We start from the raw sequence: 60,948 nt of genomic DNA on the forward strand, positions 1-60,948 counted from the left end.
AGAACAACTGGGGGCGGCGCGCACCCGAGCCACGGCCAGCAGGCAGGGGGCGGGGCAGTGGCGCCCTGGCCAATCACAGTGGCCCAGGCCGCCCGGCCCGCGCTGCCCGGCCGCCTCGCACCCACCACTGCCACCCTCCTCAGGAATTTAGGAATGTCTGGTCCACTGTTTGTATCTATACCGTTTACCGGATGAAATATCGACTAGCCCATATCTGCTGTTCGTACAAGTATTATCCATAAACGTCCTACGAAACTATTAGACACACTGACAAGCATGGCAGGGTCTTAAAAGGTAGAGAGAGAGAGAGAGAGAGAGAGAGAGAGAGAGAGAGAGAGAGAGAGAGAGAGAGAGAGAGGGTGGGGGGGATAGGGGGTCAGTTAGGCTGGCGACTGTGGGCTCCGCGACCACCCCTGAACCCCACCAACCCGGCCCACCATCTTGTAGGCCTCTCACACCGCCCATCAACATCCTCACTTCCTAGCGTTGCTCTACCTCTTGCCGTAGCTATCTCGGCCATCACCGTGACGCATTCTTGACTGCCAGTCGTGAGTAAGGGCAGCCTCGCCTGTTACCGACATGGAATGTTTGCCACTGGTGTCCTGCCGGGCTCGTCCCTAACTTCAAGTATAGGATGTCCGCTTGGTCTCCTGCTCCTCCTCACCTTCTGGGAATGTACCTGTTCCCGAGCTCACCCGCCGTTCAGCACATTCCTCCATTCACTTTCCGTTCCTCGTGCCAGAGTTTATTGTCACTCAGACCATCTCAAACCTCCCGTATCTTAGACGAGTGTTAATTACATCTACTTCAGACAAACACTCCGTTTTCCATCAGGGTTTGTAGAGTGTTCGAGCCATAACAAAGGGAGGTATCCGATCTCTTTCACGAGACAATGTTGTCCTTCGACTTAAAGTCACTGGCAATAAGAATCGAACCCTTGATCCTCACACCGATCTGCAACCCACTACATGCACACCCCACACCACGTCACTCTGCTCCACTACACTACCGTCATTCTTACACACACCTTCACTACTCCACATCAATACCTGCGCTTCATTCACCCCCACCCAGCCTCAACCCTCCGTAGCTACCCACAACATCTTTACGTTCAACCACATGGACATCGCTCTGTTACCTCGAACCAATCCCCACCAAACTATTCCCTCACCGACACCCATCACACTACTCCCCTCACCATCACCCATCACACTACCCCTACTAAATACCTACTACACTAACCTTCACTATGCACCCATAACACTACCCATTCTCAATACCCATCACCATCACCCATGTCACCATTTCTAACCACCCCTCATCACACTACCCATAGCCACCACTCATCACACTAACCTTACCTAACATCCATCATACTACCCCTCACCACCACCCATCACACATACCTCTCACCAACACCCATCACACTATCCCCTACCACCCCTCATGACATTTCCCTTACCTGTCACTCATCACACTACCTTTACCTAACACTCATCACACTTCCCCTAACCACTCCTTACCACACTACCCTTACCTAACACTCACCACACTACCCTGACCTAATGTTCAATACACTTCCCTCACCACCACTCATCACACTACCCCTCACCACCACTCATCACACTACCCCTCACCACCACTCATCACACTACCCCTTACCACCACTCATCACACTACCCCTCACCACCACTCACCAACACCCACTGTATCATGTACCTCTCACCAACATCATTACCTCATTCCAACATTTTCCCCTCACTGTGGCATACCAACACCCCCGTGCTAACAGATCATCACCTGTAATCCCCCTTCCACCCACAATCCCACATCAAAATCCCTGATGACTCCTTCAATACTCCCACAGCAACGCTCCTTCCACAGCCCCTAATCTCCTTTCATTATCCCACATCAACATCCCCACACCACTAGTCCCTCTGCCATCACCCACAATTCCACATCAAAATCCCTGATGCCTCCTTCAATACTCCCACAGCAACGCTCCTTCCACAGCCCCTAATCTCCTTTCATTATCCCACATCAACATCCCCACACCACTAGTCCCTCTGCCATCACCCACAATTCCACATCAAAATCCCTGATGCCTCCTTCAATACCTCCACAGCAACGCTCCTTCCACAGCCCCTAATCTCCTTTCATTATCCCACATCAGCATCCCCGCACCACTAGTCCCTCTGCCATCCCTAACAGCAACCATCACTGATCCACACCAACAACACCATACTATCGATCTTCCATGTATACAAAAACAAAAACAAAAAACAAAGAAAAAACACTGACAACCTTCCACACCAATAACCTCCCAGCTAACTACTACCTGCCATACCTACGATCCCCTACACTAACAACTCCAACACTAACAACCTACAACATCAACAGATCCTACACTTACTAACTCTCTATACCCCTTAAAGATCCTAGGCTAACAACCATCTATAGTCTATACCCATAGGTCCCTAAACTGACGACATTCTCTACCTACAGATCCAGCTAAACAAAAAACCGACAAACATCTTTCGATGTCAACAACCTTCTCCACCCATAACCCCTCTACATTAATAACCCCCAACGCAGCAGCAACACGGGCAGCAGCAACACAGGCAGCAGCAACACGGGCAGCAGCAACACAGGCAGCAGCAACACGGGCAGCAGCAACACGGGCAGCAGCAACACGGGCAGCAGCAACACGGGCAGCAGCAACACGGGCTGCAGCAACACAGGCAGCAGCAACACGGGCTGCAGCAACACGGGCAGCAGCAACACGGGCAGCAGCAACACGGGCAGCAGCAACACGGGCAGCAGCAACACGGGCTGCAGCAACACGGGCAGCAGCAACACGGGCTGCAGCAACACAGGCAGCAGCAACACGGGCTGCAGCAACACGGGCAGCAGCAACACGGGCAGCAGCAACACGGGCAGCAGCAACACGGGCTGCAGCAACACGGGCAGCAGCAACACGGGCTGCAGCAACACGGGCAGCAGCAACACGGGCAGCAGCAACACGGCAGCAGCAACACAGGCAGCAGCAACACGGGCTGCAGCAACACGGGCAGCAGCAACACGGGCTGCAGCAACACGGGCAGCAGCAACACGGGCTGCAGCAACACGGGCAGCAGCAACACGGGCAGCAGCAACACGGGCAGCAGCAACACGGGCAACAGCAACACAGGCAGCAGCAACACGGGCAACAGCAACACGGGCTGCAGCAACAAAGGCAGCAGCACACACTCATGACCACCCTCCACGTCATGAGGGATCCTGAAATGGTGATTATAAAAATTCGTTGCAAGAAAATGGTGAATGAAAGTAACAGCTTCTTACACTTTGATCTCCCCCTCCCCTTTATCTATACATTTTTTTTCATACTATTCGCCATTTCCTGCGTTAGCGAGGTAGCGTTAACAGAGGACTGGACTTTTGAGGGAATACCTTCACCTGGCCCCCTTCTCTGGTCCTTCTTTTGGAAAAAAAAATAGCGTCCTAGTTACATCTACTTGTTTATCAGCTGATCTATATTCTTTCTTGTATCTCCCCTGATGATGTGATTATTACACGAAAGTGTTAGTTTTCCCCGTGGACTCATAGGAATATATATATATATATATATATATATATATATATATATATATATATATATATATATATATATATATATATATATATATATATATATATATATATATATAATATATATATATATATATATATATATATATATATATATATATATATATATATATATATATATATATATAGTGTGTGTGTGTGTGTGTGTGTCACTGCTGGTAAAGTATAATTCCTGCAGGACACACACACACACACACACACACACACACACACACACACACACACACACACTAGTGACTTCAATGTCTCACAAATAGTAATCTTGCTTAAGAGTCACGAGACCATAGTTTGGCATGGGGAGGTTTCCCTTATTGTGCAGTTGGGCACAGAACACACTCACCATTCGCGTATACTCAGATCTATAATTCTATTGGAAGATCATCACTAGTAGGAAAAGGAGGGCGACAAACGTGTGTGTGTGTGTGTGTGTGTGTGTGTGTGTGTGTGTGTGTGTGTGCTGATGACTAGTAGTACGTGCTCTGCTTCCCGGCTGCAGAGACGTATAGCGGCGACATGTTCCACGTCAGTGGCGATCACCTTAAGTGATGCTGGTGAGCTGCCCCACAATTCCCTAGTGAGATCCACCGTCCGTTCCACTAACCTGCTGTGGTGTGCGATCTGCTGTGGTGGCGCTGTTGACCGCACGAACGGTGGGCGTCAGTGACGGCTGCGTTGGTGACCTCCTCTGGCTGTTCCGTAGAGTGAACCTCATGCTTCAGTCCTGGTGACCTGAGAGGAGTGCTGGTGAGACAACAGCGTTTAGGGCCAGGGACACCCTGGTCGCCCAGTAGCCCAACAGCATCCTATCGTCTCTCGCCCCCTACCGTCTCTGGCACCTACCGTCTCTCTCCCCTACCGTCTCACGCACATCATTACACCTCATTACGTCTGGTTTACAAATCCATCCGACATTCACCCGACCAGTCTTGAGGTGCATTAACAACAGGTAATCCCGGTGATTTCCGACGACAAGATCATGGCATAAGGCCATAAATTACGGGGGGTTCCATTCGCTACCGCAGACCCCGAACCCCCCCACGGGCCCAACGCTACCTTTCCCACAACAACACACTTCTCTCTCAATCCCCACAACACAACACTTCTCTCTCTCTTCCCACAACAACAGACTTCTCTCTCAATCCCCACAACAACAGACTTCTCTCTCACTCCCACAACAACACACTTCTCTCTCACTTCCCACAACACCACACTTTTCTCTCACTTCCCACGGCCGAATCGGGCTACGATTTCCGCCCGTTTGTCCAACAAAACAACTTGAAAACAAGTATGAATAACCTTAACAGATCCGGTATATGAATAAGTTCATAATGACATATGGTCGAGCACCAATCACCACGTCCGAAAGCTTAATTGTCAAGCTTAATCACCCGTTCAGTCAATGAAGCAACAGCATAATAGACGGGGTCGTAACGGGCTGCTGAGATTAGTATACAGCATACGGTCTCCAACAACGTTTCTCTTGGGGTGGGACTGTCATGCATCTGAGGAGGCGTGGGTGAGCACCTGGGAATGGCGTGCAAGTCAGCCGTGGGCGTGGGCGAGCACCTGGGTGGCGTGCGGACCGGTCGTGCAGAACGCCAAGGAATACGGTGGCGCTCATTGCGAACGTTATCATGTCAGCGCCAGCCAAGCTGTGGCTTGATCTACTTGTGACTCCTGCACCAGATAGATAGATAGACAAGAACAGATAGATAAATAAATATATAGATTAGTAGATAGACAAACAGACAGACATTTAGATAGATAGATGGATAGCTAGACGGGGGAAATCATTACGGTCAATCTTCAAGTGGCCGGACTCCACACAGAAACTGTGGGAAGCAGCAGCACCAGCAGGAAGCCCCGGACACGTGCCTCGCGTCCCTTGGAACGGGGACATAAGTCGACAGCTCATGAGACCAGCGACATCATCGACTCAAGCTGTCTGACGGACAGAGATGGTGCCTCCACCCCTTTTTACTCCTGCCCACCAGAGTTAACAACCCCAGCTTCGGCAAACCCTACTTGCTCAAAATTTAACTTCAAGCTGGATGAATGTTCAGCTTTTGTTTGTGTGTGGTGGAAACGAGCCACAAACTGTTGAGAACCTGCTCCCACCCATGGTCATACCAGTGCGTCAGAATTATCCACCTTTTTACTATAATAACTATCATGCCTTCTCCCGACCGCTTGTTGAAGGACTGAATGACAACTTTCATTTCACGTCTTAAGGCACACCGCCTTACACCATCACTAAACTCTAATTATCTTTATTTTACTTTGCCGGATCATTCAGCTCAGCGACGCACTCCTTAATCTCAGTCTGACATTTCGGGGCAGAGGCTATCGCACGGGCAAGCTCACTTCTCTTAAACGTTCTAAAACTCACAAAAAACTTGAATTATCATTACACCAACAGACATACAAGAATTCCGACCCGCAAAATTGGGGTTGTTGATGCCAGAAATATGACGTAATGGCAGAGGGGCTGCGAGGTGAAGCGAACTCGGAAACAAGTGGTACAATGAACCGTGTGTGTGTGTATGTGTGTGTGTGTGTCAGGTTTGGCTCGTCCGACGCACCTCGCCCTCCACGTACTAGTGCCAGACGCAACACCAGAGGAATACAAACAATGCGTTTGTACAAAACTTGCTATTCAGTTAAGAAAAAAAGATCCCCTCACCCTTTCCCATTTTCTTTTCCCTCATGGGTGTCTGACCTCTTGGTAATCGTACAATGCGCACTTATCTTATTTATTTCTAGGAGGATGTTGTGAAGACCGACTTCCTACCTGAGGAGGTGGTGAATACCGTTGCGTGCGCTTGTAGCAGTAGCTGCTGCGTGGGGCTCGGGCTCTGGACCAAGGACATCAACTTGTGTTTCAGCCCGGGTGAGGCGGGCGGGCGAGCGCGTCTCCGAAGCCCACCTGGCGCCATCGTCCCCTCGCCTTCCGCCCACCGTGGTGCCCACACGACGAAGTACCAGCGGGCCCCACCTGCCTCCAGATTTACTCTTAACGGTCGGGTTCTTGCGCGGTGCAAGCTCCGCCTTCCCACCCCTTCACTCGCGTTCCTCTGACGCCCAGCAGGTGTAGTACCCTTCCCTGCTCATCTTGCTCAATGTACTCGCTCGCCAGTTCCATACCGGTTTGTCTTACAAATCGGATCCGTAAACGCCGGGTTCCGCACCTTATCAGTTTGGTTTCTGAGAGAGGTGGTGCGGAGGCGCGGTCGTGGCGATAGCGTGAGGAAACAGATGCAGGGGTCCGAGGCAAGCTGGCCGGTGAGGCGGCCGGGTCCCGTCCCCGCCACAGATGGTATCGCACCAGTGTTATCCTCGGGGAGCCTGCAGGAACGCCGGGCAAGTGACACACCCCGTGGTATATGGACCGGCCCGGCAGGGGACGCCTTCCCAACACAGTATCCCGATCCTCATGGGACAAGCTTCAGCTACGTAGATCGCATTTTAAAAATCCGATATGCTGACTCCACGTATCCCAGCAGCAGGCACAGGCAAGCACCAGGTATGACCATGTTATTCTGACTACGTCTTGCATCACATCGACACCACACCGAAGGTCTCGTGGCCTTCGTCTGCACAACACCTGCAGGTGACATCATAGAAGCTGGGTGGCGCTGCGTGTTATTGGCCAGCCTCTTGATGGAGCAACGACCCAACTCGAGGCGCGGGACGAAGCTGCTGCACACTCCCCGGCCAAGCCAACAGGTTGTGAGGATCCAACCACCTCAGCCACGACCCCACTCAGGAATATTACTATACCGTATGGAACGGTGGAACGTATGAGTGAGTAGCTGTTGCTGTGGGTGGCTGGGTTGTGGTGGCATGTTGTGGGTGGGTTGCGGTGGTATGATGCTGAAGGTGACGGAGGTGTGGCCGGTATCAAGGTGTGGTGATGGCGGTAATGGTGACAGCGGTGGTCGTGATGGTACAGATGATAATGGTGGCCGTTAACAGTTACGATGGTGATGGTCGTGGCCAGGGGGTTGTCCGTTCCGAGATGGTTACGTTCTCCAGCTGGACACAGGGTGAGAGTGCGGGAGGGAGGGTGGGCAAGGGCACGTGGGAAACGACCTAGTGGCTCAACTTATCCAAGACGGTACAGGTAGACCCACCCTGGGCTGCCTCAGGTGGTGCCTGCTCCTCCACCTCCATACCAGCAGCCCGGGGCGGCTTCACTGGTGTGTATGGCCACGAACCTGTATATGTGTGTGTGTGTGTTTATAGAGAACTCAATGACACCTTTCATTTCATTTCATTCTCTCTCTCTCTCTCTCTCTCTCTCTCTCTCTCTCTCTCTCTCTCTCTCTCTCTCTCTCTCTCTCTCTCTCTCTCTCTCTCTCTCCGGGCACTGTACCCAGCCCCCTAAGGCCTCTTAATATCGCAGAAGTGAGAGGCAAGCTCGGCACCACTGGTGCCATGACTGGAGAGATCATCGGTGACACGGCTTTTACGTGAGGGGGTTACACCTGCTGCGTACCGGAGTGCAGGCAATGTTTATGGTTACTATCTGGCTCCTTCAGTGGAGAAGGGGGTGGGGGGGAGGTTTTACACTCGTGTTGCCCCGTCTCTTAACCTTGTGTGTGTGTGTATATATATATATATATATATATATATATATATATATATATATATATATATATATATATATATATATATATGTATATATATATATATATATATATATATATATATATATATATATATATATATATATATATTGTTTATACTCCTATTTGTATACACACATACACACCAGATTATGCCATGTACCCATTCTTATCGACCAGCCCTCCCGAGAGAAAGATGAACACCTAGGCTGGGCGTGGGCCAACTGCCGAGCCTGGGATTCGACCCCGTCGTGCTGACTCAAGGTCACTAACGCAAGCCAGTACACCACGGAGGCCTTTGTGTGTGTGTGTGTGTGTGTGTGTGTGTGTGTGTGTGTGTAGGTGTGGTGGCGGTGGTGGGCAGGTCCGCGCCTTATGTAAGTCCTTGGCTGCTGCCACGCAGCATCACGCTGAGTCGCGCCCTGTGTGGCGCCCACCACGTTCGAGTTCGGACCTCCGTGACGGCCACACACCTGCACTATATATATATATATATATATATATATATATATATATATATATAGTGTCAGGTGACCTTCCTTCCTTCCTTCCTTCCCCGCACCGACTGCCCTACCTCATCCGCTGGGGGGCGCGCCCTCACCCCTGACCCCCCCAAGGTGGGCAAGTCCACTTAACAAGGAACTTAAAAAGCCGACCTCGAGGACGAAATGGACACCGTGGGATAAGCTTATGGATATCGGGGCATCAGCACTTCTTTCCAGGTGTTGAGTGAATCCCACGTGCCCATCACGATGATCTCTGACCCCCCCCCATGCTAGATGGGGGAAACCAGGGGTGGGTGGGAGGGGGGGTGTCATTCTCACTGTTGGATCTCTTCTTTTCATCAAGGGGGTTGGGGGGGTAAGCCAGGGGGTGTCATTCTCACCGTTGGATCTCGTTTTCTTTTCATGAAGGAGTGTTTGTCTCCACTGAGGTGGGGGTGTTGGAATCAACGGGTGATACACTCCGATTCTGAAATCGAACTGAGGGGAGGGAAAAAAAAAAAATATGAGCATCGATCATACTCGTCGCTACACTACATTGTCAAAACCTGGTCACCGTCTCTTCCATGGCGACAGACAAGAAACGGGCAAAAAAAAAAAAAATGGAAGGAAAAAGTCAAGAGAAAGTAGGTATAAACCAGGGGATCCACTGGTGTTTGCAGACCTGACTCTTAAGAAAAGGTGATATGAAGAGGGACAGGCAAGAGAAGGAAGAGGATTTCCACACTTCAGCATCTCGAGGGACGAAGGGAGAGTATCATAACGGCTAATCCTCGAGCGGCGGCCGGACTCAACACACAAACCTCGGGAAGCAGCTAAGAGAGACCAAATGTACAGCCATAAGTGTCAGAGAAGGAGAGAGAGAGAGAGAGAGAGAGAGAGAGAGAGAGAGAGAGAGAGAGAGAGAGAGAGAGAGAGAGAGAGAGAGAGAGTGCATATATATATATATAAAGTAGCGCGGAATGTGAGTCACAGATTTATAGCGGGCGTGGCATGGCGTGGCGTGGCGGGAGGGGGGGAGGGGCGTGTTTTTGAGACCGCGTGCAGAGCCGCGGCCAGCCCGGCTGGCTGGTGCAATGATGACGTCACGGGCACCTGGGCGTGCGCGGCGAAGGAAAATATCGTCACCAACGGACATAACGGAAGGCTGCGTGGATAAAACACTACTTGAGGCGGGATGCGACCCTTTGACTGTGACACAGAGCAGACACGCTTTGGATGTACGAACTTAAATGGACAGGAAAAACGAGTAAATAAATGCCCAAGTGATACATATTGTACATCTGAGCCGAATACTATAAATATCGTACATCTGAGCTGAATATTATAGAGAAGATCTGGACTGGGTATTCGGACTGGCTATTCTGAAGAGGTCATCGATGGTTCACGCTGGGTTAGAGTAGGTCAGGTCAGGTAGAGGATGGGTGAGGGGGAGGTGAAGTTGGACTAAGGGAGTAAGCGGGCAAGGGAGTTTTGGGGTGTACCCGTTTCCTTGGGTTGTACCTGTCCACAACCCAGCCAGCAGCTTTTGAATCTAAGGTTGTTTTCTTTTTTTCTTTTAAACTATTCGCTATTTCCCGCGTTAGCGAGGTAGCGTTAAGAACAGAGGACTGGGCCTTTTTTGGAATATCCTCACCTGGCCCCCTCTGTTCCTTCTTTTTGAAAAAAAAAAAAAAAAAAAAACGAGAGGAGAGGATTTCCAGCCCCCCGCTCCCTCCCCTTTTAGTCGCCTTCTACGACACGCAGGGAATACGTGGGAAGTATTCTTATTCCCCTATCCCCAGGGGTTATTAGGTACAGTAGGGTTGAGGGTCAAGTCAATTGGGAGGTGAGTTTGAATGGAGAAAAACTGGAGGAAGTGAAGTGTTTTAGATATCTGGGAGTGGATCTGTCAGCGGATGGAACCATGGAAGCGGAAGTGGATCATAGGGTGGGGGAGGGGGCGAAAATTTTGGGAGCCTTGAAAAATGTGTGGAAGTCGAGAACATTATCTCGGAAAGCAAAAATGGGTATGTTTGAAGGAATAGTGGTTCCAACAATGTTGTATGGTTGCGAGGCGTGGGCTATGGATAGAGTTGTGCGCAGGAGGATGGATGTGCTGGAAATGAGATGTTTGAGGACAATGTGTGGTGTGAGGTGGTTTGATCGAGTAAGTAACGTAAGGGTAAGAGAGATGTGTGGAAATAAAAAGAGCGTGGTTGAGAGAGCAGAAGAGGGTGTTTTGAAATGGTTTGGGCACATGGAGAGAATGAGTGAGGAAAGATTGACCAAGAGGATATATGTGTCGGAGGTGGAGGGAACGAGGAGAAGAGGGAGACCAAATTGGAGGTGGAAAGATGGAGTGAAAAAGATTTTGTGTGATCGGGGCCTGAACATGCAGGAGGGTGAAAGGAGGGCAAGGAATAGAGTGAATTGGAGCGATGTGGTATACAGGGGTTGACGTGCTGTCAGTGGATTGAATCAAGGCATGTGAAGCGTCTGGGGTAAGCCATGGAAAGCTGTGTAGGTATGTATATTTGCGTGTGTGGACGTGTGTATGTACGTGTGTATGGGGGTTGGGCCATTTCTTTCGTCTGTTTCCTTGCGCTACCTCGCAAACGCGGGAGACAGCGACAAAGTATAAAAAAAAAAAAAAAAAAAAAAAAAATATATATATATATATATATATATATATATATATATATATATATATATATATATATATATATATATATATATATATATTGACAGTGCTATGCTAGGCAGACTTGTCTTGAGGCTGGAGAACCCGTTGCGGCCAGGGTCTGCTGGGGGCGCTACCGAGGGAAATGGGAAAGATGGGTGCGGGAAGAAAATGAAATATGAGGAAGGGAGTACTCGTCAGTGGCTCCAACTTGGCTTCATCACCATATACCTAGGTGCCCCCCCCCCTTCCCCAGCGGTACAACCCCAGGCGTCGTGCGTCCACGTATCCGACATCTCCCGTGCATGACCGGGAGCATATCACCTGGTTCACATGACCGGGAATATCACAACACTTCTCGCTCAAGTTCCTGGCATGTCAGTAAACAGGTAGAGGGACACTGCCGTGTGTTCACGTCACCGAGTGAGGTAGTCCCCCCCAAAAAAAAATCAGAATTGCAAATTATATTTCTAAATACTGCAGATTTGATTTTAAAAAAGACATTCCAACAAAATTTCTATACATGTATCTTCCTTCTCCTACCTATTGCGCTTCGTAAATGTACCACATGATAATGCATGATCTAATGTGTTTTATTCAAACAACTGCAGAACACTTCTTGAACCATACAGCAACATATACCCATGCTTGACACCAAGGAAGTTACAATTATATTACGGAAGTGTGGCGTTCTCTGGGTTAAAACTGGTAGGAAGTTTGGCGCGCTGCCAGTTACTGCACTTTATGTCTGTCATGCTGTAGCTTATGACACCTTATGGTCTGTCATGCTGTAGGTTATGACACCTCATGGTCTGTCATGCTGTAGCTTATGACACCTTATGGTCTGTCATGCTGTAGCTTATGACACCTTATGGTCTGTCATGCTGTAGCTTATGACACCTTATGGTCCGTCATGCTGTAGCTTATGACACCTTATGGTCCGTCATGCTGTAGCTCATGACACCTTATGGTCCGTCATGCTGTAGCTTATGACACCTTATGGTCCGTCATGCTGTAGCTCATGACACCTTATGGTCCGTCATGCTGTAGCTTATGACACCTTATGGTCTGTCATGCTGTAGCTTATGACACCTCATGGTCTGTCATGCTGTAGCTTATGACACCTCATGGTCTGTCATGCTGTAGGTTATGACACCTTATGGTCTGTCAGGCTGTAGCTTATGACACCTTATGGTCTGTCATGCTGTAGCTTATGACGCACCTCATGGCTTGTCATGCCCACATATGATAACCTCATGGAGTGTCTGTCTCATTATTAATCTTCCGTTCCCTCCCCCCACCTCACCACCCCGCTCTCGTGCCCATATTCTTCTCCCTCATAACTCCCTCCATCACGTCCCATTCACCTCCCTTATTTACATGCCCTTCGCCTCTTCCCTTCTCTCTAACCTCACCCTCCCCTTCCGCCCGACACCTCCTTCCCCCAACCTACCCACCACCTAACCATAACCCCTCCCCCACCCCGTAGCCACCCTCCACCTCGACCTCCCCTCACCCCCCCCGTAGCCACCCTCCACCTCACCCTACCCTCCCTCCCGAGAGGCCACCCTCCACCTCTCCCTCCGCCCTCCACTCTGCCCCGGCAGCCATGCGCTCATCCCGGTCCAGCGTCCCTCCTTGGACCCTCGACGCCTGGTGTTTTTGCCCGCCCCTCTCGGCCATTACGACTAATTTTGATAAGAAAGTTCCTGGGCGTCGGAAAGCACGGCACTGAGACCAGCTAAGCCTCTATATTAGCAGATGAGACAACAGAGACACCCAATTACCGGCCGGCCGCGCGGGGTCGTGATGGACGATATTGCGAGTCGTACATAAAACAGGCAAGAGATTTAGGGAACAGCCGCATGCAACCTGGGCCAGACCCCGGGCCGGCCCAGGTCCCTCCTCTCCTGCTGGCCGGCTCTGCCTGGAATTTTAATCAATTTTCTTCACCTACAGTTAAGAATTAAACGACAGGGAGACGCGCGATAAGGGTTTCTCTCTCTATGGGGGTGACCGGGTGTTAGGGGTGCAGTTGGTGGGCATGTAGTACTGCACCCTGATGAGGAGCGAGTTCTGTCCTCCCCTCCTCCTCCTTCCTTCCTCCCCCTCCTCAACACGACCTGACCAGCCCCTTACAAGGCCGTTTCAACCCCGCCTTTTAATCAAGTTGTCGGCCAAGGTCAACCGCAAATCACTGACCGCCATACACCTCACCTCTTAAATCTGTGCGTGATCGGTGAAGGCATCCCCGGAGTACCGTCAACCTACACACACACACACACACACACACACACACACACGCACCTCACCCTCATCAGCATCACTTGGCAAGGTCGGGAGGGAGACATTGGCCCCGGGGTCAGCGAAGGTACTATCTCAAATCTTTCCTCCGCAGCCACGATGAGTAAGGTTAAGGTCGAATTAATGAGTAAGCTCCTTCACCATCTTTCGTGTGGTGGACGACCCAGCCATCCGTGCGGTGTACGTTAGCAGTTAGCATCTACAAGTGCTTATTGCTGCCACCACTCGTCCACGTATTTGCTTTCCCCATGCGTCAAAAATGGCTACTCTTGCAAGTCGCACAAGGAACCCGGAACTGACCTTTTAACGAGAGGCAGTCGTGGTCCAAATGTCGGCGTCCTTATGCGGGTCACCAGCATGCAGGAACAACGACGCAAGCCCCCAAGCCTGCGCGGGAAAACCTCAAGTTACGTCGACGCTTAGCCGAAACCTCAGGCCCACTGGAGATGAGGTGGCTTTCTTCTTGACGGTGGTCCGTAGCGGCGACTATAAGAGTTTTTGGCTGTGAAAGACTTCTAAAAAGAGCCAGTCTCTTAGACTAACGGTATAGCAACAATGTGCCAACACGGTCAGCGGCGCCAATATTAACGTAAGCTTTTATAACAAAGCCAAAAAAGTATATATATATATAAATATATAAATATATATATATATATATATATATATATATATATATATATATATATATATATATATACTGTCATTATCTTTTGATGTTCTTGACATTAGTATAACTAACTTCGGTTATCTTCACCACAGCCTCGTCTTCCCTACACCACAATTACAACCTCAGTTGACCATAAACACATTTTCATTACACTCTTAGCTACACCATCATCTTCGATATATCCTGTCTTCAAAATACCCTTGCCTGACCCGGCTTGTGTTCACAATACTCTTCAGTACACCCCTACTTCAACTGCTAAAGCCATTATGAATGATATATACCCCCATCACTATAACCTCGTTCCCACAGACGTTACGGGTGAGGTTGAAAGTTTTCAAAATTTTATTTTGCACACACACACACACACCATTATCAATGTACAGACCACCTTTAGCAACATCACTAGCACCGTCCTCCACAATTCATGTAATATACAACGACGAAACAATGTTTATTGAAAACGAGCAAACGAACATTTTCACCCTTTATGTTAGCATTGCCCAACGGGAATGGTGAAACCTGAAGCAATATCTTCAGCAAGTAACGTCGCTACAGACAAACAGATGGGCCTTCTGTTGCACGTGTGTTGTCTTCTGTCATCATCTCTCCCTGAGTATATTCTGTAGTACTGCCTGCGACGTACACTGTCGCTGTCAAAATCCTGGTTGGCAGATTAAATCCAGTTACACACACCTCTCACTATTAAATGCATGACTAACGTAAAATGACGGAATAAAGAAATGAATTACGAAAAATAACGGAATAATGAAATATATTACGCAAAGTCTTGATTGGATACAGCCGGTACCATGCCAGTTCTCCACCTGAGATCCAGTAAAAGAACCGAGTATAACAGACACCCACGTCGGTATAACTGTATCATGACGAGCATCAATGCTGAATCGACATCCCGCCCAAACCACTTCCAGCATGACCGGCCACTTAATGTATTTCGGAGCTTCCTCCCCGGCAGGACAAATCTTCACACAAGGTCAGTGGGTAGATATTCTAGCTGCTGCAATGTGTGGAAAAATTGTAGCGCTCATTCGCCCTTCTACGCAGTACAAGCCTAGTCGAAATCTTTTAGTCTAGCTCTCGGCTTGACAGGGATTATTGCAGCCTAATACTCAAATACTACGTGAGACACACAAGTCAATATAGCGTGAAGACGGATAAGCCTACTCTGCCCTACAAACTTCTTATAGATGGTCCCGAGAGCTTAGTTTCGTGGCAAGCTTGAATACTGTCACTGTCCATCGTTTCTTTCACTGTGCCACTGTCAGCCACAAGCATCACTATATACTAGTAACAGGCACATATAAAAACACAGGAGCTCTTTTTCATACAGCTTATATCATCCATCACAGCACGTCTGTTATCCCCGTGTATTTTTGCCGATAAAAAAAAAGTGTTGCGTACGTTACTTAAAAAAAAAAAATAAGAGTAGACACCTCTTGAGATGCGTTATATGCTACAACTGGCATCGAGTCTGTCTTAAAAAGCATCGGGGGCGGAGCGTATCCACATTGGTTGATCAACGTTTTCTTACTACACAAAACATTTGTTTGTGAGCTGCTTCAAAATGGTGCCATCAAACGGTGATTATATCCAAGAGCTTCAACAATGACTCGTGTTCATAACTGCCAACGTTTTGCTAACTTTTTAACTAAACGTTAAGGAAAGTTTACCGTATAGTGGTACTATTTCAATGGTTTCCATTTTAGTTTAAGTATTGTGACGTTTTGATCTTTAATTACAGTAAAAAAAAAAAATCATTTTGGGTTAACTTTATCTCCGGCAGCTGGCCAGCCTCACTGCTTTTTTACTTCCCCTTGTTTTCTATTTCTGATCGTTCATACATTTCCGTTCATAATCTTTTCCTAACTCTTCAATTCTTATCTTTAAAAAATCATTTGTGCTACATGCTTGCGTGGTGTGTAAACCTGTTAACAGGTCTTCCGTTGGCTTTCATTCCTCTAGCGATGTGAAATTCATAAAGAATATTAAAAGTTTATTTACAGATAATTTGGAGTGAATCACAGACTTTTTTCTCACCTGTGTTTGTCGACAAACATGTAAAGAAAAGAGAGACTAATAACAGTACACAAAAATTTAAGCACGATAGTCGAGCATTCTATAAAACGGGGCTCACGAACACAGGCGGACAGGAAGCCATATTCGTTAGAAAAATATCCACGCCCCAACAACCATCTGAAATTTTGCGAAATGTTTTCATTTCTGGATTATCTCTGGTTTTAATATATGAAGTGATACCTTTCAGTCTTTGAAATCTTCCTCGTGACTCGCTGTAGATGACATCAATGCATTACCGGGTTGGCCGATACATACCCTCCTTCGATTCCTTCCCCCAGCACGAGTTACATTATCATGCGAGATGGAAAATTACTCAACTGATTTATACATACTTGTTCTGGCACCCTCTTACTGAAGACTGAATCTAACAAAATGTGGCACATACTTGTATCTTAACCTCATGACGCATTTCGTAACATCACATTATGGTACTGAACGGTTCATACCGGTGTGAGGTCAGTGTATCGACCCCTCCCACTCGACAGCTTGCCCTCCATGCGGGATTAAATACGCACCTGCCCACCAGGGTAGGACCCTCTCTCTCTAGTCAACAAACAGGTTATCCAACGGCTCCCGTGATGCTTATACAGCAACAAGCGGCACCCCGAAGGACAGTACCTAGGAAGACGCTAACTCCGCACCAGTCTCTGATCAACTTGTTTTCATATAATGGCTGAAAAAAAATCTAGCGAGATCATTTTCTTAAGAACAGGTTTATGGATGTAACGTAAATTCACTGCCTGCAATTTCAATTTCATCCTCCCAAAATATGAAGACACAAGTCCAAGGAGACCGCAATCCATATTTCACTTGAACTCATTATTCTTGCCAGCTCTGCTTGTCGGACTTTTGGGATGAAGAAAATTAAAATATCTAACTGACAAGAAAATTAGATAGTTATCCAAAATGACTGGTGTAAAAGCTTTCGAAATGTCTTATCTTTCGAAGTTTTACTGGACGCATTACATATACAAATTATACATGCCCACACCACTTGCTACATGCAATATCCGTAATTCACTCTCACCAAGCACACCCAACATTAAGTACACGACAAATATATATATATATATATATATATATATATATATATATATATATATATATATATATATATAAATATATATATATATATATATATATATATATATATATATGATAAAAAGTAATGAATATATATCCCTGGGAATAGGGGAGAAAGAATACTTCCCACGTATTCCCTGCGTGTCGTAGAAGGCGACTAAAAGAGATGGGATCGGAGGGGGGGGGAGGTGGAAATTCACCCCTCTCGTGTTTAGTTATCCTAAAGAAGGAACAGAGGAGGGGGCCAAGTGAGGATGTTCCCTCAAAGGTTCAGTCCTCTGTTCTTAACGCTACCTCGCTAATGCGGGAAATGGCAAATAATATATATATATATATATATATATATATATATATATATATATATATATATATATATATATATATATATACAAGGTTAAGGGATGGAACAACACAAGTGTGAAACTCCCCCCGTAACTCACAAATATTAAGCATACATACCTTCCAGCAACTGGATGTTAACACAAAGCTATAGCAATACAAGATTATAACAAATAATGAAGATATTGACTGCTAAGGAAAGTTAGATTTTTCCTTTTTTCAACAAGCTCAGTTGATTCCTAAATGTTTCATCTTCAGGTATATGTTAAAACCCCACACTGTTTTTGATGCATTAATCCTCACCTTTCGAGTGATAAAAATACAAAACACAACCAACATCTTGTACACCATAATCCACCAGCCTCATAACTCTCCACCAAGTATATTACTTCTGTAAGACTAAGATATTCTAATTTCGTTATACCCCATAAAGGGAAACCAGCGTAACTTTAATCCCTTCATATCTAACAATTCACAGATTTGCATTCAAGATGTATAAAAACAATACAATGAAGTCTCTTAATCAAAACATGATAATCTATCTTATGGCGAAATGATGAAAAGTGGTGGCGTGAAAACTTAACCAAACAACGTTTTTTGACGTATGCTAGGCTAGGTTGGGTTACGTTAGTGTGAGTTAGGTTGGGCTACGTTAGCTTTAAGTTGGGCTGGGTCGGGTTAAGGTAAATAAACCTCAGCTTATCTAACCTAACCTAACCTAACCTTACAAGTTACACAGGGAAAACGTTGGAAGGGGTAGGGGCGAATCTTAAGCGATCTGGTCAAGGGTATCATGGCAGCAGCTATGGGTTATAATACTGTAATATACAACTGTGAAGTTTCTTTGATTCTATTCAACAGTTTTACAGAACTGTAACATATTCGTAAATATATTAGATGTAACTGTAGGGCCAAATGGCCAATAAAGTATTACGACGATCTTTCTTAACATGAGCTAGCTACGAGTTTCTACTGCAGACGTAAATGTGTAAGGAAATCCATGTAACAATTCCAATGTATGTTTACATCACAATCGGCAATGGCTCATTGATGAACCTGTCACTGGAAAACACGTTTGGCGCCCCATGCTTTCAACAGCCGTTGATTCAAGTTATATTTGCCAGAACAGCATATACATCTATAACTTTGCTAAAAGTATATAAGATAGGCCAACCAAAATATTGTTCTATATAAAAATTTTGCTTTATTTTCTAACGTATTTTCAAGAGATCTGAGGTGACTGACAAATATGGACAATGGATCAATGTAATTCTGACGTTTAGATCTATCTAAATATACTTTAAAGATCTGAAGACGTTTAACCACAAACCTGAAGATGTGAAAAACTGCAGGGTGCGTCATTCACGTCGTACTGAGCTAGCTATCTTGCAGTAAATAAGTCTGATGAATTCAATTGCCGCGTCTTTTTCAACGGGTTCTCCGCCATTTTAGTGACGCATTCGAATGTGATAGAAGTTCGAGAAAATAAGGAAATTTCATTATACAACAATAAGTCTTTTTAAAATTTGTATAGAAAAGTAGTATAGAAAATTTTCGCTGCCTTTCTTTAACCAGATTAGGAGTTAGATGTCCTATTGATCCAAATTCCAAGACTTCTTTCAAATGTATATCGCCATATCGCTGTGATGACGTACTTCCTCCCGCTTGAATCCGCCAGATTCGCGGGTTTTGACATTGTGAATCGAGTTGTGGTGTCCTCAGTTGTGTTATGCCGTATTTCTGTGTGATGACGGGTTGATGAGATACTTCCACTAGATCCGGGGAGTAGTGGAGATCCATACGTCGGCGTAAAACAACATGGAGCTTCATTGAAATGGCGAAAATGAGAGGTATGTATAGTTACAGTCCAGCTAGGGAAACACTCACAACAGGTTCTTTTCGCCTTGACCAGCAATACAAGTCTTCTTTGGGGCATATAAGTAATTACACAATATGTTTAGTGTACACTAGAGCTTTCCGTAAGTCTATTGACTGCATATTTCAGGAAATGGCTGTTTATTGCATACCAAGTAAGATATCGAAACTCGTGAGTTATAAAACTACGTTGGTTGATTATTGTTTAAACGAACCTTGTAAAAAAACGAAACCTTACAAGCTTCAAAACTTCCTGAAAAAAGAAGCGCGTATTAGGCGCTTATGAAAAAACGTTTGTTCATACTGAAGGTTGCATCAAACTCTAATATCTCTGGATATCTTAAAGGAATTTTGTAATAGCAAAACTTACAGACAACTTTCGGGTAACACTTAAGGAACCTTACCTACCCAAACTAAGTCCCATATCCATAGCAGGGGACTGTCAGTTACAGCTTAGTACATTTTTGTACGAGCAATTGCGCCAATAATTTTTGGGAAGGTTAGGTATCCGTGAAAACATTCTTGTACAAAAAACGGTTTTGATTAGGCCGTCTTATCCCAGAAATTGAAAAAAAAAAAATCCTATTTCGTGCCAGCTTGATGCTTTGAATTTCGATAAAGCACCTGCGACAAAAGAAATTTCAGTTAAATGTGAAGTTACCTCATGGATTACAAGCAAAGTTTGATTCTTTAATGGATTTTATTGCAAAACATCGGCTGATGTAAGTCTTGGAGGAATGTTGACGCAGTGATAACTTTTGAAAGGATAGGACGTGTATTTCTAGACGAAGATAGTGACGTCTAGGCCAGAGTAAACTTTAAGCTCATTGCTGTTCGCACTTTTGAATGACGTTATGAACGTGACACTTTGGATTGAGTTTTGATTTTTCGGAAATCGGTTTCGTTACGCGTCAGTGTTGAAAAAAAGAATAAGAATGGATTCGTAACACCTTTTAAGATTTCATTCCACCTTCAGCAGTCATCAGGTTAGGCTGGGTGAGAGCCGCCTCATTGGCGTTGCCAAGGGAGGTCAAGGGGACCATAGCTCCCCAGTCAACTATTTCCCTCGGTTAATGCTACTGTACTCTGTTTCTGTAATAATTGAAGTGACTCCACAGCTGAAATGTGTGTTTTTGTTATAAAATATTTCAATTTCGAAGTGCGCGTGTTAGTGGGGTTATCAGGTAACCAGAAGTTCCCACGAGCCATGGTGCTTTTACCCATATACAAATATTGACGGTCATAATTTGCTAGTCATAGGGAACACAACTTAATCGTTCGCTAAAGTTTTACCATTTATTTACTGCTCATGTTGTAAATCTGTATCAAACATACGGTAGATTTCTTTCTTTCTTTCATACCATTCGCCATTTCCCACGTTAGCGAGGTAGCGCCAAGAACAGAGGACTGGGCCTTTGACGGAATATCCTCATCTGGCCCCCCTTCTCTGTTCCTTCTTTTGAAAAAAGAAAAAAAAAAGGGGGGAGAGGATTTCCAGCCCCCCGCTCCCTTCCTTTTTAGTCGCCTTCTACGACACGCAGGGAATACGTGGGAAGTATTCTTTCTCCCCTATCCCCAGGGATAAAATTTATGGATTGTATATATAGTGTTGCAAAGAGTATCATACCATGCTGCGGGTGTCCAGTAGTTACAAGCGACCTTGAAATAACGCATGAGGATGTCCGAAGATTTACTGCAAAAATGTCTCTACTCTTCCTCCACTACCACTTGAGACTAGCGTCAGTTGAGTTGATTTAGATTATTTGACATTGTCTCGTTTTTGTGTAGGTATGTCTATACTATATTGGTGATGTATACGTGTTATTCCGCCCTCTGCCGCCTGGTAGGACATGGACGCCTCTGAAATATTTTGGAATAATCAAGATTTGGGGCTTAGCCCTGTGTTCGTAAGATTCATTTCAAGAAAATGTATTCTTTAACAGCATCTAGAGGAAGAAAACGGAGTTTATGCGATATTTCAATTTGAATAGATATGGATGGTATAACACGCAATTCAGTCTTGTCTAAATTTATATGAGATTTTGTTTTACCTAAAATGTCTCTCATATGAATTAATTGTAGATAATATGTATCCTTGAAGAACTGATTTTCATGGTGCTTTCACTGTCATTTAATTTTAATTATACCAGCCGGCAAGGCAGCAGGTTTGGATGGTATTGCAGTGGAATTTATTAAAAAAGGGGGTGACTGTATTGTTGACTGGTTGGTAAGGTTATTTAATGTATGTATGACTCATGGTGAGGTGCCTGAGGATTGGCGGAATGCGTGCATAGTGCCATTGTACAAAGGCAAAGGGGATAAGAGTGAGTGCTCAAATTACAGAGGTATAAGTTTGTTGAGTATTCCTGGTAAATTATATGGGAGGGTATTGATTGAGAGGGTGAAGGCATGTACAGAGCATCAGATTGGGGAAGAGCAGTGCGGTTTCAGAAGTGGTAGAGGATGTGTGGATCAGGTGTTTGCCTTGAAGAATGTATGTGAGAAATACTTAGAAAAGCAAATGGATTTGTATGTAGCATTTATGGATCTGGAGAAGGCATATGATAGAGTTGATAGAGATGCTCTGTGGAAGGTATTAAGAATATATGGTGTGGGAGGCAAGTTGTTAGAAGCAGTGAAAAGTTTTTATCGAGGATGTAAGGCATGTGTACGTGTAGGAAGAGAGGAAAGTGATTGGTTCTCAGTGAATGTAGGTTTGCGGCAGGGGTGTGTGATGTCTCCATGGTTGTTTAATTTGTTTATGGATGGGGTTGTTAGGGAGGTAAATGCAAGAGTCCTGGAAAGAGGGGCAAGTATGAAGTCTGTTGGGGATGAGAGAGCTTGGGAAGTGAGTCAGTTGTTGTTCGCTGATGATACAGCGCTGGTGGCTGATTCATGTGAGAAACTGCAGAAGCTGGTGACTGAGTTTGGTAAAGTGTGTGGAAGAAGAAAGTTAAGAGTAAATGTGAATAAGAGCAAGGTTATTAGGTACAGTAGGGTTGAGGGTCAAGTCAATTGGGAGGTGAGTTTGAATGGAGAAAAACTGGAGGAAGTGAAGTGTTTTAGATATCTGGGAGTGGATCTGTCAGCGGATGGAACCATGGAAACGGAAGTGGATCATAGGGTGGGGGAGGGGGCGAAAATTTTGGGAGCCTTGAAAAATGTGTGGAAGTCGAGAACATTATCTCGGAAAGCAAAAATGGGTATGTTTGAAGGAATAGTGGTTCCAACAATGTTGTATGGTTGCGAGGCGTGGGCTATGGATAGAGTTGTGCGCAGGAGGATGGATGTGCTGGAAATGAGATGTTTGAGGACAATGTGTGGTGTGAGGTGGTTTGATCGAGTAAGTAACGTAAGGGTAAGAGAGATGTGTGGAAATAAAAAGAGCGTGGTTGAGAGAGCAGAAGAGGGTGTTTTGAAATGGTTTGGGCACATGGAGAGAATGAGTGAGGAAAGATTGACCAAGAGGATATATGTGTCGGAGGTGGAGGGAACGAGGAGAAGAGGGAGACCAAATTGGAGGTGGAAAGATGGAGTGAAAAAGATTTTGTGTGATCGGGGCCTGAACATGCAGGAGGGTGAAAGGAGGGCAAGGAATAGAGTGAATTGGAGCGATGTGGTATACAGGGGTTGACGTGCTGTCAGTGGATTGTATCAAGGCATGTGAAGCGTCTGGGGTAAACCATGGAAAGCTGTGTAGGTATGTATATTTGCGTGTGTGGACGTGTGTATGTACATGTGTATGGGGGGGGGTTGGGCCATTTCTTTCGTCTGTTTCCTTGCGCTACCTCGCAAACGCGGGAGACAGCGACAAAGTAAAAAAAAAAAAAAAAAAAAAAAAAAAACCAGTTCTTCATATTTTTCTCAGCATTTTAAGGGTCTTATTTCCTCGCTATTACCTACTTTTGTCTATGTACACTTTCAGTCTTCCTTGGCGCTGCTTTTTGGTAATCTAGGCTTTACCCATATCAACTACCGCAATCGTTAAGCCGCTATCGTTAAGATGTAGCCATTAAACAAAGAATCTGAAACCTCCAGATGTTCAAGATATTTCCAATAATACACACTTACCGCGTGCATTGTCCATCCTTTGATGCTTCTTATTCAGGATATGTGTTCGTAGTCCACAAAACAAGTGAATCTAAATGGATCCAAAGTGACAGCTAATCTCATGGTAATGTTTGGAGATTTTCAGTTGCACAAATTTAGGAAGCACAGCACTTCCCGCCCCCCGAGCAGACAACTTCCATTGAGATAACTATTCCTACTTATCCACTGATTGCTCATAATCTTCAACACATTGTCACAACCAGTTCTCTTGAACACACATACAGAAATCCCAGATTGTACTAGAAAAAAAAATACAAAGTATACTGACAGCTTTCTCAGCTTTAGACACTTGTCCAAGATTTGGTCAAGAGAGGCCGAGCAAATTGGATGATAAATTGTTACTAATAATTTTTTTTTATCTTAAAACTACACCAACTGTAGTGTATTGTAATATGAGCGACCATTTTTTGATGAAAATATGACATCTGATAGCATAACAGCTGATAGATATAATCAAAGTTTTGTTCTGTGACACTATGCTTTTGTAAAAAACTGCTTGCACAAGTCATTGATTTGGGAAAATAGTGAAGCAGACACTGCTTCATTGGTCACTAGCGTAAATCTGAAAGTGATAACAAGTAGTGGTGATGTGAGAAGGAGATGGAGTGAGTATTTTGAAGGTTTGTTGAATGTGTTTGATGATAGAGTGGCAGATATAGGGTGTTTTGGTCGAGGTGGTGTGCAAAGTGAGAGGGTTAGGGAAAATGATTTGGTAAACAGAGAAGAGGTAGTGAAAGCTTTGCGGAAGATGAAAGCCGGCAAGGCAGCAGGTTTGGATGGTATTGCAGTGGAATTTATTAAAAAAAGGGGGTGACTGTATTGTTGACTGGTTGGTAAGGTTATTTAATGTATGTATGACTCATGGTGAGGTGCCTGAGGATTGGCGGAATACGTGCATAGTGCCATTGTACAAAGGCAAAGGGGATAAGAGTGAGTGCTCAAATTACAGAGGTATAAGTTTGTTGAGTATTCCTGGTAAATTATATGGGAGGGTATTGATTGAGAGGGTGAAGGCATGTACAGAGCATCAGATTGGGGAAGAGCAGTGTGGTTTCAGAAGTGGTAGAGGATGTGTGGATCAGGTGTTTGCTTTGAAGAATGTATGTGAGAAATACTTAGAAAAGCAAATGGATTTGTATGTAGCATTTATGGATCTGGAGAAGGCATATGATAGAGTTGATAGAGATGCTCTGTGGAAGGTATTAAGAATATATGGTGTGGGAGGAAAGTTGTTAGAAGCAGTGAAAAGTTTTTATCGAGGATGTAAGGCATGTGTACGTGTAGGAAGAGAGGAAAGTGATTGGTTCTCAGTGAATGTAGGTTTGCGGCAGGGGTGTGTGATGTCTCCATGGTTGTTTAATTTGTTTATGGATGGGGTTGTTAGGGAGGTAAATGCAAGAGTTTTGGAAAGAGGGGCAAGTATGAAGTCTGTTGGGGATGAGAGAGCTTGGGAAGTGAGTCAGTTGTTGTTCGCTGATGATACAGCGCTGGTGGCTGATTCATGTGAGAAACTGCAGAAGCTGGTGACTGAGTTTGGTAAAGTGTGTGGAAGAAGAAAGTTAAGAGTAAATGTGAATAAGAGCAAGGTTATTAGGTACAGTAGGGTTGAGGGTCAAGTCAATTGGGAGGTGAGTTTGAATGGAGAAAAACTGGAGGAAGTGAAGTGTTTTAGATATCTGGGAGTGGATCTGGCAGCGGATGGAACCATGGAAGCGGAAGTGGATCATAGGGTGGGGGAGGGGGCGAAAATTCTGGGGGCCTTGAAGAATGTGTGGAAGTCGAGAACATTATCTCGGAAAGCAAAAATGGGTATGTTTGAAGGAATAGTGGTTCCAACAATGTTGTATGGTTGCGAGGCGTGGGCTATGGATAGAGTTGTGCGCAGGAGGATGGATGTGCTGGAAATGAGATGTTTGAGGACAATGTGTGGTGTGAGGTGGTTTGATCGAGTGAGTAACGTAAGGGTAAGAGAGATGTGTGGAAATAAAAAGAGCGTGGTTGAGAGAGCAGAAGAGGGTGTTTTGAAGTGGTTTGGGCACATGGAGAGAATGAGTGAGGAAAGATTGACCAAGAGGATATATGTGTCGGAGGTGGAGGGAACGAGGAGAAGAGGGAGACCAAATTGGAGGTGGAAAGATGGAGTGAAAAAGATTTTGTGTGATCGGGGCCTGAACATGCAGGAGGGTGAAAGGAGGGCAAGGAATAGAGTGAATTGGAGCGATGTGGTATACCGGGGTTGACGTGCTGTCAGTGGATTGAATCAAGGCATGTGAAGCGTCTGGGGTAAACCATGGAAAGTTGTGTAGGTATGTATATTTGCGTGTGTGGACGTATGTATATACATGTGTATGGGGGGGGGGGGGGGTTGGGCCATTTCTTTCGTCTGTTTCCTTGCGCTACCTCGCAAACGCGGGAGACAGCGACAAAGTATAAAAGAAAAGATATGTATATATATATATATATATATATATATATATATATATATATATATATATATATATATATATATATATATATATATATACAGGTTGAACATCCCTAATCTGAAAATGCTCCAAAATTTGAAACTTTTTGAGCTGCGACATGGTTACAAGTAGAAAATTCCACACAACACATTATTTTGAGAGATGTGTGGTTGAGAGAGCATAAGAGGGTGTATTGAAATGGTTTGGTCACATGGAGAGAATGAGTGAGGAAAGATTGACCAAGAGGATATATGTGTCAGATGCGGAGGGAACGAGAGATGGGAGACCAAATTGGAGGTGGAAGGATGAAGTGAAAAAGATTTTGGGCGATCGGAGCTTGAACATGCAGGAGGGTGGAAGGCGTTCAAGGAATAGAGTAAATTGGAACGATCTGGTATACCGGGGTCGACGTGCTGTCCATGGATTGAACCAGGGCATGTGAAGCGTCTTGGGTAAATCATGGAAAGTTTTGTAGGGCCGGGAAGTGGAAAGGGAGCTGTGGTTTCCCGACATTACACATGACAGCTAGAGACAGTGTGAACGAATATGGCCTTTGTTGTCTTTTCCTGGAGCTACCTCGCGGTGCGCACGCGGGGGGAGGGGGGGGGTGTCATTTCATGTGTGGCGGGGTGGCGGCAGGTTGGATGAAGGCAGCATGTATGAATATATACATGTGTATATATGTATGTGTATGTATACGTTGAAGTTTATAGGTATGTATATGTGCATGTGTGGGCGTTTATGTATATACATGTGTATGTGGGTGGGTTGGGCCATTCTTTCGTCTGTTTCCTTGCGCTCCCTCGCTAACGCGGGAGACAGCGTCAAAGCATAATATATATATATATATATATATATATATATATATATATATATATATATATATATATATATATATATATATATATATGAACCTTTTTGTTGTTTTTTCATATATTGGAACACGCGCACCACTGTGACTTCTTTGGATAAGAGGCAGTAGGGTGCACAATGAAGCAGCGGCTGATAGCAGCGAAAATCAATGGTCAGTCCTTATGGTCGATTGGTGTATTTCTGATCTTTTGCAGGCCATATTTTAAAAAAACGTTTCTGTGTAATACTAAGAATTCAGTGGCATATGTTATACGATATTATGCACCTATTTCATATATAATTTTTTGTGGATTAAATGGCGTTCACTTTTTTTTTTTGGTAGGGAGCATCTCTTCCAGTTTACATGAAACGCTGGGATCCAGAAAGCCCCACATTCTTTTCTTACATGTCTTCAGCCTACCTCCTGAGTTAAAAAGTGTGTAGACGAAGAGTTCATGTGGAAATCTTTCCCATTAACCTTCCCAAGCAGTGTATCCCTCGACCATTGTTGCCATAGACATGGTTGTTGATTGGAGCTTCACACGTCCGCTACTACTGGCAATACTGCCAGTAGGTAAACAACATTCAGTGTCAACAAGCTTCTTGTTACGTGTGTGGAGCATGACGTCTGAGAAGTCTTCGCAGACTCACGCATGTGATTATTTCTTCGGTAGAAATATTTGTATCTTGTTATGATCAGTACTCATGAAAATCCTGGTGTTATTTAATATCCATGTGTTGTATATACCAATGAAGACTAGTTCTCCATTTCATGTGTTGTGTAACTCATAGTATGAACTGTTAGGTTTGAAGTAAGCCAGGATGCTGCTTTGACATAGTAGGATTATAATTTTGTGGCAGTTTTACTTCAACGCCCCATTGTGGAATCTAATAAGCATTCCTGTGAATTAGTAGAATTTTTAGTTACTTGAGAAGTTTAAGGGCACCGTCTCGTTCACTTAGGAATTTCATTGATTCTATTTCATAATATAAAGAGAAAGTAGAATTAGAGTGGGAATCATGATTTGAAGTATATATGTGTCTGCTTATTAGTAAAAAAAAAAAGGTATTGGGAGGTGTGTGAAGATCAGGGAAAATAAGCGGGCTATTAGGTGAGGGTGTGATGTGTGCATGTGATGGAACGAATTGAATCAAAGTGGTAAGCAGGAGATGATGTGTTGTCATTAGGCTGATCCATGGTAAATGAAGTAAATGTGGAACCATGGAATAGTCTGTGGAAATGAGGCTCTAGTTCATTTGTTGGTGATGATAGCTTGCTAAAGTGTAAGTTTCATTTAAGTATAAAGAAAATAGATATATTAGTACTGTATTTGTTATTACTTCATAAAAAGTTACAATGCACAAGCACAACATTATACACTGAAGGCATACTGATTTGCTTTTTTGTGAATGAAAAGGATTATGGATATTTTATGTTTATACTATTTATTTTTCTTATTGTTCCAACAGCATTTCATATGTTCTGAGTGTGAGCAATGGAGCCTAAAGAATCACATCCAAGACATGAAGAAGGGAAGGTTGTTGAAGAGAGCAAACAAAATGAGGCATTGTTTGGTGTGGACTCCAAAGGAAATTTGAATGAAAATGAATTTGAAAAAGATATGGAAGAAAGAATGAAGGGTGTGGAAGATTTTTATAAAGAAGAGGATAATGAAGAAGAAAATGAAGTGGAAAAGCCAGTAGATGTAGGAACTAAATCTAGGGGCGTGATTGAGGCTATGAATGATTATCTGGAGAGCATTTTTTCAACAGAGGAGGAACATGATGATGAGGTTCGTAATTATATTGTATTTTCATGTCTTTAAAAGATGAGGTAGATTTACTAAAGTCTTCATGCAGAAACCTTTAGGATTTACAATTAGGTTTTTTGGACACAAGGATACTCTTTGTTGTATACCACCTATGTCTTTGACTTGCTTTTTGTAATAGACTCAGTCAGTTTAGATTCTACGTTGACTACACATTTTATGATTGAGGCTATTTTAATTTGTGAATTTTATAATTTGCTGGTGGCCAGACATAAAGAGGCAAAAATCTTTGTAAATTGTTGATTAGAGGGAGATTTTAGGTGGTAGAGAAGCTGGGAGGGTTTTTCTTGGAGGTTTCATGGAATGTGCATTGATTTAAAGAGTTCAAAAAATGAAAAGTAAAAATGTTTTGGAGCCACAGGTTTAACCAAGGTACTATGTTTCTGTGCATTTTTTTTGCAGTGTTTAAGATGAATATTTGTGTGAAATATTTCATCCTACTTTTGTTGTCTTTAATTTAATGTTTTATTGCTTCAGTGTGGAGAAAACAGTAAGCTCTTGTTGTTGGATGGCATTTATCTTACCAGTTTTATGTTAAGAGGGCCATTGGATCCATGTGTAACTGGCTGGTTCATTCCTCTTGTATGTTTTGCATAGGTTTTAGTGCTGGTGGGAAAGTCAGCAAGGTCCTTGTGTATCTGGCTGGGTCAGTCCCTCTTTGATATCTGCCTTACCATAGGTACTGGTGAGGGGTTAGCCAGATTCTTTTAACTAGCTAGTTACGTATTTCTGTAATTGGTTCCTTTCTTGTTTATTCATGTTTTGTCTCATTTGATAAGGGTTTTCTACATAGTCACTGTAATAGGTTTTAGGTCATGAAGTATTTTTCTGCCATTTTTAAACCATTGATTGTCTTTAGTGCTCTCAGTTTTTCATCAGGGGTCCATTTCTTGTATGTTTCGCTTGTTGTATCAATCTTTTGCAAGATGATTGTAGCTTTCAGTTATGGTTGATGAATGGTGTCAGTAACTGTTAGGCAAAAAAAAGAAAAAAAAGCAGTATTGCTCAACATCATTGACTTTATGTGTCCGAGATGATAGATGACCTAGTACTCTTCTTTGTGTATTTCTGATTATCAGTCATTTTTTCTTCAGATGTCAAAGTGATTGCTTTTGAAGAACATTAGGAATTTGTAGTTGGCCTTATGCTTTTGGAGTACATTAGGGATCTGTAGTTGGCCCTTTGCTTCTAGTAACATACATATCCAGTATGAATGAGAAATATTCAAGTGAAACAGGGATTTTTAGGTTGTCTTTATGGATTTAGAGAAATTGTATAATTACTATAGATGCTTTCTGGAAGGTTTCACAAATATAGTGTCAAAGGAAAGCTACTAGAAGCAGTAAAGTTTTTATCGAGATTAAGGTGTGTGTGCAAGTAGGAAGGGAAGAGGGTGAGTGGTTCTAGGTGACTTAGATCTGTGGCATGGGTATGTGATGTCATCATGGATGTTTAATTTGTTTTCGATGGGGTGGTCAGGATGATGAATGCAAGAGTTTTGGAGAGATGGTGAAGGTCAACTGTCTGTGAGGGGTAGGAGAGCCTTGGAGGTGAGTCATTTGTTTGCTGATGACAGAGCACTGGTAGCAGATTCTTGTGAGAAACTGCAGAGGCTGATGTCTAATTTTGAAAGATTGTGTGACAGGAGGAAGTTGAGAGTAAACATGAATAAAAGCAAAATTATATGATAACTTTTGTACTGTACCAGAGCTAGGTGTGGGAGATTTTTGGCTTTTACAGTTAAGGATAGGCTGGTGTTTGTTTGATTTTCTGAGCATTCTATTGATTTGCTTGGTTTCTTTATGACCCATTCAAAAATGCCAGAAAAATTTTAGTAATAGACAGTAAAACCTGTTAAAAAGCAAATTGAATCATAAATGCATGTTATTGTTTTTCATACAAAGATGTAATCAATGGCAGTGCTTCTTGCTTGTCATTATTGTGAAGATGCTATTCCATAGGAGTAATTTTATTTTACTGTATTTTTAATTTTACCATGCCTAATGTTATTATGCACTTTGAAATGAGTTGACCAGTGAAAACCCTGTTAAATGGGACATTTGTAAAGTGGGGCAATATTTTTATGCAATTTTACCAGAACTAAAAGGGTTTTAGAATTATAGAGGCTTTTTGATATAGAAATTTTAATTTACCTTTAAGGAGTTAAACATTGATGAACTGAGAATGAAGAAGATGATCGCACCGGATATAAGAAATTCATTTGGAGAAAGCATGAAAGAATGCATTAAGAAAAATAGAATCGTTTCTTAAGCTTGGATGTGGCATTTTGTAAACGTTGTCTACATGGATACCGAGTGTAGATTGTGGTACAAACAATCTTGGAGTTGATTTTGGCTGGAATTACCTCATTGAATTATCAGATTGAATGTGGAAAAAAAATATATATTAGACAGGGTGTGACCAGGCTCTATTACATCATTAATATGCAGCCGATATTTTTGATATTATTGAATTGTTCCCTTCCCTTCTGAATATATCAGTACATGCCAGCACACCACTCCCTGCCTCTGCTGCATGTGAGAGGCTCTTTAGTTGCACTGAAGGGATTTTGAAAATTGGTTGCTTGTCAAGCTAAACAAGAAGTTGTGTGCATAAGTTAGTTGACTGAATAATGTTTTTTGATTACCTAATAGATACAGCTGTTGCATAGCTTTTCTTTTTTACAGATTAATGCTTGTTATTAGTGATATAAGATTTGGGATGTTACTTTATACTTTTCTTCTTGAGTTTTAATGTTGATGCTGATTTACTCCTATCTGTGCACATTTCAGGAACGGTACTTTTACTTGAACTTAAGTACATATTCAGAATAGCAGTACCTTAACTTAAAAAACAAATTTTGGTATTTTACATCCCTGTGCATACAATACAGTTGTTTAAAGTCACAATATATTCTTGCCACAGTCTGTGTGTCAATATTTGAAAAAAATCTGTAAATTTCTGAAATCCACACTTTGCTTAATCCCAGGCATTACAAATTTTATATTTCAACTTGTATCCAATTTTTTCATTTAAACTGAAAAGGCATGATCTGTCAGGTACAGTACATTATACCTATTGGTGTATGGACAGAAGGTGCATTTTGTCAGGTATGGTATATTTTACATTTGGTGTCTAGGACCAGATTCTTAGGGCAAAAATTTATCATAATTGCCTTTATTACTAGTATATAGTATAATGATTTTTCATATGGAAAATAACCAACCTTAATATAAGCATTGAATAATGTAAGAATTCTAATGACTTTTGACAGATTGAAGAGGACCTGAATGCTATGTACTCTCTGCTGTGGAAAATTCTGAGTGGAACTCTTGGGGTAATTGCTGTTGTCATCATACTTACTAAGTATCCACAGTACTTAGGTACCCTTCATGAAAATCAGCTTTGGTTCTCAAACATTAAGGTAAGTTTCCACAGACTCTTTTTGTGCTGTGGCATTGTTTCATTTCAGTGACACTAAAATTATTAGTGTGACTAGTTCTGCATACTTCCACTTACTTTCCTTCCCCTATTTTTCTTCTGATATATATTGTCTTTCACATAATGTACGTATTTCTCTCAACTTTGACTTTTAGCAGGAAAATTTGATAGAGTTCAAACACATTTTCGAATATTTGTTTCTAAGAATCTCTTGGGTCCATCTATTCAGCTTCAGAACACACCAGCTCAACCATGTTTATGGCATAAATTTAGAGGGCATTACCATTCTCTTTACTGGAAACCCTACATAATCATCATTCAGTATGCTTCCCAAACGCTGGAGGTATTGCATAGGTTCTTTAATTTTTTCCTTGTGAGCAGTTATTTTGCATCTACGAGGGTTTTATTCACCCTATTATAGATTAATGCTAACATGTGATGTGTTCTTTCTTCCCCTTCCATATTAGTAAGACTGTAAAAAAAAAATTTCCATCACATTTATTGTGGTATCACTTCTGTATAACCATCTCTCTTTGAGTGCTTTAATGTTTTTGCTGCTCTCTCTCTTTTGGAGGTTTTATTTTGGTCAATCCCCTTATGAGTTGTCTGCATGTAGCCTTGCCACCAAGGCTGGGACCTGAGCTTACATTTAGCTGCTGCTTCCCTCAGTTTGTGTGTGGAGACTAGATACTTTTGATTGACCATCATGGTACCTTCTTCATCCCTAAAATAGTTAAGCAGTAAAAGATTGACCTCCTTCCCTCAGACAGGTAAGCAGTAGAATTCTCTCCCTCCTCTTTTCCTGTTTTCTTTACATTATCTACATTTTTGAGTCAGGTCCACAAACATTTATGGAGTTTTGCATTATTTTTCTTTCTTTTCACTTTTAATTTGGGCATGTTTTATTTTTTCCTGTACCATGTTGGTCTCTGTAAAAAAGACTGTATTACTGTTATTTTTTTCTCCTTCTTACTTGTTCACTGTTTCCAGAATTTTGGAAGTAGCTGTCATGTGTAATATGCCTAAACTCTATCATCCTGCCCACGACCAGGTCCCAAAGACCTCTCCATGGTTTCCCCTGGCTGCTTCATATGCTGTGGTTCAGTTCATTGACAGCACAGAGTGGCTTGTATACAACATCGCTCCAATTTTCTCCCTCCCTTCCATGCCTTTCAACCCTCTTTGTCAGCCTCTCCTCATTTATTACTTTCTTTCAAACTATTCACCATTTCCCGCATTAGCGAGGTAGCGTTAAGAACAGAGGACTGGGCCTTTGAGGGAATACCCTCACCTGGCCCAATTCTCTGTTCCTTCTTTTGGAAAATTGAAAAAAAAAAAAAAATTATTATTATTATTATTATTATTATTATTATTATTATTATTATTATCATTATTTATTAATTCATTTATTTTGCTTTGCCGCTTTCTCCCGCATTAGCAAGGTAGTGCAAGGAAACAGACGAAAGAATGGCCCAACCCACCCACATACATGTATATATACATACACATCCACACACACACATATACATACCTATACAATTCAACGTATACATATATACATACACAGACATATACATATATACACGTACATAATTCATACTTGCTGCCTTTATTCATTCCCTTCGCCACCCCGCCACGCATGAAATTGACCCCCCCCACACACACACACACACACACACACACACACACACACACACACACACGCGCGCGAGTGAGGTAGCGCTAGGAAAAGACAACAAAGGCCACATTTGTTTGTCCCCTTTGCCTTTGTACAATGGCACCATGCATGCATCCTGCCAATCCTCAGGCACTTCACCATGAGCCGTACATACATTGAATATCCTCACCAACCAGTCAACAACACAATCTCCCCCTTTTTTAATAAATTCCACTGGTATACCATCCAAACCCGCCGCCATGCCGGCTTTCATCTTCTGCAAAACTTTCACTACCTCTTCTCTGTTTACCAAACCATTCTCCCTGACCCTCTCACTTCGCACACCACCTCGACCAAAGCACCGTATATCTGCCACTCTTATCTAACACATTTAACAAACCTTCAAAATATTCACTCCACCTCCTCACATCACCACTACTTGTCATTACCTCCCCATTATCCCCCTTCACCGATGTTCCCATATGTTCTCTTGTCTTATGTATTTTATTTACCTCCTTCCAAAACATCTTTTTATTCTCCCTAGAATTTAATGATACTCTTTCACCCCAACTCTCATTTGTATGTTATTATTATCATCATTATCTTTTCTTTCAAGCATGCTCGTTTTTCCTCCATAAGTTAGACAGTGTTTAGAACAGATGATTGAGTACTTAAGGACAAATGATCTTTATTTGGCACTTTTAACTTTTCCTACTTTAGGAAAATAACTCAGAAGTGGAATTTTTTCTTTCACTTCCTATGAATCTTTTCTTATTTTCTATCCATTGTTGTTCTACCTGCTCATATGGACAGATCTCTTGGAGTTTGGATGGTATAAAGCATATCAGTCATTTTCATCATTAGTTTTCTTTTTCTTGTTACAAAGGTTCTTGATATCATTCCCCTCATTTTTCTGCAAGTGAGCATTGTCTTATCAGTCTGTTCCTTAAATGCAAATTTTTCATATGTAATAACTCCCAAATCTCTGACATTACTTTCTTTTTTCTTTTGGCACTGAAATATTGTTAACTTTCATATGACTTATTTGTTCAAATTTCTTTTTTGCCCATATGCATATGGTATCCAAATCTTTCTGTATTTTTTCTTGATCTTCATTTTCTGCTGTTTCACTCACTCTTGTGTTATCAGCAGAGCTCCTGACTACTTTCTCTGTAGCATTTTTATGTATGTCAGATATGATTACAAATAATATTCAAGCTAAAACTTTTCATTGCTGGACACTTGAAAGCACATCTTTGTCAGACATGCTTCTTGCACCTAATATTAACTTTCTGTTAGAAAGTCCATTTTCTTATTTTCCCCATAATATTTTTTTCAAGTACTTTCTTTTGTAGTACTCCTTACTTTACTTGGTCAAATGCTTTTGCTGACTAGAAAAAGTGTGCATTCTTTTCCCTTTCAGTGGAGTTTGATAAATGTCATTTTACTGAGCTAGTAGTTGTGTGTCCATGCTTTTATGAGGTACAAAATTGGGTTGCAGCCTTTTGGGATAGAGGAACCCGAGTGTGTCATAAGATGTCTTTTAAGTTCACAGCTTTGCCTTACCTTATTTTCCTTTTGAGAAAGTTTTTCTCAACGCTCCTTTTCCATATTAGTTTACTCTCAAAGTCTTGAGACATTCTAACCCTGGAGAGGAATGTTAAGTTAAAAATGCTGTTTCTCTCCAGGGCAATGTCCCATTAACATTATATCTGGGATTATGTTTCCCACCCAATCTTACTGTTTTTTGAAAAACCATGATCTTAACTGACAGTGACTACCATTGGTTTAACATACATATTCCTAGTGTTATGATGTGGTGTGTTGGTCCCAGTCAGAAAGTCACTTCATTGCCAAATTGGGTTAGCTAATTAGTCAGTTGATAGCCATAGGCCAAACCAGCAGGCTTTTAGCACCAAATAGGTTGTTGGTGAGGCGTGAGTGGTTTTAACCTTACTAGAATGCAGATTAGAGTTTTCTAATCCTTGGGGTTCCTTGAGATTCCTGTAAAAGGATTTACCCTAGAGAGGTAATAGTTTTTTATTATTCAAAGCTTACATATTTGTTAAATTCATATGCATTTAATTCTATATTGCTCAAAAATTGTCCAAAAGTTATTTTATTTGAAGTACACATAAGTATTACAGTAAGGACAACATTGCACAGAAATAATGTACGAGATGATATTTATACCTTATTCAGTTTATGCCTTCTTTGAATTGTAATAGCATTTCCTGCCACCTATTTGTCACATTTAATGTACTGAAGCCACATGGAATATGCACAGTCCTTTGTGAAAAATTTACTTAGTTATAAGTAGGCAGGACCTGCCTCAAAGGTCCTAGTTTTTGTCCATTTAAAAATATATTAAACGAATTGTACAAGAACTGTGGGCTGCTGGAAATTTGATATTCACTACTTCAGTATTTTTTTTACTAAAGATATTGTATACATGATACTGAAAATTTAATTTACTTTTTGCAGGAGGTTGAGAGGGAAATATCTTTCCGAACAGAGCAGGGCCTATATTACTCATATTACAAGCAGATTATAGAAGCTCCAACATGGAGAGAGGTTGGTAATATTTTCAGTGCATTAAATAATGCCATATTCTAGATACATAACTTTTATTCCCCTTAGAAAATGTCAGCTTTGACCCTCTAGGAGAATTCTTTGGCCATTCTTAGACAGCTTTTATATTTACTTTCTTTGGGACGAGTATTCCAGTGTTGACAGTATAGCAGAGGTAATCATACTGGGATGTAGTCCTAATTTCCTTGATGTATTAAAAAAAATCATCCCCTGCTGTTATAATTTGACAGCTCTTGCTCTGATGCTTTTTGTATCGGGAACACCATATTTATACATGAAACTCTTCCCCTATCATGAACCTCACTTTCACTTCTTCTTTAAATCATTGCAAAGCATTTCTTTAAAAGAGTCAGATTTGCTTTCATGACTAAGAGCATCTTCCATCACTTCTGTAATTCACCCTCTCTTCCATCTCATCCAGGCTGATCAGCCTGTAGCTGATTCTCAAGCAACAACTGACCTAAGCTTTCATGCCCCATTGTCCCTGAGAGACTGCATACTTTCCCCTCTCTCCAGACCGTTGCATTTTACCACCCTCACCACCCCTGCTACAGATCCAGCTTCACCTAGAACCATTCATCCTCCTTTCTACCTTCATGAACACACACACCTCATTATTGGGGTTAAAACTCTACTGCTTCTAGGAGCTTTCCTCCTATGCGATATATTCGTAACACCTTAAATCCATCTGTCATCATTACCATATGCTTTCTCTAAGTCCATAAATGCCACATACAAATCCTTTTCTCTAGGTATTCCTCACACACTTTCTTTTAAGAAAACACCAGATCACATATCCTCAATCACTTATGAAACATCATTGTTCCTCCCCATTCTGAGTCTCTCTGCATACCACCATCGTCTCAGTCACCACTCTTCCATACAACTTACCAGATACACTCAGTAATCTTATACCTCTGTTATTTGGATACTCACCTTTGTCGCACTTGCCTTTATACAGTTGGAATGAACATGCATTCTGACAATCCTTAGGCACCTCACCATGATACTTACATTGAAAACTCTGACTAGCCAGTCAACATCAAAGTCAACCGTTTTTAAAGAATTTCAACTGCCATACCATCCACTCATTTCCCTTGCCATATTTTATCTTATGTAGGGCTTGAAAATAATGTGAGGCATCCAAAAAGGTTAGAAATTTTACAGTTGGAGGTGCCTAAGTTCCATTCCTCTTATTAGTCTCTAAATATGTATAAAACGATGTTAAAAAGACAGCTGATTTTTTTTTTTTTTTTTTATTTTTTTTTTTTTACTGTGTATAAAACTTTGTTGAATTTACTGATTAGAAAAAGTTTGATGTATGGCACTTGTTTTATCAGGGCTTTAATCAACTGATACAAGACAATAGAACAGAACATGGTCGTACCATCAACATTATCCACCGTTTCAATATTTTACCAGAAATCATCATTAGTGCCATTTACAGGTTAGTGAAAATTTTTAGTGATAATTTGTGTACTTTCACATGGTTGCAAATTTAGAATGAATCTCGCCTCATAGTTCTCTTAGTACTTGCTTGTCATGTATAAATTGCATGGAAAGTGTATTTTGTGTTAGGATGTCTTGGGTTTGTTTCAGGGTTCAAAGAAACTTACAAACTGTGAAATTTTAGTTTGAATCTCCTAAAACCACGTCCATATCCTTATATCTTATATCAGAAAATCAATTTATGAGAAAAAAGAAATGTATATGTATTTTTATATTTATGATTACTCCACTTATGATTTATCCCTGGAGATAGGGGAGAAAGAATACTTCCCACGTATTCCCTGCGTGTCGTAGAAGGCGACTAAAAGGGGAGGGAGCGGGGGGCTGGAAATCCTCCCCTCTCATTATTTTTTTTCAATTTTCCAAAAGAAGGAACAGAGAAGGGGGCCAGGTGAGGATATTCCCTCAAAGGCCCAGTTCTGTGTTCTTAACGCTACCTCGCTAATGCGGGAAATGGCGAATAGTTTGAAAGAAAGAAAAAAAGAATGATTACTCCAGGACCTCTACCTAAGAAAGAGTCCTGTGTTCCCCAGAATCTCTTTCCAGGGGCTTCACAAACCCAGTAGAAGGGAATTGTGGACTACTGTGGAATGAGAAGTTCTTTGATGAGACTAGTTCTAATGATACAGCCTCACCAAAGGTAACTTTTCACCCATGATGCATCCTCTTGTAGACAGAGTCTGATAACTCATATATGTTACCTTTCAGTCACCTTGAATGGATAATCACTCCCACTGCACTTATCACTAGCCATTATAGGCACCACATATGATTCATTCATGATATTCATTCCCCACACCAATTACATGGAAAGAAAAAAAAACAAACAATGCCATCAGAAAATTATATGGCTCCAAATTTGGACAAGAAAAAAAAATCAACATTATCCACAAACACTTCATCTCTACTCAAAGCTACACTTTACTTGCCTGGTCTTCCACCATACCAACAGCAAAAGTAAGAAAGCTGCAAGCCATACGAAATAGTGCATTAAGAACAGTCAGTGCCTGCCAGCAACCACACTTACACAGTGAAACGAAGATCTTTCCAGTACAGTTCCACCTCAACATCCTTGGGACATGGTTCTATGCAACAGTACTAGACCCCTCTCCCCCTAGGTGCTCCAAAATTAACGACCACTCCCAAAGTAGAAATGAAACTTTTCCCCTTCTTTACACTTTAGCAGCATCAGTTAAGATTCCCCCTCCCTCACAATATACAATTGACAGAACATATGCATACTGAAATAACCTGACGAGTACTAAACAACTGCCCTCCCAGCACATTATGACCTGTGGTCCTGCCCAGCAGACATTGTCTACTTTCTGAGTGCTGTAGGAGCCTCATAGGTATACAAGGGACTCCTGGGGAAGGATGTGAGCGGATGTGGCCTTTCTTCATCCGTTTCCTAGATCTACCTCGCTGACGCAGGAGATGGCAATGTTGTTTCCTGTGGAACATGATGGCGCTGGGAATGTAGGCAAGGAAGTATGAATATGGAGTGAAAAGTATTTTGAGCCATCAGGCCTCATTATGCAGGAGGGTGAGAGGCGTGCAAGGAATAGAGTGAATTAGAGCAATGTGGCATATGTGGTATACCAGGGTCGATGTGCTGTCAGTGGACTGAACCAGGGCTTGTGAAACGTCTGGGGTAAACCATGAAAAGGTCTGTGGGGCCTGGATGTGGATAGGGAGCTGTAATTTTGGTGCATTACGCATGACAGCTAGAGACTGAGTGTGAGCGTATGTAGCCTTTTTTTGTCTGTTTTCTTGGTGGTACCTTGCTGATGCTGGGGTAGTAGTGCTGTTTCATGTGGGGTGGGATGGCACCAGGAGTGGATGAAGGCAAGCATGAACATGTACAAGTATATATTGCTACCTCACTAATGCAGAAAATGGCAAATATGTATGAAAGAAAAAATTGTGTATGTGTATAATTTAATATTTATGTGTAATATTTGTATTACATATGGGAATAAATAAAGGCAGACAGTATGAATTATGTACGTGTATATATGTATATGTCTGTGTGTGTATATATATGTGTACATTGAGATGTATAGGTATGTATATTTGCGTGTGTTGACGTGTATGTATATACATGTGTATGGGAGTGGGTTGGGCAGTTTCTTTCGTCTGTTTCCTTGCGCTACATATGTATATATACATATATGGATTTGTATATAGCATTTATGGATCTGGAGAAGGCATATGGTAGAGTTGATAGAGATGCTGTATGGAAGGTATTAAGAGTATATGGTTTGGAAGGCAAGTTGTTAGAAGCAGTGAAAAGCTTTTATCGAGGATGTAAGGCATGTGTACGAGTAGGAAGAGAGGAAAGTGATTGGTTCCCAGTGAATGTCGGTTTGCGGCAGGGGTGCATGATATCTCCATGGTTGTTTAATTTGTTTATGGATGGGGCTGTTAGGGAGGTGAATGCAAGAGTTTTGGAGAGAAGGGCAAGTATGCAGTCTGTTGTGGATGAAAAGGCTTGGGAAGTGAGTCAGTTGTTGTTTCCTGATGATACAGCGCTGGTGGCTGATTCCAGTGAGAAACTGCAGAAACTGGAGACTGAGTTTGGTAAAGTGTGTGAAAGAAGAGAGCTGAGAGTAAATGTAAGAGCAAGGTTATTGGGTACAGTAGGGTTGAGGGACAAATCAATTGGGAGGTAGGTTTGAATGGAGAAAAACTGAAGGAAGTGTAGTGTTTTAGATATCTGGAAGTGGATTTGGCAGCATATGGAACCATGAAAGCAGTAGTGAGTCACAGGGTGGGGGAAGGGACAAAGGTTTTGGGAGCATTGAAGAATGTGTGAAAGACAAGAACGCAAAAAATGGGTATGTTTGAAGGAATAGTGGTTGCGAGGCATGGGCTATAGATAGGGTTGTGCGGAGGAGGGTGGATGTGTTAGAAATGAGATGTTTAAGGACAGTATGTGGTGTAAGGTGGTTTGATCGAGTAAGGAATGAAAGGGTAAGAGAGATGTGTGGTAATGAAAAGAGTGTGGTTGAGAGAGCAGAAGAGGGTGTATTGAGATGATTTGGTCGCATGGAGAGAATGAGTGGGGAAAGATTGACAAAAATATGTGTCAGAGGTGGAGGGAACGAGGAGAAGTGGGAGACCTAATTAGAGGTGGAAGGATGGAGTGAAAAAGATTTTGAGCGATTGGGGCCTGAACATGCAGGAGGGTGAAGGGCGTGCAAGGAATAGAGTGAATAGGAATGATGTGGTGTTCCAGGATGGACGTGCTGTCAGTGGATTGAACCAGGGCATGTGAAGTGTCGGGGTAAACCATGGAAAGTTTTGTGGGGCCTGGATGTGGAAAGGGTGCTGTGGCTTTGGTGCATTATACATGACAGCCAGAGACTGAGTGTGAACAAATGTGGCCTTTGTTGTCTTTTCCTAGCGCTACCTTGTGCACATATGGGGGGAGGGGGGGTGTCATTTCATATATATAATGATATATATGCTTGCCATTTCTTGCTTGAGCATAGGTAGTATCAGGAACAGATGACTAAGCATTAGAGGGAAAAATCCTCTCTTGCATCCTTGCTCTGTTCTCTCTTTTGAAAAGTAATACTAGAACAAAGGGTTTCCAGCCGCTTGCTCTTCCCTAAGTTTTCCCTGCATTTCTGCAAAAGTCTTGGAGATGGGCAAGTGTGCAGTCTGTGGGGGATGAGAGGGCCTGGAAAGTGAGTTTGTTGTTGTTTTCTGCTGATACAGCACTGTTGCTAGATTTGAGTGAGAAACTGCAGAAGTCAGTGACTGAAGTGAGGGTGTGAGGTTGAATGGAGTAAAAGTGTTTTAGATGTGGCAGCGAATGGAACCATGGAAGCAGAAGTGATTCATAGGATGGGGAGGGGGGCTAATGTTCTACGAACACTCAACAATGTGTGGAAAGAGAGAATATCATGTGGGAGGGCAAAAATGGTTGTGTTTGAAGGAATAGTATTCCTACCAATATTATATGGATGCAAGGCTTGGGCTATAAATTAGGTTTTGTTTAGAAGGGTGAGTTTGTTGGAAATGAGAAGTTTAAGGACAGCATGCAGTGAGGTAATTCAACTGAGTAAGTAATGAAAGGATAAGAGACATGTGCAGTAATAAAAAGAGTGTGGTTGAGAGAGCAGAAGAGAGAGTGCTGAAATGGTTTGGACATATGGATAGAATGAGTGAGGGAAGGTTGACAAAGAGGTTATATGTGTCAGAAGTGGAGGGAACAAGGAGAACAGGGAGACCAAATTGGAAATGGAAGGATGGAGTGAAATATATTTTGAGTGATATGGGCCTGCACTTGCAGGAGTGTGAAAGGCATGCACAGGATAGAGTGAATTGGAATGATGTGGTATACTGAGTGATTTGGGCCAGCACATGCATGAGCATGAGAGGCATGCTTGGGATAGAGTGAATTGGAATGATGTAGTATACTGAGTGATCTGGGCTTGCACATGCAGGAGCATGAAAGGCATGCATGGGATAGTGTGAATTAGAATTATGTGGTTTACTTGGGTGGACTTGCTGTCCATAGACTGAACCAGGGCATGTGAAGCATGTGGGGTAAACTGTGGAAAGGTCTGTGGGGCCTGATTGTGGATAGGGAGCTATGGTTTCGGTGAATTACACATGACAGTTAGAGATTGGATGCGGCCTAACTCCTTTTCCTGGCACAGCCTCTCTAACATTGGACATGGTGATCAAGTATGAAAGACAGAAAGAATCTTCCCTTCTTGTATTACTCACCAAAAGAAAGAATATAGCAAGAAGCCAAGTGAGAAATTTTCTCTTTAAGGCTCTGTCATTGTTCCTGACACTACTTTCGCTCATGTGGGAAATGGTGTGTTTATGTATACACACACACACACACACATGTTATTGTACTTCTTATATTTCAGATGGCTGTCACCCCAGGAATCTCCCAGCATATTCTATGTCTCAAGTGTGTTTGGACTACATGGTGTTTTTGTTGCTGTTCTTTATATCACAGCCTGGTATCTCAGTGATTCTGTTCTGGCAGGGGCAATTGCTGTAATCCTCTTCATTGTCCACAGGTATGCTGTTTACAAAGGTAATCAGTAATACTGAATAAAACATTTCTGTGGGTTTTTAATTGCTCAGTGTAGTGGGAACTAAAAGCCAATTTCTTAGCCTATCATAGCATAGATCTGCACAACACTACACTGCTAGCTGTTTACTGGTCTATCAGAAGACATTCCTGGATGTATAATGGGCAAAACAAAGAAAAAAGCCACACAAAACAAAGAATGCCCAAAATAAGTTATAAATAGGAGACAGAAAACCTGGGAGACCATGATGTTGCATAGTTGAAGCATGCTTACCAAGAACTGCAACTAAAAGTTCCACTGTATAGTTGGAATGCCCAGATTTGATTTTAGTCTAAAAGTATTATTTTCAGTAATGATAACTGAATGACACTAGTTTTTTGAATGCAGGATTTGAGGGGCCCCAGATAACATAGTAGTGAGAGTGTGCAAGTATATATATTTATTTTTTTCCTTTTCTTTTCTTTTATTATACTTAGTCACTGTCTCCCACATTATGGAGGTAGCACAAGGAAACAGACCAAAGAATGGCCCAACACATACACATGCATATACATAAACACCCACACATGCACATATACATACCTATACATTTCAACACATACATACATATACATACATATATATATATATATATATATATATATATATATATATATATATATATATATATATATATATATATATCTTTTGGAAAAAAAAAAAAAAAAAAAAAAGAAGGAACAGAGAAGGGGGCCAGGTGAGGATATTCCCTCAAAGGCCCAGTCCTCTGTTCTTAGCGCTACCTCGCTAATGCGGGAAATGGCGAATAGTATGAAAAAAAAAAATATATATATATATATATATATATATATATATATATATATATATATATATATATATATATATATATATAAAGAAGAAAGTTGAGAGTAAATGTGAATAAGAGCAAGGTCATTCGGTACAATAGGGTTGAGGTTCAAGTCAGTTGGGAGGTAAGTTTGAATGGAGAAAAACTGGAGGAAGTAAAGTGTTTTAGATATCTGGGAGTGGATTTGGCAGCGGATGGAAGCGGAAGTGAATCATAGGGTGGGGGAGGGGGGGGGAAATTTCGGGAGCCTTGAGGAATGTGTGGAAGTCAAAAACATTATCTCGGAAAGCAAAAATGGGTACGTTTGAAGGAATAGTGGTTCGAACAATGTTGTATGGTTGTGAGGCATGGGCTATGGATAGAGTTGTGCGCAGGAGGGTGGATGTGCTGGAAATGAGATGTTTGAGGACAGTATGTGATGTGAGGTGGTTTGATCGAGCAAGTAATAATAGGGTAAGAGAGGGTAATAAAAAGAGTGTGGTTGAGAGAGCAGAAGAGGGTGTTTTGAAATGGTTTGGTCACATGGAGAGAATGAGTGAGGAAAGATTGACCAAGAGGATATATGTGTCAGAGGTGGAGGGAACGAGAAGTGGGAGACCGAATTGGAGGTGGAAAGATGGAGTGAAAAAGATTTTGAGTGATTGGGGCCTGAACATGCCGGAGGGTGAAAGGCATGCGAGGAATAGAGTGAATTGGAACGATGTGTTATACCAGGGTCGACGTGCTGTCAGTGGATTGAACCAGGGCATGTGAAGCATCTGGGGGTAAACCATGGAAAGTTCTGTGGGGCCTGGATGTGGAAAGGGAGCTGTGGTTTCGGTGCATTATTACATGACAGCTAGAGACTGAGTGTGAACGAATGGGGACTTTGTTGTCTTCCTAGCGCTACCTCGCACACATGAGGGGGAGGGGGTTGTTATTTCATGTGTGGCAGGATGGCGATGGGAATGAATAAAGGCAGACAGTATGAATTATGTACATGTGTATATATGTATATGTCTGTGTGTGTATATATATATATATGTATACATTGAGATGTATGGGTATGTATATTTGCGTGTGTGGACGTGTATGTATATACATGTGTATGTGGGTGGGTTGGGCCATTCTTTCGTCTGTTTCCTTGCGCTACCTTGCTAACGCGTGAGACAGCGACAAAGCAAAATGAATAATAAATAATGTGTATATGTGTATGTATATGTATGTATACTTTGATATGGATATGTATGTGAATGTGTGTGTATGGGTTTTTATGTATATACATATATGAGTGGATGGGCCATTCTTCATCTGTTTCCTGGCGCTACCTTGCTGATGCGGGAAACAGCGATCAAGTATTATAGATAAATAATATCTTCCATGTAAATAATGTGAAAATTATTAATTTGGTTTTCTTTCACTATATTTCACAGGATTGACACAACTAGAGTCAACTACACAGTTCCTCTGAGGGAAAGTTTTGCCATTCCTCTTCTCTTTTTACAATTATTTCTTTTATGCACCTTCATCAAATCATATAAATGGCAGGTCAGTTGCTGAAGTGAAGCTGTTTTTATTAGATTTAGACATTAGATTATTTGATTACATATTTTTTTGAATTACATACATACGTGTTTTGACTTCAGCAGAAGCACCTAGTTTGTGTGCTTAGAATTGCATATTTGCACATTAGAAAGAAAGAGTTGTACATCTTGAAACCCCATTTCTTGAAATTTCTGCACAGTGTGTATGTGAGTACTGTGGGTGCATATGTATGTCTATCTACACTGATGCCGGTTCCCTCCGAGAACTCTCATCAAGAGGGTGGCCATGTCAAAAGAGTCTCCATGTATCCCTGTCCTTGCATACATCATACCACTCTTTCTTCCCCCATTTCTCTCCCTGTTGTACTCTTCCACTCTGTTTCCCCATGTCATAGGTGATCTCCCTCTCACACCAACCCCTTTAATCATATGGGGAAAAAAAAATCATCCTGGATCTTCTTTTCCTGCATTAGTAAGGTAGCACCAGGAACAGAGGAAGAAAGGCCACATCTGCCTATATCCCTTGTCTAGCTGTCATGTGTAATGCACCAAAACCACAGCTCCCTATCTAAAACCAGACCCATCAGACCTTTCCATGGTTTATCCTGGACACATCACATACCTTGGTTCAGTAAAATCCACTTCAGCTGTCTCACCTTATTTGATCTTACATACGGGTTTCACCACCTCTTCTCTTTTCATTAAACCACCTTCTGTTACCTTTGCACTTCTCATCCCTCTCCATCTCAAACACCTTTCATCTGCCACCGTATCATCAAACATTCAGAAAACCCTCAAATATGTATTTTTTTTTTTTTTTTTCAGAGAATTAAGATGATGGCCATCTTCCTGCTTACTGTGACTATTCTTTTGAGTTGGCAGTTTGGTCCGTTTATTTTACTATGTCAGCTGTTTTGCTTTGTGTTTCTTGCAAGATTACCTCTTCTATCTGGAGCAAAGGTATGTAAAATGAGGGATTATTATGATTTATGAAATGATATGTCATTGGTCATGTGTCTTTCTGTAGCAATAGCATCTTTAGCCTTATAGCTACTTATAATTGAAATGAAATTGATTCATGGGGATTAATCCATCTTTATTGTTAATGGTGTTGTCTTTATTCACTATGACGTCAGAGCTCTATTTATGAAGGTCGCCATGTATATTTAGCATACTAGCTGGAATGTAGATTACCAGATACAGTGGATTAAATTAGGTTTAAGTCTAAACATATATTTGTCTTGTATAAAGACTCTGATTATGGTTTCCTGACTGGGGCTTTTATTCCACCCACTCTTCAGAGTGATTACATGAAAATGTCTGGCTATGTTTTCATTATTTTAGATCTATTATCTGCCAGCTTAAGCCAGCCTTCTTGCTATCAGTCGTATTATGTGTCGTAGCTTTACTAAAAACTTCTGAAGCTTGGATCTCAGTACATGGATGTGATAATTGGGGTTTGACTCTCATTTCAGGTCAGCATGCTGGTGTTAGTCTCAGGGTTATCACTTGTGGTTTCAAGCATAATTCAGGCCAATCCTCCTCTGGTTATATCCTCACCAGCACTCTCCATGGTGGTACCAGCTTTTATTCTTAGTACCATGCCTTCCCCTAACAAAAGTCTCAGAGCAAGAATCAGGATCACCATTGCTGCAGCTGAGTTATCCCTGATGTTACTGGCCACAGTGTTTATCAATGGAAGTATTAAGGTAGCTACAGTATTAAATAAAACTGTGTAGCAATTTTTTTTCTGGTTAGTGAATATTATTTCTTAATTGCTTATGCATAAAAAGTAGAGATAAAGGCTATTATTCCCTTCAAACTGTGATATTTTGAAATTTACCGATTTCCATTTGGATAATGGGCAAATTTGCCCATTTTTATTCACATAAAGTCAGAAAAACAACATATGAATCAAAATTAACATGTATCTACCCTACTGTTAAACAAAAGTGATCACAAAAGATTTAGAAGAGTAGTTTTTCGATATTTACAATTGTACTGTTAATCACTTTCACGAATCAGACCCCAAATATAATCTCCCATCATTTTCTTGCTATATGTTCCTTGATAGCGGTGTTCAAAGTCCAGTATATCCTGGTGGAAGTGCTCGCCTTGTTCCTTCAAATACTCTTCCATGTCCTTGAATGAATTTAACGAGGTGAAAACTGACAAAAAAGGCCACATTTGTTCACTCTCAGTCTCTAGCAGGAGGTAGCGAAGCTGTTTCCTATGGAGCAGGGTAGCGCCAGGAATGGATTGAAGGCAAGCAAGTATGAATATGTATATGTTTATATATATATATATATATATATATATATATATATATATATATATATATATGTATATATATATATATATATATATATATATATATATATATATATATATATATATATATGTACATATAAGTGCATGTATAGGCGTTTATGTATATATGTAGATATGAGTGGATGGGCCATTCTTTGTCTGTTTCCTGGCACTACCTAGCTGATGCCAGAAATGGCAATCAAGTAAGATAAAAAATTATATTGCTTTGACAAGCAAGTTTAGCAGATGTGGTTATTTGTATCATTAAGATACAATATAAATAGATTAGTGTGATAGGCATTGAGATAACCCAGGACTGATGTACAAGAGAGTCTAAAGTTTAGAGTAGTGAAATATAGCACATGTGATGAATAGCCAAGTTTGTTGATTTTTTTTGTGTGAAGACTGCATAATGAAGCAGTGTGTAAAAATGTAATGTTGCACATCTCTCTTTGAAGCAAGCTGTCTCTCACAGGTAAAACAAAATGATGTGTGCAGATCTGTTAAGATGCTTTGGGTCATTGAATATTTCTGCAAATTCTGATTAGTATTAGCAGGCAAGCATTTGTGTCCAGAACATACACTTGAAATTTTCTAGTCCTAATAGCAAACTTAAAATAGAGTTGCTTAAATATATCTGCTTTTCATAATGGTGAAATTAACTGGATGAAATGTTAAAAGGCTGTAAATGAGAAGAATAAGCAAACATTAGGACATAGAGAATTAGAAAATAAGAGTGGTCATTTGATTGTTTCACTTGACAATATATTGTCGCATATGAAGTTGAGCTGTAGGGTAGATGTGATCTAAGAAAGTGAACCTTTTTTTAGTAATGCTTTCCTTACTAAATCTAAAGTTATCAAAAGAAAGAATTTCAGCCTTGTAACTCATGTCCCTTACTTATTGTGGACTTTTTATGACCATGTCTACAGATAGTTACAATGATTATGTTTAAAATTCCGAATTAATAGCAGACATTTTATGGAATGAATATTTTTTAACATGAATATCATAGAGATGTCAAAAAAAAAAAAAATCCCAACAATTTTTCACTTCATTAATTGAATATGATTTATATTTCAGATTTTTGTAAACATTGATGCAGATTCTCATGTGTACCAGTTCCTTCTTGCAAAACTGCAAATGGGAAATCCGCGAGACTTTGACTCTCGTCTTTACATGTGTACTGAAGCCTTTGACTATATTGATTCCGAAACAGTGGAAAGATTATGTGATAGCGGACTTCTTCCTGTTTATGCTATTTGTGTTTTAGTGTTTATGGTGTCATCTGTAAATTGTCTGTATAGGAAGATGCCAGATGTAAATGTAGGGGGTGACAATCAATATTCTGAAAAGTTTAAGGAAAACGTTTTTGGGTCATCTGTATTAAATAAAGGGGAACGAACTACTTTTACCCCACCGTATAAGGATAAAGGGCAAGAACTTGAGAATCTCTACCATGAAATGGAGAAATTTATTGAGGCCTCACATGAAACGGACTCTGAAATTAAGACGTTGTTAGAAAATGTAATAAAAGGTGAAAAGCAAAGAGATTATGAATCTGCTCCATGTGATTCCAGTCAAATCCAGTTTTACATCCAAGGAAGGCCTGATCTGGTTTTCTTCTTAAGTGAGTATTGGATGCCTTTAACACATTTGTATACCATCTTTATTTGGGTAATATACTTATATGTATCCTTTATGATACTGCCTTCTCATAAATGTAATAACCGTGATAGATTTTCTGAGAATCATATTAGGAAAAAAAATATTATGAAGTGACTCTTGAGGTCTTTATAGATAAAGAAATCTCATTTTATTAGAAGTATGTAGTAGGAATAGTGGTTCCAACAATGTTGTATGGTTGCGAGGCATGGACTATGGATAGAGTTGTGCGCAGGAAGATGGATGTGCTGGAAATGAGATGTTTGAGGACAATGTGTGGTGTGAGGTGGTTTGATCGAGTAAGTAACGTAAGGGTAAGAGAGATGTGTGGAAATAAAAAGAGCGTGGTTGAGAGAGCAGAAGAGGGTGTTTTGAAATGGTTTGGCCACATGGAGAGAATGAGTGAGGAAAGATTGACCAAGAGGATATATGTGTCGGAGGTGGAGGGAACGAGGAGAAGAGGGAGACCAAATTGGAGGTGGAAAGATGGAGTGAAAAAGATTTTGTGTGATCGGGGCCTGAACATGCAGGAGGGTGAAAGGAGGGCAAAGAATAGAGTGAATTGGAGCGATGTGGTATACCGGGGTTGACGTGCTGTCAGTGGATTGAATCAAGGCATGTGTATGGGGGTGGGTTGGGCCATTTCTTTCGTCTGTTTCCTTGCGCTACCTCGCAAACGCGGAAGACAGCGGCAAAAAAAAAAAAAAAAAAAAAAAAAAATGTAGTAGTTGGTAGGCAGCCACCAGTACCACCCACTTGGATATCAGGAGAGTCAGTGGGAGCTGTGTAGTGATCCAGCACTTCAGTGGTTGTCAAGTTGCTGTCCTTTGACTTGGATAGCTGTCTTTTTTCTGCCTCACCCACATTGTGGACTGTTAGCATTCTATCCACAAACTTACAATCACCCCTTGTCCAGCAATTGATTGAACTAGTAAGTAGGAACATTAGACAGGAGCATTAGGTAGAAGTAGTAGGCTGGATCATTTGGTAGACACATTATGTGATAGTAGTTTATGGGAACATAAGGTAGCAGCCTTTGAAATACATAATGGTGGATGGTGGGGACATCAGGTAGGAGCCTTTGTAAAAACTGCGCTAAAGTTGTGGTACTGTCATTCAGAAGATATGGAGACTTTTGCCATGGCTATCCCCATGAGGGAGTTCCCAGATGGAGCATTTGCCAGAGGTACAGATAGATAGATTACTTAAAGAATGTGCAGCACTCATGAACACACACAGTTCATCATGGTGTAGCAGTTAACATTACTGACTGTCACACATGCATTGGCCACTTGGGATCAACCCATATAGTTTTGAATCCTCATTGCGGCAGCCAGTCCACAGTCCACCCTGCTGTTCATCCTCCCTTAGAGGTTACTCAATAGAATGTGTACCTGGCATAGGCTAAGTTGTGTGTGTGTGCATACATGCATTGGAGTAGACATGGTACTCAGACACACACACACACACACACACACACACACACACACACACACACACACACACACACACAAAAGAAGGAACAGAGTAGGTGGCCAAGTGAGGATATTCCCTCTAAGGCTTAGTCCTCTGTTCTTAGCATTACCTCGCTAATGCGGGAAATGGTGAATATGTATGAAAAAATATATATGTATACATGTGTATGTGTGGATGGGCCATTCTTCATCTGTTTCCTTGTGCTACCTCGCTCATGCAGGAAACAGCAATTATGTATAATGATATATGTATATATATTCATAATCATTATTATACTTTATTACCATTTCCCATGTCAGCAAGGTAGCGCCAGGAAACTGACAAAGAACAGCCCATCCACTCAAATACACATTTTTTTTTTTTTTTTTTTTTTTTTTTTTTTTTTTTTATACTTTGTCGCTGTCTCCCGCGTTTGCAAGGTAGCGCAAGGAAACAGACGAAAGAAATGGCCCAACCCCCCCCCCCCATACACATGTACATACACACGTCCACACACGCAAATATACATACCTACACAGCTTTCCATGGTTTACCCCAGACGCTTCACATGCCTTGCTTCAATCCACTGACAGCACGTCAACCCCTGTATACCACATGACTCCAATTCACTCTATTTCTTGCCCTCCTTTCACCCTCCTGCATGTTCAGGCCCCGATCACACAAAATCTTTTTCACTCCATCTTTCCACCTCCAATTTGGTCTCCCTCTTCTCCTCGTTCCCTCCACCTCCGACACATATATCCTCTTGGTCAATCTCTCCTCACTCATTCTCTCCATGTGCCCAAACCATTTCAAAACACCCTCTTCTGCTCTCTCGACCACGCTCTTTTTATTTCCACACATCTCTCTTACCCTTACGTTACTTACTCGATCAAACCACCTCACACCACACATTGTCCTCAAACATCTCATTTCCAGCACATCCACCCTCCTGCGCACATCTCTATCCATAGCCCACGCCTCGCAACCATACAGCATTGTTGGAACCACTATTCCCTCAAACATACCCATTTTTGCTTTCCGAGATAATGTTCTCGACTTCCACACATTTTTCAAGGCTCCCAAAATTTTCGCCCCCTCCCCCACCCTATGATCCACTTCCGCTTCCATGGTTCCATCCGCTGACAGATCCACTCCCAGATATCTAAAACACTTCACTTCCTCCAGTTTTTCTCCATTCAAACTCACCTCCCAATTGACTTGACCCTCACCCCTACTGTACCTAATAACCTTGCTCTTATTCACATTTACTCTCAACTTTCTTCTTCCACACACTTTACCAAACTCAGTCACCAGCTTCTGCAGTTTCTCACATGAATCAGCCACCAGCGCTGTATCATCAGCGAACAACAATTGACTCACTTCCCAAGCTCTCTCATCCCCAACAGACTTCATACTTGCCCCTCTTTCCAGGACTCTTGCATTTACCTCCTTTACAACCCCATCCATAAACAAATTAAACAACCATAGAGACATCACACACCCCTGCCGCAAACCTACATTCACTGAGAACCAATCACTTTCCTCTCTTCCTACACGTACACATGCCTTACATCCTCGATAAAAACTTTTCACTGCTTCTAACAACTTGCCTCCCACACCATATATTCTTAATACCTTCCACAGAGCATCTCTATCAACTCTATCATATGCCTTCTCCAGATCCATATGCATATATATGCATAAACACTCATAGATACACATATGCATACATACAGATATCAACATATACACGTATACATACACATACAGACATATACGTAACATGTACGTATTCACACTTGCTTGCCTTCATCCATTCCATATGTATATGTCTGTGTATGTATGTGTACTGTATGGGCATTTATCTGGAAGGATGGAGTGAAAAATTTTGAGTGATTGAGGCCTGAACATTCCGGGGGGGGGATGCATGGAATAGAGTGAATTGGAACAGTGTGGTGTACCGGGGTCGACATGTTGTCAGTGGACAGAACCAGGGCATGTGAAACATCTGGAGTGAACCATGGAAAGGTCTGTGGGGCTTGGATGTGGATAGGGAGCATGGAATAGAGTGAATTGGAACAGTGTGGTGTACCGTGGTCGACATGTTGTCAGTGGACAGAACCAGGGCATGTGAAACATCTGGAGTGAACCATGGAAAGGTCTGTAGGACTTAGATGTGGATAGGGAGCATGGAATAGAGTGAATTGGAACAATGTGGTGTACCAGGGTCAACATGTTGTCAGTGGACAGAACCAGGGCATGTGAAACATCTGGAGTGAACCATGGAAAGGTCTGTGAGGCTTGGATGTGGATAGGGAGTTGTGGTTTCAGTGCATTACACCTGACAGTTAGAGACCGAGTGTGAAGGAATATGACCTTTTTGTTTGTTTTCCTTGCACTGCCTTGCTGAAGCAGGGGGGTAGCGATGCTGTTTCCTGTGGGATGGGTTAGTGCTAGGAATGGATGAAGGCAAGCAAGTATATGTACATGTGTATATATGTATATGTTGATATGTAAATGTCTGTGTATATGCTGATATGTATATGTGTGTGTATGGGGATTTATGTATATATATGTGTATATGAGGGGATGGGCCATTCTTCGTCTGTTTCCCTGCACTACCTTGCTTGACATGGGAAACTGATTAAGAATGATAAAAAATGATGATATAGACTATAATATGTTTTATCACTTTCAGCCCTATCTTTAGTGTGGAGCATTTTGGCTGTGCTTATTCTCCGATTAAAAGTACTGTGGATGCCAACAGTGTGTGTATTGACTGGAGTCTTTATATCAGATATGAGAGTTTACAATTCACTAATCACCTCATGTGGAAAACTGTCATCTTACCTTCCAAGATGGTTCCCTGGATTTTGTAAGATAGTCATCGGCATCAGTTATGTAGCCTTCATATGCCAAAAGGTGGGTTTTTTATGGAAGAAACTTTTCTGTGTACACATATTCTTGTTTGTTCTTTGCCTTGGTCTAGTGATGATTTCTAGATATTGTTAAGCATCCCTTTTAGTAGGTTCATTTATATAATTTGTTATCCAGTATCACTTGTATGTTAATTATATCTGTTTAAAGGAGATTTTTAGTTGCCACTATAGCAACCTCTCATTGGGGCAAAACTCCATTATCAGTGTTAGTCTAATATTTCGAAAGCTGAAATATTAAGCACATATGGGATAAAATATAATTTTCTTTCAGTACTGGGGTAAAATATCATCTGAACTTTGGCCAGAGGAGCTTTATGAATTCTGGGACCCTGACACAGTTGAGTTGATGGAGTGGATTCGGGCTTATACCCCTCCTGATGCAGTATTTGCAGGCTCTATGCAGTTACTGGCTGGTGTGAAACTATGCACAGGTCGACATATTACCAATCACCCTCACTATGAAGACTCCTGGCTCAGGCATCGAACACACAAGGTGAGGTCAAAACACCAGTTTTTCTTCAAGAAATATTCAGTAACTGTTGAACATGTCTCATTGTTTTGCTGTTTGATATAATATTAACCATGTACATGGGACAGAAGATACTTTTGTTTTAGCTACCCTTTTTACATTATCAAAAGCTTGACCCTTTTGGTGCTATAGTATTAGCCTCAGTACATGCTCGTGTAGCAGGGTGTCAATTTCCTGTCACAAGTTGAATTTCATGTGTATTATTGGCTTTGTTGTCTGGCAATAGATAACAACCCAAACAAAGGATGAGTCATTGGAGCTGTTTGGAGGCCTCAGTAACTTGCATGTGACCATAGTAGGCTAATGTAAGCCGTTTTTTTGGGACTCGCCATATCTATGGTGCCCATGCCATTGGTGCATAGGACTGGACAAACTGGTGAATAATATGCTTTTCCTAAAGTGCAAATGTTCACCTCTTCATTCATGAGAAAAATAATGGTTTTGTTTGTTTTAGCATGTAATCTTATAATAAAGGAAAAAATATGAATTAGAAGAAAGAATGTGTTAGATCTTTTTCTTCTAGGAGAAAATGATTTCCATATTTTTTGCACCTTTTATTAATAAAGTTTACAGAACATAGTCCTTCAGTACAACACTTACTCAACACAAATGATTATTAAGAAGCATAGGAGTGGGGGAAGGGAAGGCAGGATGAGGTATACCATACACAGCGCTGATGTCAGCCATAGCTCCCTCGTCCAAAACACTTGCAGACACACGACATAACAGAATTTCTATCAGTATTCCCTAAACTACATCACAGTTAAATAACACTGTTGAATTCATAGGTGTAGGATCAGTACCAATCCTTTGTATTGATACTTTTTCATGCCAGTTTTATGAAACAAATGGTCCAGTAACTTTGTTGAAATTTTTGCAGATTTATGAAATCTATGGTCGTGAAGCACCAGAGGTTGTATATAATGCTTTAAAGACAGCTGGAGCCACTCATATAATCTTAGAAGACAGCATTTGCTTAGCTCCCCCAAATCCCAAACGCCCACTCTGCAGACTCACAGATATTATTGATCTTCACAATGGCCATGTAAGTTTTTTCATAAGCATTCTCTGTTAGTCCTGTTAATTTATAACTGTTCTTGAAATAATCTCTTAGTACATTTAACTCTTTCTGTAGACTTATTTCCTACCCCTCACTTCTCAAAAAACAGCAAAATCTTTATTCTTTTTCTGTTTATGATAAGGTGTGCACTTAGTATCTATCTATATTTCTGATGCTTGTTCCCACATGGAACTCTTTCAAGGGGGTAGCTCCAATAATAGTCTCCATAACTAGTGAACTCCAGTGCCGCTTCTTACCCTTTAGTGCCTCATCCTTAACAGGCTACTGGTAAAGGGTAACTCTAATTCAGTGTATGTAGAGGCTCAATGCTAATGGTCCTACTGACAAGCTCCAACAAAGAACTGTCACAGAAAAATGGTATAATGTGATTGACATGTGGAGTGATTGAAATACTAGAATAAATGTAGAATATTATGCTTGAACTTGCATGTACATAGAATAAAGTAAATACATGAGAAGATGAACATTAGTGTGTTCAAATGTGTCTAATTTATGAGTTTCTTTGCAGATCCCAGAAAATGGAGCACAAGATATACCAGATTTGCATGAATCACAGCATGGAAGATTTTGTGATATAATTCGTCACAAAATTGCAAAGTACAGTCACTTCTTCTCCTTAGTAATGAATAACAAGACCTTCAGAGTCTTTAGGATTGCTGTGACTTAGTTCTAAGAATTTTAAGTTAAGTTTAAAGTTGCAGATGTTTGAGATACAGTATTACACATTTGCTAGGTGATTTAGCAAATCAGGATTTAGGTCTGAGTATAGAATTGTTCTTTCAACTATTATTTTCTTAAATGTTTTCTTCATACAGGTATTAAGGGCCATTATTATGTATTTTTGTTGTGAAATATTCCAAGAAGTTTAAAGTATTTAAGTACAGAAGAATTTTTAGATATCTTAAACTGTAGTTGTCTTTTGTGTTGTGATTAATGGTGACTTCTGTCAATAGTTTTTAACTCTGACCCACTTTACAAAGTTGTAACCCTTGTGCCATCTGACATGAGTTATTGGGTTTCAAAGATGATGTATTACAAGAGACACAAGACTTTGAGTTTGCTGCAGTTGATATTATGATGACAGTTATATCTTTTGTAATGCAAGTGTTAATGATGCATCTTATCTAATTCTGTTACTTGTTGCAGAGAATAATTTTTTGAGTAAGTGTCAATGCATTGTACATGACAGATCCAGAGTGCATGTGAGCAAACAAGGCCATTCTTCATCTGTTCCAAGCATTGGTTTCCAATGTGGGAAATTACAAACACATATGAAAAAAATAGTCACCCATTCATTCTCTGAGATGGAATGAAGTTATTCTTAGCTGGCCTCTTCTTTTAACATTTAGACGATTACTATTCATATGATATCCTACTTATATATCAGTTTTAGTATGTACTGAAGTCAGACTTAACTAATTAATTCTGACTGCTTGTTATGTGCACAGACCATCCATGCTGGCTCATAAGTTGAAGTTTGAATGTGAAAATGACACTCTAATTGTAGTTGATTTCAAAAACTAAATTGATTTTAAGACCCTTTTTATATCCAATAAAAGCACTCTAGATATGTAAACACTCCTCATGTATCTGTTCACTGAAAGATATAATCATGATGATAAGATTCTAGATGCTATAGATTCCAGTGACAGTCCTTATGTAAAGGTAAAGGTAGCATTAAGAAAAGATGACTGCCTTAGAAGGAAAAGTCCACACTTGGCCCCCTTCTCTGTTCCTTACTTTTGGAAAAGTAAAGTTAGAGGGAAGGATTTCCAGTCCCCTGCTCCCACCCCTTCTAGTCACCTATGCCACAGTGTTAGTTCACTTTCCCTCTTCTATAGATATAACTGGTTTTTGCTCAAGAGCTGGCTGCTTGTGTGCACCTACCACTAGCCAGACCATGCAATACTCAGCAAGCTGCCATTTTGATACCTGAATCTTCAACCAAAAAAAATCTTTCTTTCGTATCCCCAGGGTAAGAGAGATGTGTGTTAATAAAAAGAGTGTGGTTGAGAGAGCAGAAGAGGGTGTATTGAAATGGTTTGGTCACATGGAGAGAATGAGTGAGAAAGATTGACAAAGAGAGTATTTGTGTCAGAGGTGGAGGGAACGAGAAGTGGGAGACCAAATTGGAGGTTGAAGGATGGAGTGAAAACGATTTTGAGCAGGCTGGGCTTGAACATGCAGGAGGGTGAAAGGCGTCCAAGGAATACAGTGAATTGGAACGATGTGGTATCCTAGTGTCAACATGCTGTCAATTGATTGAACCAGGGCATGTGAAGCATTTGGGGTAAACCATGGAAAGTTTTGTGGGTCCTGGATATGGAAAGGGTTAGAAATGGTTTCGGTGCATTATACAGGACAGCTAGAGACTGAGTGTGAACGAATGTGGCCTTTGTTGTCTTTTCCTAGTGCTACCTCGCATGCGTGTGGGGGGGAGGGGGGTGTCATTTCATGTGTGTGTGGTGGGGGGGGGGGACAGGAATGAATTAGGGCAGCAAGTATGAATTATGTACATGTATATGTTTGTGTATGTATATGTTAAAATGTATAGGTATGTATATGTGCGTGTGTGGACATATATGTATGTGTGTGTGTGGGTGGGTTGGGCCATTCTTTCATCTGTTTCCTTGCACTATATGTACATATGGTTTCAGTGCATTACACGTGACAGCTGGAGACTTGAGTGTGAACAAATGTGGTCTTTTTTGTTTGTTTTCCTGGCACTACCTCGCTGACGCAGAGGGTAGTGATGCTGTTTCCTGTGGCTCAGGGTGGCACTGGGAATGGATGAAGGCAAGCGAGTATGATTAAGTACATGTGTACATATGTTCTGTTAAAGAAGAGAAAAGTATTTAGGATAAAAGATGCACAGGTGATTTGAAACTTGTAGTTTAGACTTTTCCCATGACAAGAACAGAAGAAAAAACTGCTCCAAGATTTTCAGAATCTGCTTAGTTTAGGGAACTCATTTATACACCACTGCATATGCACCTCTAAATGATTCTGATTGTGTGAATTCACTTCTGATCAAGGGAACCTAAACAAGTTTATGGTGGAAAGGATCAAGATATCATGGAAATGAGTTGATTAAAGAGGCAAGGTAAACAGTATTAGAGCAAAGTTTTTCTGCAGAGAAACTTGTTCCCAGTAAAATGTCAATAGAATGGAAGAATCTGATATTGTGAGTAGGAATATACTGTACCTGATACTCTTAGTTACATACACTGAAAAAGATTAAAACAAGAGGAAATTAAAGTAGGTATTGAAATTAATATCCTGATTAAAAAAGTTGATACTTGGTGCAAAGGGTAATCTATGATAAAGAAGTTAGAGATTCCTCTAGGTAGGGAATATAGAAAATATAGAATGAATGTCCTAATAAAGACATTAATTTACAGAGCATGTGATTATGATACCTCAACTCCTTTACACTTGAAAGTAAATTTTTTTACCCTAACAGGACAGTTATAACTAGTTTTTACAGGAAAGCATAAGAACTTCAGTGAGAGAGTCGTTAGAAGAATGATTAGCAATGATTAACAGTGAGCAATCAGAGTGCATGACTGCTAAACTTCAGGTTAGTTAAGTTGCTTTTGCTGTCTAGTCTGAGTGGTTTTATGTAGTTATTTGTTTGTTCGTTGTATAAATAGGCCAAGGCAGATAAGAAAGGTATAGTGTAGACCATTGTGATGGCCATTTATTACAATTTGTAGAGAAAACTATGTATTCTTCACCCTTGGAATACAAAAAGTAGCTCATTTTGACAAAGGTATTAGGAAAAAATATAAATCTGTTGGAATACAAGTAGTTTGTTTTGACAAAGGTATTAGGACAAAATATAAAGTTGGAAAGTCTAGTGTCCAGATGTATTATTTGTACATGAAACAGAGCTGGAATTGTAGTTACTGATGAAAAGCTTGGAGATGTGTATGAGAAAGTAAATGTAAATATAAGCTAGTTTTCTGGGTGCTGTGGCCAGTGATGGTGATCTAATTGTATTTTTGCGCAGAGACTTTGGTAGCAATCCAGTTTTTAGAGAAGAAATTATAGAAATGAAAAAAAAAATGTTTTCATCCTAAGATCTATGGAAGATTTATACATCAGAGAAGGATGGTGATATTGACTGACCAGGTCAGTTCAACTTTGACTGGCTGGTCAACACCCTGTTATGCCATCTCTTACTGAGTTTGTTTGCATCATCCTAAAACACAATATAGTGATTACCTTTGAGCTCACTTTAGCAAGTGAAATGCTCCTTTTTCTGCTCAGATTAAGAATTTGCTTTTTGTGTTTTATAATGAACTTGGGTGCTGCCAGTTCCACTAAAAAGGCAGTTTTGATATAGGCTAGTAAATAATTCACCTTTACCAATCCTCCTGATTTGGTGTATAAAGAAGCTCGGTATTATGTCATTCCTCACGTACCTTTAACATAACACATTCTTTTCACTTGATTCCAACAGACTTCATCAAGACCATTGACTTTAAATGGGTCAAGTTATTTTGATAGCCAGATTATGTAATTTTGTAATTTACTGTAAATTCCAAGACTTCACAGTGAAAACACTTGAATTTATCCTTCTCACATATTTCATCATCCTCAAGAACTCTTCTCTAATCCCTGAAATCATCTTTTTAGCTAAGAGTTTGTTCCTAAAGAAATTGAGGAAAAGTTTTGTATTGTCTTGATTTGTCCAGTTTTTTTTTTTTTTTTTTTTTTTTTTTTTTAATATATCTTCTCCCTCCTTACCCATTCCTTGCTTCCATGTCTTTCAAGTACTGGCTGGCTGGTTGCAGTGTCCTTTAATTGTCCTCCATAATACAGGGTGTCCTAGACAGACTTCGGGCGTTTCAGTCATTAATACAATTAACTACATTAACATACAATATTTCTCTTTAGTGTACATGCTGCAACTAGGTAACAGTACCACTAATTGTTTGAAAAATCATTTCAGCAGTGAGGAAAGGTTGTATTAGATTTCCCGAGTGTTCGTAGCAAAGGAGGAATGACATTCCAAACAAGAGGTTTTGATAATGAAGGGGCTGGTATTATGGAAGACTTGACCAGAGAAGATCCTGATGAAGTCAGGAAAGCAGGTTGTGGTGATGAAGGATCCTATTTGAAGTTGGGCAGCAAGCATGAGTTATTAGATCAGTGCCATGGGAAACCTAGACGATTTGGTCACTTCACTCAGATGAGGGTATCCAGAAGAAAAGGAAGGCTGGGAGAGGTGTGACAGTGAGGTCAGTAGGAGCCTCAAGATGAATAGCCT

General features: G+C 41.4%; 2 protein-coding genes across 5 annotated transcripts in view; one reads left to right on the forward strand and one right to left on the reverse strand.

Annotated features, from left to right (window-relative positions):
- Positions 1-4, reverse strand: part of LOC139747104 (cadherin-related tumor suppressor-like) — a 372,508-nt gene extending 372,504 nt beyond the window's left edge. For both annotated transcript variants that reach the window (XM_071658925.1, XM_071658924.1), the window contains exon 1: positions 1-4. This exon is cut by the window's left edge and continues 5,416 nt beyond it. The gene's annotated coding sequence lies outside the window, so the exon portion shown is untranslated.
- A 19,622-nt stretch (positions 5-19,626) lies between these two features.
- On the forward strand, positions 19,627-59,071 carry LOC139747182 (protein C-mannosyl-transferase DPY19L3-like). 3 transcript variants are annotated; one of them, XM_071659166.1, is made up of 14 exons: positions 19,627-19,778; positions 28,701-29,023; positions 32,334-32,483; positions 36,642-36,731; positions 38,090-38,196; positions 43,151-43,306; positions 45,581-45,695; positions 46,517-46,651; positions 47,167-47,400; positions 49,085-49,631; positions 53,823-54,046; positions 54,335-54,556; positions 55,473-55,637; positions 56,182-59,071. In XM_071659166.1, exons 2-14 carry the CDS (start codon positions 28,727-28,729, stop codon positions 56,338-56,340), a joined length of 2,601 nt encoding a protein of 866 aa, XP_071515267.1. In that variant the 5' UTR covers positions 19,627-19,778; positions 28,701-28,726; the 3' UTR covers positions 56,341-59,071. The 3 variants fall into 3 exon arrangements, with proteins under 3 accessions (XP_071515267.1, XP_071515265.1, XP_071515266.1); XM_071659164.1 differs by lacking the exon at positions 19,627-19,778 and adding an exon at positions 27,675-27,900; XM_071659165.1 differs by lacking the exon at positions 19,627-19,778 and adding an exon at positions 27,737-27,885.
- The last annotated feature ends 1,877 nt before the right edge of the window (positions 59,072-60,948 follow it).

Source organism: Panulirus ornatus, chromosome 67, assembly GCF_036320965.1.
Source record: "Panulirus ornatus isolate Po-2019 chromosome 67, ASM3632096v1, whole genome shotgun sequence".
NCBI classification, from domain to species: domain Eukaryota; kingdom Metazoa; phylum Arthropoda; class Malacostraca; order Decapoda; family Palinuridae; genus Panulirus; species Panulirus ornatus.

Coding starts and splice junctions, on each gene's coding strand:
- LOC139747182 (XM_071659166.1), top strand. CDS start 28,727: ATGGAGCCTAAAGAATCACATCCAAGACATGAAGAAGGGAAGGTTGTT. Junction 32,484..36,641: donor TTTGGTTCTCAAACATTAAG/GTAAGTTTCCAC, acceptor TACTTTTTGCAG/GAGGTTGAGAGGGAAATATC. Junction 47,401..49,084: donor TTATCAATGGAAGTATTAAG/GTAGCTACAGTA, acceptor TTTATATTTCAG/ATTTTTGTAAACATTGATGC.